General features: G+C 43.2%; 1 protein-coding gene across 2 annotated transcripts; it reads left to right on the top strand.

The window, feature by feature from the left end:
• Nucleotides 1-23,316: 23,316 nt before the first annotated feature.
• Nucleotides 23,317-52,107, top strand: PCSK1 (proprotein convertase subtilisin/kexin type 1). Of its 2 annotated transcripts, XM_039699199.1 has the most exons (14): nucleotides 23,317-23,672; nucleotides 25,261-25,365; nucleotides 28,698-28,808; nucleotides 31,413-31,559; nucleotides 32,022-32,098; nucleotides 33,717-33,805; nucleotides 38,092-38,264; nucleotides 40,381-40,593; nucleotides 41,751-41,851; nucleotides 42,826-43,059; nucleotides 44,203-44,360; nucleotides 45,791-45,924; nucleotides 47,501-47,662; nucleotides 49,156-52,107. In XM_039699199.1, exons 1-14 carry the CDS (start codon nucleotides 23,490-23,492, stop codon nucleotides 49,516-49,518), a joined length of 2,250 nt encoding a protein of 749 aa, XP_039555133.1. In that variant the 5' UTR covers nucleotides 23,317-23,489; the 3' UTR covers nucleotides 49,519-52,107. The 2 variants fall into 2 exon arrangements, with proteins under 2 accessions (XP_039555133.1, XP_039555132.1); XM_039699198.1 differs by lacking the exons at nucleotides 23,317-23,672; nucleotides 25,261-25,365; nucleotides 28,698-28,808 and adding an exon at nucleotides 28,971-29,079.
• Nucleotides 52,108-67,923: the final 15,816 nt, after the last annotated feature.

The raw sequence follows: 67,923 nt of genomic DNA, 5'->3' as shown, positions 1-67,923 counted from the left end.
ACTTAGTGTCAAGGCGATGAAGATTTGAGCTTTGTGAGCTCAGGATGAACTTCCCACTACCTGCTGTGGGGGCAGAAGAGGGTCCTGGCCCAGCTGGAGCACCCAGCTGCTACTTTCTTTCACAATAAAATAACAGAAAGGGGACAACTGAAGAGGATAGTTGCGTTTTACTATGTAAATAAATATAATAGATCTGGAAATACAGAATATTTCACTTATCTTGACAGCTTTGAAGACTAAGATTTCCAACAGGAAATTATTACTGGTCATGAGGCAGTGTGATTACCAGCAAATTGCATGTAAGTAGCCTATGCTCTAAAACAATCTGAGTTTAATTTTATACATATAAGTGTATATATATAGGCACTTAGCACACTGAACAGCATCAGTTGGTGCTCTTTCAGTGAAGAAAAATGCAACATTCATAAGTGATGAAGAAAGAGATTTCTGTCCTGGTGGACAGAACTTGCAAGATGGACAGACTGCAGGATGGGCTTTGGAAAATCAGTTTAATTTTCCCTGCCCCTTTACCTTTGAGTGACGGATTAAGAAATAAAGTTCATCCATAAAACGCCTTGCAATATTGATTACTAGTCCTGCTGCAAAATGCACCATGATAAAGATGGTCTGCTGTTTTCTGGGGGATTTTTGGTTTTTGTTTGTTTGTTCGATTTTTTTGGGGGGAGGGGGGGAGTGTTTGCTTTGTTTTGATTCTAGTTTTTTTTATTTAATGTAGGATAATCATAATAATTTTGATTCCAGATAATTCTGCCCATTTCAAAGAGTATTTAAAAGCTTTTTCCCCCCCCTCATTCTCTACAAAACCATTATTTTAAAATTCCTCCCCCCTTTAAAGCAGGCTATCAGAGTGCTTTGCACATGAAGGATACTATTGACATATTCAGAGGGATATTTTTAGCTCAGTGGGAAAAATAAAATCTTGGGAAAGGTCAGCTCTTTCAGTGCGCTAATTAAATTTCTGAGGAAGGAGATTTTATCACGATGGTGACACGCGGGCTCGCGGGGACGTCACGCAGCAGCCTGGGTGAGAGGGGCTGGCAGGGGTGGACCTGCACACCTGACACATCGTCCCTGAGTCAGGCAGCACCAGATTTCCTTCCCTGATGTTTTCATTGTGGCAGGGATCTTGCAAAAAGAAGTTTCCCGTTGGTTAATGGCAGCTCTGTGCATCCTCTCTGGGAGCAGGGTGTGCTAAGGGAGGGATGGGTGCGAGGTGGGGCCATCAGTGAAGCTCTGCTGTCCTAACTGCACTTCTAGCACAGCCTGGGATGAAAACCCCGAGGATTCAGACTGGAGAAAAGCAGCAAGTTTTCTACAAAGTGAGTGGTGAGGCTCTGGCACAGGTTTCCAGGGGAGCTGTGCATACCCCATCTCTGGAAATTCTGCAATTTCCCTATCCAGGCTGGACAGGGCTTTGACCAACCTGGTCTAGGGGAAGATGTCCCTGGCAGTGGCAGGCAGAGTGCAACTGATCTTTAATGTCCCTTCCAACCCAAACCATTCTATGATTCTGTGATTTTGGAGGATGGATTAAAATCTAAGGTCACTTTTAAACCAAAATGATGCCAGCATGACCACAGGCAGAGTTGGGACTTGACACATCTTGGTAGCAGCCAAGCACTCTGTAGAGCCTGGAATTTCAAAGCTCTGCACAGTGGTGATTATTGCTTGACAGTAAACAGCCATCTTCTCCTCTCTTCGGGGGACAAAACCTGCTCCAGTGGAAAAATTAAGAACATGCTAAGTAAGATATTTCAAATAACTAAGCTTCTTGAAAACTGACTTCTGATGGATATGGAGAACGAAAACTGCATTGTGTTTTCTGTGGTAACTCGCTGTCTGGACAAGGCAAGGCACAGAACATCTGCATCAGGAGATGATTTGTGACCTGCAGAAGAGTGAAAGGAGCAGCTGGGCAGCAAAGCAGTGGCTCCGCAGTCACCTGCAATCTGACAGGTTCTCCCAGGTTTGGATCCCTTTCTGCACCTGCCAGGGCATAAAGAATGCCATCAATTTGTTTCAAAGCCCTGTCAGAGGAGGATGTTCCTGCAAGATGAGCTGCCACAACAGGCACAGATGGAAAGCAAGAAGAAATTCATGTCAGACCTATGTGGAGGTTAAAGACTTGGAATTAGCACGCCAGACAAGATTCCACTTGGAGCAACCTGTGGAAAAAGCAGGGAGGGAACAAGAGGAAGATGCCAGGCTTGGTGAGGCAGATCTGGGTAACTCATCCAGACAAAAAATTCCCACCATGGCAGACTGTGGGGAAGGAAGCAATTATTTTTACACATATTCCATCCCAAGCTGTGGGAACAGCTCGTGTGGCTCGTGGGTACCTTGAACTTGGTCTGCATAAAAGTGGCACCTCCAGAAGAACACTCAGGGACCACTCCCCTCCTCTGAGCAGAGGAAGAGGAGTCAGCAGGACACCACAGAAACCTGTGTGGTGGTGACCATCTACTTAATCTGTCTCTCTCTCTCTTTTCTTTCTCTCTCCCTCTGTCCCTTTCTCTTCCTCACATTTACTGCCACATAAAATCCATACTATTGGCTTCAACTATGGTCTAGTTCTCACCTTAATTCCAACAGAGGCATCTTTTAATGATCAGATCCTAACACTGTTTCAGAATTGGGATCCTAACATTATTCCAGGGTATTATAACAGCATGACAGCACCCCTGTCATGCGGGATCCCTTCCCCAACCTGCCACCCCTGCACCCACCAGTGATTGCTGCCTCGTTCAACCCCCTGTCCTGCTGTGGCCACTAGTGCCCAGCACAGCTCCATCCACCATTCCTGGCCAGCCATGAGCAGAGCCTTATTTTTCCAAACATGTTCACTGATCTCCTGCAGAGCCCTGTGGTGGTTTAGCAAAACCCTCGTGGCTGGAGACAGTTTTGGTTGGTTTACCAGAGGATGGCACAAGGGCTGTTCACCCTCCCAGCCGAGCCACTGTCACTTCCCAGCAAGTGTGAACCCGTCTTCACGCTTCCACAAGCAGACAGGGCAAGTTGCCTGCGTTGTTTCTGTTCAGTGGGGGATCCACCCTCCAGGGTGGAACTGTCACCGTCTTTCAAGACTCAGATTTTAATAAAAAAATCCTGCACAAAGCGTCTTAACTCTCAGCTGAATGACTGCTTTGAGCAGAGCAATTAAGAAGATGAAAGGGGGGAGGGTAGCCCTGTGGATATTATTGTCATATGCTTCAGGAGAGCTCCTGGGGTGGGTGTGAGGAATCCACGAGCAAAAATAAGTCTGTGCAAGAAGATCAACAGAGTTAAACCTGGGTGCTGCAGACCCAGGCCCAGCAATGGGAGGGTTGTGGCTGAGGATCCCAGAGGAATTTGCTGGGACTTCATTTGGGAAGATTATATTTAGGATCATTAATTGCCTATGAAATCCTTGAACGCATTGTGTTTAAATTCAGATTAATTGCTCCAATCTGCAGTTAATTTCAGAGCTGCTGTCAGTGTGTTCTCACCGACACAGACGTGAAGGAGGCTTCTGAATAAAATGTCTATGGCTGAGCTTTTGCCCCACAAATGAGTGAGCAATGCTCCCAGCATCACGTCATTGGCCTCTGCCCCATTTTCCGCAGTCTTTTCAGGTTGGATGTGCAGAGGAATAGCAGCCCAGCATTTCTGAGAATGCTTCATGGCAGAGATAATTACATGGTGAAATGCAAACTAACAAGCTGCATCTACTTAGTATTAAGGATTAATGATCTCAGCTTTAGTCTTTGCTCCCCTGCAGGGTGGCACATCTCATGAAAATCATGCTTCAATAAATACAAAAATTGTGGTGTGTAGCCTATGCAGACTGTATGTATAGAAATAAGATTCTTACCCTTCTCAGCCATCATCAGAAGCTGGACCTAATGTTCTGCAGCTTCACTTGCCTGAGGCAAAACAAAGGTGCAAGTTAAAGAATCATGTCATCACAGCATGGTTTGGGTTGGAAGGGACAATAAAAACCATCCAGTCCCACCCCTGCCAAGGGCAAGGACACCTTCCACTAGACCAGTTTGCTCCAAAGCCTCATCCAGCCTGGCTTTGAGCACTTCCAGGGACAGGGCAGCCACAGCTTCTCTGGAAAATCTGTTCCAGTGTTTCATCACTCCCAAAATCAAGATTTCTTTTCCCCAGTATCTAACCTAACCCCATCTTATGTCAGTTTAAAGCCATTGTTCCTTGTCCTTTCACTCCAGGACCTTGTTCAAAGCTCTCAAAGGAGCTCCTTTAGGCACTGGAGGGGACTCTAAGAAGCTTCTCTGGAAAATCTGTTCCAGTGTTTCATCACTCCCAAAATCAAGATTTCTTTTCCCCAGTATCTAACCTAACCCCATCTTATGTCAGTTTAAAGCCATTGTTCCTTGTCCTTTCACTCCAGGACTTTGTTCAAAGTCCCCCTCCAGCTCCCCTGGAGCTCCTTTAGGCACTGCAGGGGACTCCAAGGTCTCCTCAGAGCCTTTTCTTTTCCAGGCTGAACAACCCCAGCTCTCTCAGCCACCACCAGACTTGCTGTGACACAAACCCTGCTCTGCTCTCCGCTCTCCAGGACTATTTATCCCCATTTCCAAGCTTCACTAGCCCTTTCTCACAGTTCTTTGTGCATATATTCCAAGTGGTGAGATGATGGGCACCGTGAGGCACACCACACACCCAATGCTTTCCTCTTAAGTCCTTCCTTTGCAGCCAAGACGTGGTGTTTCACCCAGTTTGGCTGTGACCAGCTGTCTCTGGACCCTCCCTCTGAACCAGAAAACACTGAATAGCCTGTCTGCTGGCCCCTTTGATCTCATTGGGATAATTTCCCAGCCCCCTGGTGATGCTGGGCTCCTCTGGAGCACCTTGGAACATGCTGGGTAAGTGGCAGGATGCAGCAAGATCAAATGGCAGACAGAGGCTGGGGCCTTTGCTGGCCAGCCTGCTTCAGTCTAGCTCAGTTTGTCTTCACATCCAGGTTTTCTCCAAAGTTTCACTACAGGAGTAATGTTGCAGAAGGGAAAATGTGGTTTAATAGAGCATATGCAACACAGGTTATGAAAACATCTGCCATCCCCATGGAATTTCTGGTGCATCCTCTCTCTCTCTGTGTAAAATCTGCTTCAGGTTCTCATTTCCCACAACCAGAGGATGGAGATCCTGTCCCTCACTCAGTTTGATTTCAGTTTAAAGAGACTTGACACTTCAAAGCAAGCCTCAGTCTCTCTTTGGGGTGGCTTGTGTTGGACACTTACCAGAGACAGCACATCCAGCAGTGTTCCCACTCGGCTGTGAGCTGGGAAAAACTCCTCAGAGTGTGAGCTAGGACCAGAAATCCAACCAAACCCTCCATGTAAGGTTTTTTTTTTCTGTAGTAGCTACTTAAAACCACTGTTCTTTCTTACCTCCCTTCAGCTGCTGCTGCATGGTGTGTTTTATTTCCCTGAGTGTGGCTCTGAAGTGCCCCCATGGCAGGCTGTACACGCATCCAACTGGCAGAGCTTCCCTCCACCAGCTCTGTGGGGAATGGTACAAGCCCTCAGACGTACTGACACATCCAGCTTAATCATCTTAAGCCTGTTTGAGCAGGAAAGAACCCCAGGTGGGATAAAAGACAAAACAATATTTCTCCATGCAGAGAAAGAAGGGTTGCCTGGGTCATGGAGGCACGAAACACCAGACCTGCTGGGATGCCAGATTTTGGATTCCCTGAATGAGTACCTACAGCAGAAGGGGATCCCTCCTCTCCTGGAGCACAAGCCACCTTGTCAGGCTGGCTCCCCAGCCAGGATATCTGTATTCTGGTTTCTTATTATGTCGTTTCTGTGGCTGGTTGTGTGAGTAAATCTTGTAGTCAGGCGAAGCGTGAATAGTTTGGCACATATAATTTACTCAATGTATTCAGATGCAGTGCCCTGAATACTAAGCACTGTTCTCCCATCAGTGAAAAAGATTGATTTTTAGTGTTGGGGGCTTTTTTTTTTTCTCTTTCTTGGCAGACAGAGGGGGTTATATGTAAATCCTGCTCTTGTGTATGTGTATTTGAAACTGTAGGATTCAAATAAATAGATCTGGGTTGTTTTTTTCTTTTTTTCTTTTAGAAAAATAAATTATCCTGACTTGCAGTGGCACAACTGGCCTGTTGAGTCAGACTCCAAGGGGAAATATGGGAGGAAGAAAAAAGGCAAGTCTGTACTGAGATGGAAGGGTAGTCTCTTGAAGAAGGCTGGAGGAAGCATGCCCTGTCCTCCCAGCCCTTGGAGGCAGGACATCCAAGCTTTTATCAGCCCCTGGAAGGCAGTGCCCAGTCTCTATCCCCCATGCCCAGCACTGCTAGCCATCATCAGTGACTTCAGAAAGGCTCTGCTCCCACGACCACACCTGGCAACACTTCTGCTCCCTGTCCCTGGGGAACAACTGGAAACAAGTCTGTGCATCCACGCTGACAAGTGGAGGGTGTTTAGTATGCAGGAAGCTTCCCTCCTATTTTCTTTATTTTCTTTTTTCCTTTTTTTATTCTTGCCTTTTTTTCTTTCTTTCTTTTTTTTTTTTTTAATTAGAGAGCACTGTAACAGTGAGCAGCTATTATGGCACAGCCTGTCAGCTGTAGTGCTGGCAGGTGGGTATCTGCAGGTTGTGTCTCGGGCTTGCTGATAGGGACCTTACACAAATAATATCTCCTGCCTTCATCAGTCCCTCTGAACCAGCCTGTCAGCTCGGGAGACAGGGAACAAGGCTCAAGCTTGATTGCAAGCCTCCAGCTCCCTGCTGGGGAGCTGAGAGGACAGGAATCAAACCCCGGGGCTGATTTCTAATTGGTAAGATAAGGAGACGTTTTAAATGAGATAGCTGCAATTAGGATGAGAGGCACTACAGAGATCAAGAGAAATGCTCCTTCGTAAGAACAAGCTGTTGCTTCTCTCAGGGGGAGCAAGCAGAGGAAAGGTAGCCTGCCTGAAATGGGTTAGCTGCAGCAATTAGGCAGGAGACTCAGCAGACAGAAAGAAATCTCTTCCTTCAAGCTAGTGACTGATTTCAAAGGAATCAGGGCTCGTTGAAAAATAAATTATTGTTATTAATCTGACAGCTTGCTTAGCTTGGTTATTTTGCTCTTTCCTTCATGTTGGGGACATTATTTTTAATTACTTCTATAATTTTCAAGCAGGCATGGAGGAGCATGGGGCTACTGCAATGTTTGAGAAGAATGAGTCAATATTTATGAATCCAGCAGGGAAAGCTAATGATCAGGTCAGTGGTGCCCATGAGGCAGTGGAGATGTTGGCAGTGACCCCATGTCCTATGGACAGTGACCACCACTGGCTTATTCCTTCCTTTTTCCTTCATCCACAGTTTTTCCCTCAAAAAGCCATCAATCAGCTCTGAAACCAGAAGGGCTGAGAAGTGCTGCTTATCCCTAGAAACAGGGCTAGGAGGACAACTGCAAACTGCTTAGCAGCATCAGATGACAACTGAGATCAGAGCTGACACCAAAATTCCTGGTAAGCACACCTCCCAAAAGTAGTGACAGAAGGTATCCTGCACTACCATGCTCTTACCACCAATCTCACTTCACCTTCTCTATTTTCTTCAGTGCTGATTTTAGTCTTCCATATTTAACACAGTCTGCAGGTTTCTGATATCTATAATTTTCTGGTGCCTCTTCAGTTGTGGCACAGTTTAGATGTGACCTGTTCATCCTCAGGAAGCTGGAGATAAAATTTCAAGCATTTGAAGAACACTGCTCGAGCATATGCTGAATGCAGAGCAGCTGATTTTTCCCTGAAAGTTACTTACAAGCAGCACTAATTATCTTATTTTTCTAAAATTTTACGAGTGGCGTCAGTGCTTAAAAAAAAACCCATCAAGGCAGTCTGGAGAATAAGGTTTTTCTGGAAATGTTGAGCAGAACTCAGAGCTGTAGACGATAAGGTCACAGCAAAAGGGAGCACAGAAACTGAATTTCTTCTGACAGCCCTCCCGGTGCAGCAATGCTGAGTATCAGAGAGAAGCAGAGGTTTCCATTTCTAAAAATAAATTGAAACAAGAGCATCTTGTGGCCTGCTCAGTGGCATAGAGCAGCAGCAGCTGTGGCACTTCCCTTGGTCTCCCCAAGGCTCCAAGTGGGAGGATTCAGGCCACTGCCTTTCGTACATTGTTTAAATCCAAGCACTCCAAACAAGCAGCCAACAAGTGTTTTGACATGAAAATCTTGCCTTTAGGGCTTCTGCTTTTTCTCATGAAAATTTTTTTTTTACTTTTTTATTTTTTTATCCTTCCTGCCTGCTTGTGCCTTGTGCTGCAGCCACCTTATTAGCACAGCAGAAAAGGAGCCAGAGATAGTCTTGAGTCTCATTTATTTCAGATCAAAGGGAAGAGGAAAACAGGGCAGAACCAGCATTTCCCTGACAGGGCACAACGGATCCTTGAAAATAGAGAAGAAAAGGCCAGGATCAAGCACTTCTTCATGTCACAGGAGTGCAGCAGATAAAAAATGGGTTCACAATGACCCAAATGCCTTGAGCAGAGACCTCTGTCCCTGTGCTGCCCTGGCACTTTGCTGCATCCAGCAGCAGACCTGGCGGCTGCATGGGGTTACCACTGGCAGGTGAGGGGCCACACATCCCCAAAAAACCTGCTGGCACCCTTGCTGCTGTATTCCAAGGTTCTCTGTGCTCCTCTCAGGGCATGGACCCACATATGTGGGCAGCCCCTGGAGCCACACAAGGGAAAATTTTCCTGGGTTTTAGATAAAAATTGGTTTGAGAGAAAAAAACATTTTAAGAAATTCTTCACTGTGGTGGTGGTGGTGAGGCACAGGTTTCCAGGGGAGCTGTGCATACCCCATCTCTGGAAATTCTGCAATTTCCCTATCCAGGCTGGACAGGGCTTTGACCAACCTGGTCTAGGGGAAGATGTCCCTGGCAGTGGCAGGCAGAGTGCAACTGGATGGTCTCTAATGTCCCTTCCAACCCAAACCATTCCATGATTCTGTGATTTTATGGCTCTGTGGTTCTGTGATTTAATGTTTCAATGCTTCTTTCATTCCATGGCTTTATGATTTTGGAGGGGGAATTCCAATCCAAGGCCACATTTTAACCAAAATGATGATCAGAGATGGGACTTGACATATCTGCATTTATTTTATCTCTGCCCTTAGTATAGTTTGAAGAGGAAGGAAATACACTTTGAAGGAAATCCTAGAAATTAGATTTCAGTAGATACTAATGTTTGTTGTTTGCTGGGACTTTTTTTTTACCAATATTGAATATATTGCTGCTGCTTGGTGGACGTCTGTTGACTCTTGATGGTATCAGCAAAGTGCTGAGTAGAGCCTGGGATTTCAAAGCTCTGCACAGTGGTGATTGTTGCTTGTCAGTAAACATCCACCTTCTCCTCCCTTCAGGGGGGCAAAACCAGCTTGCTCCAGTAGAAAAATTAGGAGCTAACTAAGCAACTTCAATGCTTGAAAACTGGCTTCCAATGGATATAAAGAATGAAACAGATTTTTTAAGTTAACTCAGCATCTGGATAAAGCACTGGCTTGTCCCCTGAGTGCTGAGGTTTTATTTGTCTGACTGCATGGTCCCCAAAAAGTCGGGGCATCTCCCTGTTCCTCCAGTTTCCCTCCGAAAAAAAATAAATAAATCTGATCCCTGTAAAGAATAAGTTGGTGAATCATGCTGTCTTGGTGTTTTATCTCTTTACTTGCCACTCTCCCAAAAGGAATTATGGGACACTGTCAGAGAATGTATTAAAAAAAACATTGGGATTTCTCCTTAAGATATTCTTAGCATTTGTAAAACCAGAACATATGTCATTGTTTATTCAGTTGAAACAGATCTATGATTTCTGTATTTCCTTCCAAACTAAGAGCTGGCACACTGGTCCTAGAAATGCTGGTGAAACCTTGTGCATGAATAGATTTGGGAGTTTTGTTACCTTGCACCAGTGAGAAAATTCTGCTCTGCAGCTCTGTGTTTGTGCTTAGTCCCCTTCCATTGCTTGCAAAAGCCAGAAGAGGAGGACTGAGAGCCTCTCCCACCTTTCCAAGGACCATCACTGCCCTGGATCTGCAGCCAGGGAGGCACCCAGAGAGAGGGACACCAGGGTGAGGCACACGAGCACCTGATGAGCACGGAACAGACAAACAGGCACCAGGCTGCCTGTCCTGGGACATCCATTGCTCTGGCAACCAGGATGGGTTTTGTTTGAGGAAGAAACCTGAAAAAACAACACGATGCTGACACAACACCTCTTAAATGTCATCTGTGTAAGGAGGGAAGGGAAGGGAAGGGAAGTTCCGGGAAGGGAAGTTCCGGGAAGGGAAGTTCCGGGAAGGGAAGGGAAGTTCCGGGAAGGGAAGGGAAGGGAAGGGAAGGCAAGGCAAGGCAAGGCAAGGCAAGGCAAGGCAAGGCAAGGCAAGGCAAGGCAAGGCAAGGCAAGGCAAGGCAAGGCAAGGCAAGGCAAGAAGTAGCACATGGACAGAGAAGCAGACACACAAGTGTCCCAAAATCCAGAAGGGGAGCTGGATGCCAGGATGCCAGCAAGGTCAGGGAATTGCATCAGAGACCATCTCCAACCTACTAAAGCCCACAAAATTAATTAGAAAACTATCAGGTGGCTGACACCCTGTTCAACATTTTTTTTTCCCTGCATTTTCCCCTACGCTCCCTCCAAACCTTTTTTTTTGTAGCTCCAAGAAAAATATCAGCACAAAAACTTCCTCTCAGGAAACAGGGTTAGAATTTTCTTTTCTCTCTTTCTCTCTCTCTCATTGGTATTTTGTTCAGAAATTTTCTTCAGGAACTGTTTATTCTGAGAAGTGCAGTGTTCAAATCACTGCCGCGGTCACTTGGAATACTGCAGAGCCATTTGAGCACCCCTCTCATCTCTGAAATCACTTGTGTAGGTGATACATGACACTCCGATAGTGCAAACAAACATCTGCTCCTGTGGGCGTGGGCTTGCTCACCCCAACACGCTCTTGAATCTAATTGGGAATTTCCAGGCATATATTGCTCATGCTCTTTCCAAAATAACTTGTAAGTATAAAGTGTATGAATTAATCATCCTTTTAATCTGGCAAAAGCTGTGCTATATCTGCTCAATCACGAGACATTTATTTCTGTTCTGGGTATTCAGGATGGAATATTTTTGGTTTGGTTGTTGGGTTTGGGTTTTTTTTCTCAGAAGTGCTGAGAGGAATTTCCAGCTTAAAGAAGTAAAGCAGTTGACTTTTGCAGCAGAAAAGAGATTTAGCTGCATGGCTGTCAATCCTGCTGTCTGAAGGGAGAGGGTGAACCGAGGCTGTTTGTTTGACTGGGTTTGTCCAGAGCTTCACAGCACGTTGAAGTGCACGTGCAGTGTGGTATCATGAGCATAGCTCAGAGTCTGGACACACACACCAGGCAGCCAGCAACATTTCTCTGTCCAGTCTCCTCCTTCCTGTGGCTGAGGATGAGTGTGTGGCCACTCAGGCACCAGCCCAGGTGTTGGGGTGTCACTGACCATTCTGGTCTTGCTGTTGCCCGTGCAGAACAGACCTCTGCAAGCCAGACAGAGAACGTTTTAGATAAGAAACAATAAACAGACTTGAGAACGACAGCTGAAGACTTCTGACTCTTTCTTCGACAGCTGGGTTGGGGAAAAGAGACTTTTTAACACATCTCATGATCATCTCGAGCAGAGGAGACCCCTAGAGTGCTGGGCTGTGGAGTGGCTGTGCTGGTACTGATTTGGGCAGGTCATTTCAGACGTGCCCACAGCTCAGAGCACAGTGAAGGCAGCACTGGGTGGGTAGAGATGAGCCATGCAGGGCCACGAGGCACAGACAGTGCTGCCAGTGTGCCCTGGTGCATGGCCATGAGCAGGTGGGCACACGCTCCCAACAGAGTTTCTGAGCACTGGTGGGGGGAATGCTTTGGGTTCCTGCTATGGAGCTGTGCCCAGGCAGCAGCCAAATTGTCAGAGGGAGGTCCTGCTTTCCTGCCAGTCCAGTGGAGTGACAGAAAATGAGGCCTGGAGGCCAATTTTGGACACTGGGGCAGAGGATCTGCGCATTGCAGAGACTGATGACACAGTTCAAGAGCAGTTCAGCACAGCCAGAGCTCAGGATACCTTTCCCTCACAGCTGGCAGGAGTAGCCTCCAGAGTCTGAGGGCTCATCTCATTTTCCCAAAGGCTTTGCCAATGCCTATTTCCTCAGGCAAGGAGTAGGAAAATGACTCATGAAGTATGAAGGTGATTGCAGTACTGAACACATAGACAAGGTGAGTTTCACAACCAGCAACACATCAAAAGCCAGCACTACACAGTGCACCAAAACAATAATCTTAGTTCAGAAGCCACAGAGGATAAATATCTGGAAGCAATAGGACAAGAGGAAATGGCCTCAGATTGTGCCAGGAAGGGTTTAATTTGAAATTAATTTGGAAATTTCTTCAACAAAGGGGTTATCAAGTGCTGGAACAGGCTTCCCAGGGCAGTGGTGGGATCACCATTCCTGGGAGGATTAAAAGGGAAAGGTTCTGTGGTGAGCTTTGCAGCACTGGGCTGAGGTTGATGATCTTAGAGGGATTTTCCAATCCAAATGATTCCATGGTTGTAAAGGAAACGTGGCTAAAATTTACTGGGACTATAACATACATACATCCTCTATAGCTACAACATCTTGAACAGGACCAAGACTTCTGTCAGACCCGTGAGGAGGAGAAAGGATGAGTTACAAAGGAAGAGCTCCACTCACCTGCGTGACCCTTCCTGGCAGCTGTGACACAGGAGATTGATTGTTCAATGACTGTACCCTGTAAGAAAAATAAAATAAACTTTTTATTTACTTGACATGGAGAGCAAGATTTTAAGTAGTTCTTGCTACTGAAAATAAGGAATTTTCTGCAATATATAATTTCATCAGAAGTTGCTGTTATTTGGATGGAGGAGAAAGAGACATAGAGATACTGGCAGAGTAGCTGCAGGAGTCTCTAATTAAAATTTATCCCATTTCACTCCTTAGTTGGGAAGGTCATTTAATAATGAAGGTTGTCTTGGCAGCTTCATCAAAGTGGTATATTTAAGCCAAATAGCACAATGTTTTATGTGATATATTCTAGGATATGGTGAACCATAAAATACTAGTCGCAAAGTCAAGCCAGATTTTTATGGGAGAAAACCATTAAAAGAGAAGCAGTTGCAAGAAAGTGAAATGTCTACAGCAATTCAAAGAGGAGCTGGTATGGCTTGCCTTCTATATTGATTTTGCTTTCTGCTTAGCAACAGGATCTCATGTGGGTTATATAAAAACACAAAAACAGCCAACAATATGATTCAGGATAACCTTTTCTGGAAATATTCCTGGTATTAATCTTGGATGGAGCTGTTTTACCTTGGTAGATTTGAACAATAAAATACAAACCTGAAGTATCTGATCTACGGGGATCTAACTGGGAGTGCTTGCTTGCATCTAAACAAAGGCTTTGATTTTAATGTGACTAAGTACATCTTTATGTGACATCTGTTCAAACACATCAGGGGCAACTGAAGACAAAGGAAATGGTTTGATGGAAAGCAGCTTAGATAAAAGCAGGCTGTCCATAATACCTTATTTCAGAGAATAGGGCTTGTTAAACGTTCTGTAAAATTCCAAGAAACCCCAAGTATTTCTATTTATGTAGTTCCATTCAGCTCCCCAGCAATATTATGGTAGGATACCTTTTGTTCTGCACCCAGTCTGGTGGCTTTTGCAGGACTACTGAAACATTTGTGTGAGATGACTGGAGTTTCAAATGCATGTGCTTTGATTTCCCTAACCTTTTGCATCTCTTTTCTGATGATACCCGAGTGACTGTATTCCCCAGAAAGGACATTTTTGCCTGTGGCTAGACACCATCATCTTGGAAGATACTTAATGTTTTCAGCTGTCACTGGAATTAATTTTAGCTTGTTGGGAGATGAATTTTCTTTGCGGATGTGGTCAGCCTTGTTTGTCCTGCAAGGTCCTCCCCAATCCTGTGGCTCTGTGCTCTGCCTGAATTGTCTTTTCCTAGAGGAAAGGATGACAGTGGACCCAACAGTGGCTGCTGGGGAAATCCCAACATGTCTTTTCCATGCAGAAGGAATGCATTTGTGTGATTGTTTGGCATAAGAAAGGTGATTTGGGGAATGCTCTTTACGACATACACAATTCTTCGTTTGTGACTTTCCTCAAATACAGGATGAGATTAAAACATCCAGTGTCATGTGAAGCTGCTACTTCTGTAGGTGACAAAGGAGATATTTCTTCAAACAACTGGCAGACACTGTGTGAAATGTAACATTTAAAAATAATACAAAAAAACACCAAACCAAAATCCAAACCCAAAGGGGTGGGTTCAGGATACACAGTAAATTCAGAAATGCCCAATACGTGTGTCTAGGGGTAGTTTTCCCACCTGCTTAAAGCATGCAGCACCTCCTTTTGTACCCCACCAGCACTGTTCACTGCTTCTTGGACAGCTCCTGGTTCTGCTTTTCTTGTGGGGGATTTCAGCCCTTTCATGTGGCAGCACAGGATGCTGAGACAGAGAGCTGAGGGAAAGGTCTCGTGTCTCTTTCTGGCTCCCCTGCCTTTCATTGCAAATGTTATAAACCCTGAATCTCAACAGGAACATTACCTTTGTGATAATTTATAGATGACACATTGCAGTGGGCTGACCCCAGCCAGCATCCAAGCAACTCCCTGCCTTTCACTCCTTCCCTTCTGCTGGGGGATGGGGAGGAAAATGTTCAAAGGGAGGCAAAGAGAGTCGTGGGTTGAGATAATGGAGTTTATTAAGCAACACAAAAGCTGCCCATGTAAGCAGAGCAAAATAAAGGATTCATTCAGTAATCCCACTGGCAGGCAGATGTCCAGCTGCTTCCTGAGAAGCAGAGCCTCAGCTTGGTTAATGGCCACTTGCAAAGACAAATGCCATAATCACTAACATCCCATCTTCCTCCTCCTTTCCCCGAGCTTTTATAACATCTGACACTCCTTTCTCCTCACACTTCCTTTCTGCTCCAGCACAAGCCCTTTCCCTGGGCTGCAGCCCCTCAGGTGAGCCCATGCCAGCGTGGGTCCTCTCCATGAGCTCCTGACTCAGAATGAGCCCCTGCACTGGCACCTCTCCCCACACCAAAATATTCCTCACTCCAAAATATTCCCCACACCAGAACAAAAGTATTGCCATCACAACACCAACAAAAGTGGCCAGTTTACAAAGATGATAAAACCCCAGTGCTTGGGCCCCTCACAACACTGCAACAATAAAACATTCCCCACAATTATTACACTCTTCTGGGTGTTTCCTCTGTGAGTTTTGTCCACTAACTCTCCTAATTGCTTGTCTTTATCTGAAATCACTGACCAGATCCTTCCTCTTCCTAACTGGAGGGGAAAAGCAGACCCAAGTGCCATCCTCCTGCTCTTCCTACTGCCCAGGAGGAGGGCAAGACAAAGTGAGATGGTGAAGCCACCTCCACCCAGAAGGGCCGTGAGCAAAAATTGCAGGGGCAGGCTCAGAAGGGTTCCCTACTTCTGTACTTATTGATGGCATGGGCCCCTTCCTCAGCCATGCCCCTCTAATGGGGCTGAATGCTTGGAAAGACACGGCCAATTCCCAAGAGAGTGGTGAGGAGACTTCTCAGAATTCTAAAACCTCTTGGTTTTAGAATTCTCCCTGAGATCAGCCGGGCCAGGGCAGCTCCGTTTGCTGTGGCACAGGACACTTTAATCACAGGATCATGCATTTCAGCCCGTGAAGTGCCTCTTGGTTTTAGAATTCTCCCTGAGATCAGCCGGGCCAGGGCAGCTCTGTTTGCTGTGGCACAGGACACTTAATCACAGGATCCTGCATTTCAGCCCGTGAAGTCGGAAGCGCAGGTTTTCCTTCTTATCTTTGCTTCTCACCACCCTACCCTTATTTTCAAGCGGTAATAAATTATTGTCAATTAAATTGAATTAGTTAAATGAAATTAATTTCCCCAAGTCGTATCTGCTTAGCCTGCGACAGTAATTGGCAAGTAGTGATCTCCCTGTCCTTATCTCAACCCATGAGCTGCTGCTGCTGCTCGTTTCTTTCCCAACACCCTTTGGAGAAGGGTGAGGGAGAAAGCAGCAGGGTGGAGGCCTGGCAGGCAGTCCTGGCCATCCCACCACACATGTGAAGGTTTGCACCATTATCACTTAATACTCTTTTTATGTAGGGTAGGTTTTATTGTAATTTTGGGCTTATATTCCCTGTGGTGCGGAAGGTTTTTAAAACCCCCCTAGGAAATCCCCTGGGGAAAGGATTCAGCAGCAGAACAGATGGAGGGCCCAGCACAGCAAGATCCAGGCATTTTTAATGGGATGAGTGTGTGCAGGATGTAAGGGAATCATACTTGGAATTCCTTTCTGGGTCCGGGAAAAGTCTTTGATGAGGAGAGAGTGGAGACCCAGGGAACCTGGAGGGTTCTGGATGAACTTTCTATGGGACAAAATTAGATGGAGGGGGTGCATGACAATGTGTTGTGGAAAACCTCTGAATTCTGTATCATTCTTTAAGGCATTTTCTAAAATGCATACCCTACCCTTAAAAACTGTGTTTGCTTTGGCTGCCACAGCACTGGTAAAAATACTTCCAAACACATGCATGGCACAAAAACAGAAGGACTGGTTTTGTGTGTTTATCAGCTTTGGAAAGGACTGAGTGATTTACTTTTAGATACCATTGTTTTATATAGCTGAACCTGGACTCAAAGAATGTCAAAAAAAAAAATATTTTGCAGCTGTCACTGGTACCTCAGTAGCCCAAACTCCTGCCCCTTTGAAGCCAGATTGTCATAATTTGATAGAAAGCAGCACATGAGTTACTAGATAAGGTAAACAGGCAGCCCTTGAAAGCACCCAAAAGCATCAAAAATCACCCAAAATCATGATGCGTGGCCAAGTGTCACCCAGCAGGGCAGGTTGTGCAGCACAGACATTTGAGATACTGCCCCAAGGAGCAGCAAAACTCAGGCACAGGCCTGGCTTTTCTGCAGCCAGATGCTGCACTGGCCAAACCAACATGGGGATGTTTTAATTTCTGTATTAGGATGGCAAGACTTACTCCTCATTGGGATTATACAAGCCAAGGTTAAGCCCTTTAAGCAGTGAAATGATGAGGAGGGGAATTTTATGCTCTATGAAGAAATGAGATCAATTTTGAGCAAGTTTAGGGATGTAGCTGAGTGTTGGGCTTGGCAGTGCTGGGCTGGACTTAAGGGTCTTTTCCCATGTTGGTCAACCTGATCTGTTCTGTGATTCTTTTCTCTTATCTGTGTATATTATAGACCCAATATTGGCTTTGGTAAGGAGCACTTAGTTTCTCCCAGTTTTCTTCAGCAAGACAACCCTTTCCTCAACAAGAAAGCTTTCAATAGACCCAATATTGGCTTTGGTAAGGAGCACTGGCAATTTATTTTCTCCCAGTTTTCTTCAGCAAGACGACCCTTTCCTCAACAAGAAAGCTTTCTTGAAATTTTAACCTAAAATCATCATTTATTGTCATTTTTTGTTACCCACTCATTACTTTAAAAAAAGAAAAAAGGGAAAGAGAGAGAAAATGATAAGATATTTTTTAAATGCAGCTTTTTATATAGCTCTGAATGGGGTTTAATCTGTTTTTCCATATATTTTTTCTCTTCTCTCATGTATTCATGCTCTTTGTTCTTTCCGGTCTCTTCTGTTTCATCCTACTTGAAATGGAACATGACGAGGAAGAACACAGCATAAGAGCCATTTAAAATAATTAATCAATGTACTTAGTCTTCTAAAAATACTCATACAAAACCACCCCCTTAAAAAAATAAACATGTAACTAAAACAGTAATTTTGAATTCTCAGAAACGTTCTCAACAAGGCTAAATATTAATTATGCTCTTATTAAAATAAACCAACAGCAGATTTATGAATTTATTCATCCTTCTATAGGGATTTATTGGAGAGCTCGCAAGCAAGGACAATAAAACCATTGCCATAAATAAAATATTGTTGCGAGTGTAACACGAGTATGAAGAAATTTAAAACGTCGGGTTGGCAGATACAGGTGATATAATGTTTCCTTAAAATGTTTCCTTTTTTTTGCTCACTTCTTTTATCAAGATTTTAAAAAAAATAATTATATATATATATATATACATACATACATACATATCTATATCTATATCTATATCTATATCTATATCTATATCTATATCTATATCTATATCTATATCTATATCTATATATATACATATATATATTTAAACCCCAATAACAATTTTTTTCTATTGCCATAAGCAAAACGCTTGAGTTGGACTTTGTCCTTACCAAATAGAGAGATTATTACCATTTCCCCCAGGGCATACACCTCTCCTACAGCCCCACCTATGCATTTTCCCAGGGCTTTTTGCTCGGGTTGCCTTCAGCCAGCAGAGCAAACAGAGCCACCCCGGTGGCCACAAGCTGCTTCCTGCTGGCCCCGGGTGTCATTAGGGCCGCTGTTTAACCACGTGTATGGCCGGGAGGGCATGTTTGTGTTTCATTTGTACAGACACGATTAGCTCCTTCCCAGGGCTCGTCTGCTGTAAAGCTGGAAATGTGTCATGCGCTATTACCCAGGCAAATGTAATGCCCCCAGAATAAATATGCCCCGCGAGCTCGCAGGCTGTAATTGATGGAAAAACAGGTGTTCCCCCTTGTCCTCTGCGATTGCCTGCACATATGGCCTCTTTTACGCCCTCCTCCAATTGCTTTGCAATGCTGGCTCCTGCAGAAAAAGAAATAGTGTTGCTGCAAAAGAGGGGGTTTCAAGAGTGTCCTTCGGTCCACGGCCAAATTAAATAAAAGCAGCACAGCCCTTTTTAGTATTTAACTAATTAAGCTGCAGCGGCCACCACAAGCACTTCAGGCGTCAAGCTGCACTTCCAGCTACTCGTGTTTTAAAATGTGGTGCTCTGACTTTGCAAATTAAAGCCACATATAACACAAATTCCCATTTGAATGGTGTTAACATCCTCAAATTGGACCCTCCAAATAGAAACAGTGAGATAGTATCAACTCCTGGTTGGTTTTATACTTTACAGCCTGAAGTTTTGTGTTGAAAAAAAAAACCACAACATTTATCTCCCAACAGCTGTGTAAGACCTACTGGCCTTGCAGCATTAAAACCAGGAAGATTTTGGAATGAGGCACAGGCAGAAATGTCAATGGTCCCTTTACATAACAGGTTTTCAACAAGATTTTGTTCTCCTGGGTGACTGCACTTGTAGGAAAAATAAAAAAGGAAAGGTGGCTGAACAGCTGGAGGGCCACCCTTAAGAGGTGAAGGCTGGTGATACCCAGCAGCCAAAATACTTATTCCAGGACTGGGCTGAATGTTGGTCCCTGTGCTTTGATCTTTTGATCTGCTCCCCCCAGCATGTCTTTCTGTCTCTGCATCACTCCTCCTGTCTTGCAGTGGACAGGAGAAGTCTCTGCTTTGGTTGTCTGTGGTGGTAGAAGATTCCCAGAGTCAAGACCTGGTCTATCTCTCTCTGCAAACCCAGCAGTGTGTGCAGGGACCCAGTAACATGTTTGGGATATGCTCTTCCTGCTCCCTAAACTTTTGGATTCTCACAGATAGGGTTTGATGCTTACCCGTCAAGAACTACCAGTACTTTAACCCAAATTCATCTTACATGTTGAAAGCAAGCTCTGTGGGTAGAAAAAAAATTATCCTTGGCTTGATCTTACAAAATCAAATGGGCTTATCAAGATATGACATCAGAGATGAATCTCTTGTCTGGCTTTTACACTGTCACTGATCTAAAAGAAAATGTCATTACATAATACCTTTCTTCATCCAAAACATACTTGCAAAAAAACAAGATGATAAAACAGTGGCGTCCTCGTGAACCCTTTTGATTTTCCTGCAGATAAACAGAGTGTTTCTGCCTGCCTTTGGTTTTCCCTATGTCCTGCTCCTGTTTATCTCTGCTCTTTCATTAATTGCCTCAGCAAGAAGAAGAGGAAGAAGAGGAAGAAGAGGAAGAAGAGGAAGAAGAGGAAGAAGAAATGCATCTTTCTCACTTTATCCCTTCCTGGGGTACTCAATTCACAGCTTCGCAGAGTTTCATGCCTGTGCTTCCCACCCTGTAACAGATAAATTTCACAGAGCTCTGGCCACTATTCGGAGGTGCTGAAGCTCCTGAACTCCTCCAGCTTTCCCCACTGCACTCTTCTGGCTGAGGGGGTGGGTCTGTTGGACATCAGTGTGGACGTGGTGAAGGCACAGGGTACCAGCTGCAGAGAGTGATGCCTACACCAGGAACAGATGTCTGGAGAGATGCCGTGGCAGCCAGCAGAGAGCTGGGCTCGAGATTATGGCCTTGAGCTTTGAATGAGGATTACTAGGTTTAAATAAGTTGTGTCTTCTATCAGGCAAGGAAATAGGGTGTTGTGTGTAAGTGCCTGGCTTTTGAAAACCAGCCTGTCTCCCTATTTCATGGACAAGTCTTTGAAGGATCAGACATGTTGGTACAAAAACACAGCTACAACCTCAAATACTTGCATGCCTTTTGACAATAAGGGAGAAAAACACACTCAGGTAAACTCCTGGCCCTTCTAACTTAGGATTTCACCCTCAATGTTACATGCTGTATTGGTAGATGTCACCTATGTGCAAGGAATATTTAACACTAGGTCTACAAGGGTATATTTCTGCTTGGAGAATGTAAAGATTCCCATTGGAAAAATCCTCTGTACCAGGTCCTTTTTGGGATGTGGATCCCTTGGAAGCAGGTCTGCCTTGAATTCCTGAAGTTATAAAGATGAAATAATATTTTAATAACTAGCCTTATTTCAGATCTTACACTTGGGAAGAATACCACTGGGTGCAGTAGGGACTAAATAATTATTTCACTGATAAACAACAAGCTTAAATTGTTTATGAAGCATAAAACAATTATCTTTGACTCCACCTGATGCTGCTGAGCAAGCTGTTCCTATTTATTGTGCTATTATTAGATGGGAATTTAGTGCATTGGACAGTATCTTTCCTGAATGGATGACACAACCAAGTCCACGTAGCACAGACTCATTCTCCAGCACAATTCAGAACTCTGTACACAGCCCATCATCCTGCATGGAGGGATTTCTTAGAAACCAAACACAACTGAATGAATTCATCACTTAGAAAAGAGTGCCTAGACTCTCAAAACACTCCTGTGGATGTAGATGTTCTGACTGCTACTTAAAGACTTGAGGATATAAATTGTCGTTATATCTACATACAACTCTGATTTCATTTCTGTTTGGAGACAATATTTCTACAGAGTTCCTTAACACAAAATGCAATAAAAAAGCCATGACAGCTTGCAATGTCAGTGATGAGAAATGAGAGGTAAAAAAGCAGTTTGTGTTTTGAGTAGAACACTGGTGGTAACACTCATACAGGAAAAACCCACATGGAATCAGAAATTGCTTGGTGAGGTGGCCACATTTAAATAAAGCCTCAGAAACAATTCTAAAAATGGAACAGAGGGATCTTTAAGGCATCTGTCCAGGAAAGTGAAGAAAACATATTTTTGGCAGTGAACACTGCTAAAATCATGCAGAGAATAAAATGAATTAAAATGAGCAGGAACCACGTGCCCTGCTTGCTGCCTGGGCTTTGGTGAACCTCGACCTGTTGTTACACCATGTTGCAGAGAGCAAACGTGGGTGAACAACAGGATGGTGTTCCAGTGCCATTTTATCAGTGTTCTATTCTATATCAATATTTATTGACATTCTCTTGGCATTTCTAGTGTACTTACTACGCACTCACCCTTTCCCCCTCTCGTGGATCCGTTCATATCCCTGTTATTTGAGGCTCCTACTCTCACAGCTGGCAGAGCAGTGGCAGTGATTACAGTCCCCTGATCCCTGTGGGTCCATGGAGATGCCCAGAACCACATCCACTCTCATGGTGATGTCTGGGAATGAGATGTCAGACACTGAAGCAATGATATTTTAAAATATTTTCCTCTCCTCATTGTTTCATATTTATGTTTTTGGTTATTTTCCCACTTCAGAAGCCAGTGAAGAGCAAGGCAGGCATATCTGTCACTCCATAATAAATGGAAGGAAGCACAGTGTTGAAGCACAGATCCAAAACCAGCCTGCTAAAATTTACAGTCAAAAAGTCGGAAGAATCAAGAAATGAAATACAGTGCACCATAAAGTGAAGACGCTAAAAGGTTCAGTTTCAGAGGAAAAGGGCATTTAGAGAACACCAGGAAAGTTTTAGAAGCATTTTCTAGCACTAGAAAAGAGAGTGAAAAGGTAGAGGGAATGTTAAATAAAACTGGAGGGGCTGGGGAAATGCAGATGCAACACGAAAATGTGCAAATAAGTGTTTAACAAATTGAAATAATTGCTGAAAAAGTACAACGTGCAGACCACCGGATGCGATTGATAGACTAAAAGTTGGAACTATTTTTAAACGAGAAATTGTACAGAATTAATAACCGTATTTGACAATAAACACATTTGCCCCCATCTCCAGGGCGGGCAGGGTGCCCGTAAAGGCAGCACCTCTGTGGTGTGTCACAGGTGTCGGGGGACAATGCGCCGAAATCCTGCTGTGCCGCCCAGCTGGAAGCCCAGCTGAACAACGCGCCGCATCCCGCCCCGCATCCCGCCCGCATCCCGCCCGCATCCCGCCCCGCATCCCGCCAGCGTCCCTCCCGCGTCCCTCCCGCGTCCCGCGGCCATGGCCGGGCGGCGCTGGGCCGGCCGGTGCGCGGCCCTGGCCGTGCTCCTGGCAGCCTGGTCCCTGCCCCGGGAGGGCAGCGCCGGGCGGCTCTTCCTCAACGAGTGGGCAGCCGAGATCCCGGCCGGCCCCGACGCGGCCAGAGCCATCGCGGACGAGCTGGACTACGACCTGGTGGGGCAGGTACGGCCGAGGGAAGCCCAGCTGAACAACAAAAAAAGCTAAATTAGCTAAAAAAGCTAAAGCTCTCGCAGGGGGGCAGAAAACCCACCCGCCACGGGATGGGAGCGGGCGGGCTCCGCGCTCCTGCCTCGCCTCGCCTCGGGCTGGGTCTCGCCTCTCACCCAAAAGAATGGGAACCATCGCTCACCGACCCTCGGGGCCCCCCCCCCGCAGCTTCGCCCCCGCGCCCCCCGCCTCCATCCCGCTCGCTTCCGCGCTCCCCCCTCCCGGGAATCACCTCCCCCCGGCTCGGGGGCCAGGTACACTTGACGTCAGGATGGCTGTCGTCGTTTTGACGTGTAAACACTCATTTCCATTCCGGCTCCGGAGGGTCTGTGAGCCTCGGGCAGCGGCGCCGGCAGGCAGGCAGGCAGGCAGGGCTCCGCTCCGCGCTACCGCGCAGCAGCGCCGCGCCGCATCCCGCCCCGCATCCCGCCCGCATCCCGCCCGCATCCCGCCCCGCATCCCGCCAGCGTCCCTCCCGCGTCCCTCCCGCGTCCCGCGGCCATGGCCGGGCGGCGCTGGGCCGGCCGGTGCGCGGCCCTGGCCGTGCTCCTGGCAGCCTGGTCCCTGCCCCGGGAGGGCAGCGCCGGGCGGCTCTTCCTCAACGAGTGGGCAGCCGAGATCCCGGCCGGCCCCGACGCGGCCAGAGCCATCGCGGACGAGCTGGACTACGACCTGGTGGGGCAGGTACGGCCGAGCATCCCGCCGGGCTCCTTTCCCATCCCGCCGGGCTCCTTCCCTCCCCGCTCCCTCAAACTTGTGTCCGGCTGCCGCCCGCGGGGCTCCGGGGAGTTTTAAAGCTCCCGGTCGCCCACCGCAGCATCCCAGCGTCCGGGGCCGTGCCTGGCGCCCGGGCAGGGATGCAGGGATGTCTCCCTCGGAGGGGACGGGGCAGGGCGGCTCGGCTCTGCCCCGGGGACCGGGCGGGGACCTCGGGCTCTCCTTTGACGGGAGCGGGCAGGGCGCTCCCGTTCTCCTTGGCGGGACTGGGCAGGGTCGGGCGGGAGGTCCGGCTGTCCCTGGAAGGGTGCAGGCAGGGCAGGCTCTCCCTGAGGAGACAGGACAGAGTCAGGCAGGGCACACCGCTCTCTTCCTCAGGACCCCCTCAGGGGACCGGGCACACCGACCCCGCCTTGGCGGGACTGGGCAGGGTCGGGCGGGAGGTCCGGCTGTCCCTGGAAGGGTGCAGGCAGGGCAGGCTCTCCCTGAGGAGACAGGACAGAGTCAGGCAGGGCACACCGCTCGCTTCCTCAGGACCCCCTCAGGGGACCGGGCACACCGGGCACACCGACCTGTGCCACAGGGGACCGGGCAGGGCTCCCGGCTCTCGCCCGGCAGCTCGGGCAGGAGGAGGAGAGCACGGGCGGTGTCGGCTGCGACCCCGCGCCGCCTCCGCCCCGCCGGCTCCATCGCCATCGCGGGGCTTCTCTCCAGCCATCCCTCGGGCGCTTTTTTTGGGATGCCGTGACGTCAGCGTTGTCAGGGATGAGTAACCGCCGGGAGGGAGCAGCTTCGTCTCACCTCCCGGAGAGGGTCCTGTGCCGGGCACGGCGTCCCCCAGCGCCGGGACCCTGCTGCCCCCGGTCCGGCCCGGTTCCGTGCCAGAGTTCTGCCCGCGGACAGCGCCCTGTGGCCCGGCGCTGCCGTGTTCACCTCCCAAATCCGTGGGTGCGACCCCGCCAGTGTGGGTTTGGTCCTTCTGCCCTTGCAGGCGGTACATTTGCCCCCACAGCTGTCAAAGTGCCCGTCCTCGGGGGAGTGGGGTGTTCAGAGTCAGCGCGGGGCTCCTGGCTCGCCCGCTGGCTGGCTGGACGCTGAGCAAGCGAAAATGCTGCTCAGTGCCCGCACAACCCAGCCCCGCAGTGAGGTGTCTGAAGCCACGCGAAGCTTCTCTCACCTGGCCAGGTGAAGCGCAGGAAAAAGCAGATAAAACTGGTGGGCGACCTGCCCGCCGAAATGTGGCCTTGCCGGGGTGAGTCCATGAGTGCAGTGGTCATTAGTGCAGGTGCTGTGCAACTTGAGTCCTGGAGTAGTAATGACTGCGCTTGAGCAGCCCAAATGAAATTACTCCCCCGGCTTCCTCTAGCAGCACGCAGGCTGAGAGAAGCACTTGTTACTGGAGGAGTGCTTCCTTGTTTGGATTAAAATATCTACAGGCTAGTTTCTTGCTCTTTTGTCTTCAAGGCAGCGTGAATTCTTTCAGGTTTTGATTGTTGGTACTTGCTCACAGTGGGGAAATACTTCCTGATAATTAAAGCATGCCTGCGTCTTACAGATTGGATCACTGAAAAACCACTACTTATTCAGACATAAGAGTCACCCACGACGGTCCCGAAGAAGTGCTATTCACATCACTAAGAGACTTTCTGATGATGAGCGGGTAAGTGTTGAATTCATTCTTTTAAAATTTTTTTTTTATTCTGTCTCCTTACCGCTAGCTTCTTAAAGAGGTCACAGGCAAGCCTTCCTCATTTTGCAAGTCTAATATATTCAGCCATCCATACTCGTGCTGAATAATACTTAACTATTCCGTCATTCACAGGCAGAGTCCGACCCTCCCTTACCACATATTTTACAAGAGCTTTCCAAATTAAGATTTAAGATGTGCAGCACCGGAATTTCAGATGCTGATGTGCCACTGAAGAAAATGTGAACAGGGAACCAAGGGGCTGGATGCAAAGTAAAAAATCCATAGATGCACTAAGTTTAATTAGGCCACGTCTGTGCAATTACCATGTGAATTAGGTTTGATTTAAAGTGACTGAATATTAACTAAAAAAAATAAAAAGAAGCAGGGATAAAGGGCTGATGCTCTGCTGGATTGGCTTCTGCAACAAGCTCAAAGGATCCATCACACATTCCAGACTGGCAGTCTTTTCTTACAATGATCTGACACTGCAATCAGAGCACAGAAAAACCAGAGAGGGGTCTAAGGTGCAACCCACTGGTGAAACAGACCCCTCGTTTTTCTGGCTTTATTTCAGAGACAAGCATTTCTGTTTGCAACCATAATGAAAAACTGAGGTGCATGACAAATTTAAAGAGCAGACCAGAAAGCTGTCAGCCTCTCTTACAAACTATTTTCTGGGAAATGTCACAACAACAACACTTGATTTTAAGATCAGCATTGTTGCGACAATCATTGTGACAATATGAGCTGTCCAAACCATGAAGTAACCCAGTTGTCAAAACCAGCAAATTATCATATAAGGACAAATCACTTCAGAATGAGTAATCTTCTATCTGGAGGTTTTAGATGCAAATGTCAGCTAGGAGGAAATATTCTGTGTGGCAAGACAGGGTGTTTGTTTTGCCTGTTTTGTTCGAAAATTGTACAATCTCATCTATTTCCTTGCAAACGGGAACTGGTCTACCAGTTTAAGTTGAAATAATCCTAACTTGGGCATGTCCAAAACTACAGATTCAGTCTAAGCTAGTTGCAATTTATGCCTCTATGACCACATGTCCTATATTATTTTAGCACGATGCTCAGGATCAGAGTTTTGGGTGCGGTCTCTCGCTTTTTTGGGCTTGCTGCATCAAATGAATCTGTTACACAGGGAAGAATAAGAGTATTCAATGCATCACATTCTAAAATTGTAACAGAATGGAAGTGATTGTGTTATATTGCTACCAGACATTATTGCATCCTTACATTCTTAGATTCAAAATGCTGCAGGTGATTTGCTAAATTTACTCCAATTTCCATTTTATTTACCATCCAGTATGCAAATTAATTCCATGAATAAATGAGGTGCAATTATGCATTACGTAAGTGTATAAACACAAAGCAATCATGTAATGCTGTGTAGTTACACAGGGACCTTTGCTCTGAAGAGCTGCTCCTGTTCAGCAGCAGCCTACTTAAAAAGATTTAGATTCAACTTTTAAAAAGAGAAAGAAAGGGGAATTCTGTTTTTGTCTGTATAACGCCTTCATGAATTTTACGGTATGTTAAGTGTGAAAATTGTGGCAAAACTTGGCTCTAATCTGAATATTTATCTGCTTCCTATAGTGTTTGTTGTAAAACAGATAAAGGCTGTGAATACATTGAAGGGATATAATTATCTGTTTACCTACCTTCTTCTAGTATTTGCGCTGGTTTCCAAATCTACTTTCTTGTGAGTAGATTTGAATTGAGAATTTTTTTACTGCTTTATGTATCAGTGATTGGAGATTTGTCATGGGGCCTTCAGCTTTTGGTGGAGATGGATGGTTGGGAACCTCACCCAGCTGCTGAGTGACAAACATTTTGCTTGTTTGCCTGGCACATGTTCTTGGGAGTTTCAGCTCTTTTCCCTTTGCTGCATTAGCTCACCGTGAAAAGAAATAACAAGCATGGAAGTTGTCAACTACTAATTACTGTTGGTGGTGAAGAGGTCAAGCTTTGCTGTGGGCAGGGAAGAGAGTTAGAGGTAATTGCTCCAACGTTTGCACAAGTGTGTAAGGCCTGAGATATCAATAGAGCAGTTTAAAATACCTGAGCTTGCATGGGGATACTCATCTTCTATGACAAAGGTTTGTAGGGGGTTTAGGACTAAATATATAGCAAAGAGAATTGTAAACATGCCTAATGCAGATATGATTTTAAGGGATTTATGTTCTTGTGGTGAATTTTCATTAGGCTTTCACTAGAAAATTGCATTTTAATCAAATAATACTTTTAAATCATAACTTCTGAGTCATTATTATCTCATATATGGTGATAGATGTCAGGATCATAAAGCTGCTCAATCACAGTAGATAAAAGGAACAGAATCTATTCAGAGCTTGAAAGTAAAAGATTAGATCCAAGGCACCCTTCACACGAGGCTTGTCACAGGATCTTGGCACTCTTGCTGAACCCGAGTTTGCTTTGCCTGCTTGGAATTTGGGATGAGAAGGACCAGACACGTCTGCGTCAGAGTGACCATACAAGGACCAACTAATAATGTTTTATTCCCTTTCCACAAAGAGCCCACAGCACAGAGGGAGGCATCATCATCAGGATTTCATCTGAACTGGGTTCAGTAATGCATTCAAGGGCGATACACATTTGAAATACAACCTAGTGCCTTAGAGACTGCTGTGTCTGTGCACAGAGGCTGCGCAACTCATGTGATGCTTTATCAAAGCACGCTGAAACATTTTGGCTTTCGGTTGCCTTAAGTGGAATTATGCCAGTGATGAAGTTAGTCTAATATTCGTAGCTTGCTAATTGACCACTCTTCAAAACACCACTAGGAAGGAGAGTTGGAGGCCCAGCTGGTCTGTGAGTAACAGCATAATTATGATTGCTAGACTAAAGCCAGAGATAATCTTTCTTCTTTCCTTTTCACTCCCAATAGAGAATGAATAAAAGATAAATAGGAGAAAGAAGCAGTCTGTGGTTTTCCTTGTTTCAGTAAGCACCATTTCTTAGCTGACCTTCTAGCCATACTACATGGTTTTATTTGCTGTAAAAACCTTTTTTCTGTCATTCACAGGAGTTCCTTGTTAACTTGTACTTAATAACTTTCTGTGAATTGATTCTACAGTACTGTGATTTCACCAAGTTCTCTTCCCTAAATCTCACTGGAATACAGTTTAAATAATCCTCTTCCCTGTACTGAATGTTGCTCATTTTGCTTTAGGCACCAAAATCTCTCTGTGTGATGAAAGCCCTTATACTCCAGGTTAAGGAAGTCCCAAACTGAAGAGGTTCACTCATGATATTTTTACAAACAATCGCAGGTGTCATGGGCAGAGCAGCAGTATGAAAAGAAGCGAACTAAGCGTGCCGCCGTGAGAGACTCAGCAGAAAGCCTTTTCAACGACCCTATGTGGAATCAGCAGTGGTATCTGGTAAGAATTTGTTGCCCTGTGAAACGAGGGAAGGTGGTTATGCCATCAGCTGCCTTTTTTTTACCAGTGTCAGAGTGATTGCACCAAGGGGAATAAATGGAGTCCCTTAAAGTCCCAAACTGAAGAGGTTCACTCATGATATTTTTACAAACAATCGCAGGTGTCATGGGCAGAGCAGCAGTATGAAAAGAAGCGAACTAAGCGTGCCGCCGTGAGAGACTCAGCAGAAAGCCTTTTCAACGACCCTATGTGGAATCAGCAGTGGTATCTGGTAAGAATTTGTTGCCCTGTGAAACGAGGGAAGGTGGTTATGCCATTAGCTGCCTTTTTTTTACCAGTGTCAGAGTGATCGCACCAAGGGGAATAAATGAAGAGTCCCTTTCCTTAGAGTATGTTGTAAAAATGAGTGATCTCTGTGCATAACAGAGGAATGTCACATCTACAAAGATTCTAGATACCAATTCAGTTGCTATTAGTATGGGGGAGGGATGATACCATAAATGGTTAACAGTTAAAAACCACTTAAAGGATAATTTTCAAATGTTTGTAGTTTTTTTTTTTTGTAAGAAGTCCATTGCCATATAGTTGCTATTAGTATGGGGGAGGGATGATACCATAAATGGTTAACAGTTAAAAACCACTTAAATGATAATTTTCAAATGTTTGTATTTTTTTTTGTAAGAAGTCCATTACCATAGCTGAAGCTGGCCATCTATTTCTTCATTAAAATTGGTAGTGCAGAATACATACACCAGATCTGCATCTGCATGCACGTGACAAGCACCTTCAGCTACATGGACTATGATTTATATATCAGAGGGTCTCTAAAGATCATTCACATGTTCAGAACCTAAAGGAAAAAAAATTCCTGAGCTCCACAGTTTCTGTCTTCATGTGTCAAATGAGAAATACAGCCAATCATTTCGATTTTACATGGTTTCTTCCAAAAGCTTGTGTTTCCATTGTGCATCTAGCTGTACCTTCAGTTTAGGATTCATTGCTTCCACTCAGAATAGGGATGGGATTAAAGGTGGGTATAACAAATCAGAAAGAAAGGTCAAGAAGAAATGGGGCCTGGGTGGCTGGAAATACTTTTCCTCAGTTAATCTTAGAGAAATCATACCAAACTCTAGGCTGCTTCCCTTCTTTTGAGCTAGGGAAGATGAATTATGAACCACATAGCATAAAATATTTCCATGAGGACTCCTGCAGACTTATTTTGAACAGAAAAAATATTGTTATCTGTAAGAATTTAGCTTTTCTTTGATCCAGAATGTCTGTTTTCTTCCTTGCCTGTATCCAAAAAAGCAGGACATTTCCAAGATATCTATATTGGACAAATACACAAACACACACATGATTCATAAAAGCAGTCAGGGGGGAAAAAAACCTGGCAATGTTCTGCTCTCCAGGAGATTTAGTTCCTTTTCCCACCTATTTATGGTTTTCACTACTTTTCCCTCTAGTTTTCACACATGAGAAACAAAAACATACTGCTTAGCCTTTCTCACAATGAACATTGAATTTTTCTGATTAAATGCATAAAAGTGTTAAGATATTTTCTTCCAAAATATGAGTTTTGCCCTGTAGTGAATAACTGACTATTACCTTATTTTTATGATTTGATGGCAACACTTTTAGCTCTATCCTGTGTACCTTCACACATCACCAGGAAAAAAAATATTATTTGATGGATTCAAGAGAACAAAGCTTGAAATCTCAAATAATTCCCCGAATGGAAGGAGTCAGACATAGATAGCAAAATATAAAGAAATTTCACCCCCATAACAAATTTATTTCCCTAAACCTTGTATTTTATGCAGTATTTCTTTGGAAAAAAAAGATATACAGAAAACCTGCCATCAGCTAACGTAATTGTGCACAGAGAAACAGGAAGAAAGTGCTTCTTTTTACATCTCTGTTTTTATGGGGGCTGTAAGCATGTTTTCTAAATTAGATGTATGTACTGTTCCTTTAGTATTTCAGGGGGAAAATGACCCATTTAAGAGATACTCTTCAAAAAACTTGCTGCAGAAGGGAAGGCTGTCCATGATTCATACTTCCAGCTGATTTACCACAGGAACAGCAATGAGGGTAGTAAAGAGAAAATTGTGATTCAACACAGTTGTTCCCAACCAAACGACTACCTTAATTGTTTTACCCATTAATTATTTTGCTCTGGCTAACTTTAATGACCAAGGAGAAAACACATTTGGAGGGAATCCAGCTCACTGCACTGCGGGCACTGTCTTGGCTCCTCATCAAATGGAAAGAACAAACATTCCCAGGTCTGATTATTAACCCAGTGTTCCAAGGTCCATCAGTGCATCCCCTCCACTCCTTTCATTTTCTGCTGCCTAATTACCAAAAATACAAGATGTTTTTTGTTCAGAAGTGGTCTTCAGGGAAATTCAAGCAGTGGGGTAAATTTTTCAGCCCCACAAGTATTTGATGAAATTAATTTTTGTTTTGTATTTGCAAAAATTGAGCGAAATACGCAAGTTCTGGCTGACATTGTTTACAGCATCTTTAGAATACAACTTTGGACATTTTTGGTATAAATGGATAAAATGTTGATATATCTGAATCCATTCTGTCCCACAGCAAGATACAAGAATTACTCCATCCCTGCCCAAACTGGATCTCCATGTTATTCCTGTGTGGCAGAAAGGATTCACCGGCAAGGGAGTCGTCATCACAGTCCTGGACGATGGATTGGAGTGGAATCACACTGACATCTATGCTAACTATGTAAGTTTGAGCATTAGAATGCCATGGAATAGATTAACCAGTTGTAAATTTGATAAGCAGACACTCTTCCCCAGCTCATTGTCTGTTCTGCAAGTCAGCTCCTGCAGCAGAGAGACTGAAATACTCGCCTTAGGCATGATTTGGAACCTGGTCTGTGTCACAGGAAGCTGAATGTCACTTAGCAATGGCAGCGGGGCAGATATTTTGTTGTTTTGTTTTTCCTTCAGTAGATTTAGTTCCCAGACACATTCATATGTAGCAGTTTAATGCTAAATTATTAAAGCTCCATGAAAAACTTATGGAATTGTTAATGGCCAGCAAATTCTACCAGCTTGATTGCTGCCAGTATGAGGCACATCAAGTAAATAAATACAGACTCTGCAAACCATTTTGTTAGCAATTTAGAAATGCCTTTTCTAGCTGTCTGAATTAATTCTGCTTCTCTTTTTTTTTTGCATGTAGGACCCAAGGGCAAGTTACGATTTCAACGACAATGATCCTGATCCCTTCCCTAGATACGACCCAACAAATGAAAACAAGTGAGTAGCTTCACAGCTGCCTGAAGAGAGCAAAGCATCACAGTGTTAGTTTGTGTGTTAGAAGATACAAGTGGAGAAATTTCTGTGTGGGTGTCCTGTGGCAATTATTTTATAAGAGGAAGAATTTGTGTAAGAGAATCACTGCATGGTTGAGCTTGGAAGGGACTTCTGAAGATCATCTGCTCAAGCAGGGAGCTCTAGAGACTGCTGTCCAGGATGACCAGGATGCCTTTGGAATACTTCCAAGGAGGGAGAGGCCACAACCTCCCTGGGCAACCTGTGGCAGTACTCAGTTGCCCTCAATGTAAAGAATCACTACTGGATGTTCAGAAGGAGCCTCCTGTGTTCCAGTTTGTAGGAGCATTTTCACATAACATTGATATAAACACAGGGATAAAATTCCCAGATGAAGAATTTCATAATTGTAACCTCCCTGTGATGTTCTGAATTTCTTCAAGTCACGTGTAAGGTGCTGAGGTATTTCTGCAAGGTGAAGGGAATAATCTATTCTTGTGTCTCTAAGTGTTTCTGGAATGATAGCTCCCAAAGTATATCTTTACTTCAATTCTCTGCTTTGCTCTGGGAATTAAAAAAAAAAAAAAAAAAAGGTCTCTTGATGAGTCTGTCATACCTGGGCACATCCATCTTAGTCCAGTTATGGATTTTGTCCATAAGAAAGAGAATAGGAGGGGCCTCCCCAGAAGCTGGTACACAAAACAGTCAATTTCTTAAACAAATTAGAATGCCACTACTCAGTACAGATAGCAAGAAACTGATGCATTGGTTCCCTGTTTCCTATCAGACAATACAGCAGCATTCACAACATAAATCATTGTGTGAGGGGAAAAAAAGAAAGATGAGTCTGAGGATAATAAATCCATGAATAAGACATTTGAAAAATGGCATTTCTACTTTGTTACAGTGTTGTTTTAGAGAAAGAAGCCATTATCCTCTTGTTATGATGTCATTATCTCTTAAATCTACCTGTATTGTCTCTAATCTTTATTAATAAGTAAATGGAATTCAGCCCAGAAGCATTGAAGCATGTCACTGAAAAAAAATCTGTAGCATTACATAATGCAGTGCTCTTACCTTGAGACTTAGAGGAAGGCTTTCTGTATTGAGGAATTAGAATCATCCATGGAAAAAGAAAATAATTGGATAGAAAATATTTTGTTACAAGAAAAAACAGGGACACTTTAAAGGCTCGTTTTCTGAAATCCCAAATAAATGCAGTCATTTAGAAAATAAGTATCTAACCGTGTGATCAAAAAATATTTGTATCATGTTTCTGTCTGAAGACAGCTTCTTAGCCCCATAATTTTATGCCACTTTTTCACTGCACTAAAATACTGATATCTGCAGTAAGATTAAAGAAAGCAGTTATCATCTCATGGAAATGTTCCTTTGAGCATTAAGTAGGTAAAATTATATTTAATGAAGCTTAGGAGAAATAAGTATTTTTGTATCATGCAGATACGGCTCAAAAGCTCTTCAATAATTGCATTGCATTAATTGAAAGGAAGAATTTGAACACATCAAGGTCCTTGATGAGTCTTTCTGAACAATACAACAAAGATGTTATGATGTGTTCTTTATTCTTGCTGTATTTATTCAGGCATGGGACACGGTGTGCAGGGGAAATTGCCATGCAAGCCAACAACAGAAAATGCGGAGTTGGAGTAGCCTACAACTCCAGGGTTGGAGGTAAGGAAACAAAAAATAATTAGATTTCTAATATGAATGGAAACAAGACAAATGCGGAGAGTTGCCAGGTACCATTAATCTGAAATCTGAATGATTGGTCATTCTCGGAAAACATTTATTTTGCAGTATTATAAGCGTCAAAATCCTGTCTAACAACAGTGTTGAATGACAGCTGTACATGACAGGATTTCTTTAATGAAGTCTGCAATTTGGTTATGAATAGATAGATAGATAGATAGATAGATAGATAGATAGATAGATAGATTGATAGAATATGTAACAACTGCAGCAACAGTATAGGTGAGGATGATGATGATTATGATAATAGTAATAAAACTAGTAATCACAACGTTAAGAATATTAACAAAAATAAATAATATTGATAGATAGATAGATAGATAGATAGATAGATAGATAGATAGATAGATAGATAGATAGATAGATAGATAGATAGATAGAATATGTAACAACTGGAACAATAGTATAGGTGAGGATTATGATGATAGTAATAAACAATGTTAAGGATATTAACAAAAATGAATAATATTAACAACAACAACAACAATAGTAGCAACAACTTATAACTTACCTAGACTTAAGACAATGTCTTTTAAGGAATGAAGGACTAATTACTTATTACTGTTTACCCAGGGAAGGAGAGGGATTGAGTAGAGTGAAAGGAGGAGTACACAAAACTATACCCATCAATATTTGCAGCATATTGTTTCCATTTACACAACCACATTCAAAAGGTCATGTCAGTCAAGTTATGCAAACTGCTGTCCTTTTTGTTTCAACACCTTCCTTCTCGACTGTCACCGCAAGTTAAATTTGAAAACAAGTAAAATCTTTCTTGCCCATCAATTATATTGTACTTTTGGTTTTTAATCAGTGACTCAATCTGTTAGTTGTTTATGAAATAATCATGATGCAAGTATCAGTTGCAAGTGGTTATTTAGCTCAGAGGAAGCTATTTGCACAGTCCTTCTTTTTCCATTCTTCCCCCTTTTTCCTTTTAGATGAGGGGTGGCAATTGACACCCATAACTGTCGTTCCCACCATTTCAGCGTGGTGTTTTGTCGGCTCCCAGTTACTCCACTGAGCTGTCATGGATGTCAGCTTTGCAGGTTGCCATTGCCATAATGCATTATGCTGTCATGATCTGTTTAAATAAAATATCTCACTCATAATATGAAGACGTCAGATTTTTCAAAGCTTGGCAAAATGGATGAAGCTGCAAAGATGTCTGAACTCCCACTGTGCTCATATTTTAAGGCTCTTGCATCTACAGAGGAGGTCCTTCCACAGCTATTTGCATATGATCTGTGCTCATTTGCAAATGCAAACTACAGATCCATGCAGGATGATTTATCTAGAAAAGGGAAATAACAGTAGGGAAAACAGTCCAGCAATCCATGTTACCCAGCCAGCAGCACACACTCGGGTGGGGGGAGGAGGAAAAATAGAAAAGTTGAAAGAAATTGTAGGCTGTTAGATGTGACCAGACTGATTAACACCCAGACAGGGGTGTAAGAAAAATATGTTCAAAGAGCAGTGGAAGAGAAGTCTTCAAAAGGTTCAGATAAATTTGAAGTAGCTAAATGCTGGAAGCTTTTTTATGATCTCAGTTCTACAGGATTCATTTCTCCAGAGGCTGTTTTTTCTCCTTTTTTTTTTTTTTTTTTTTTTTTTCTAATCCATGAAATGACAGATTGCACACTTCTACTTGACATTAGTTCAGGGTGACTTCCTTAAGTGGCTGTTTGCTTGTAGCAGTTGTCATATTGGACAAATCCAGTGGTCCACAGCCAGTGCCTTCTCTTTGATAGTCAGCAATATCTTCTTAAGGGAATACCTTGCTCTCCAGCCTTCAGCAACACAGGTTGGTTTAACTTTGCCTTGAGGGGTAAAACAAAACATCCCGTTGATATTTTTGTTGTTTGTTTTCTGTGAAAGTACCGAGTTTAACAATCCTGAGTGTTCTCCCCAGTCACATCAATGCCTGGCCCTATTCTGCAACATTGACTAACCTCTCTTTGTGGCTGTGGGCACCATGGGCTTCTCTGGGCACTGTGTGAAGAAAAAATACTCTTCATGCCAGTTTTCAAAGTGACACCTTTCAGTGCCCTTTAACATTCACCTCTTGGTCTTTGTAGAGCTGAGAAATGTGTCTCGATCACCTCTGGTATAAATCAGGGTATGTGTATTTTCGTGCATACCTGACTGTACCACTGTGTTATGATATTTCCATGGTGCTGCCATGGAAATTAAATTATTAAGAAGCTCCATTTCACAAAGGACTGGGCTGAGAGTTCGTGCACAGTGACGTTTTGCTAAAAATAGCCCTTCTGCCCGGCAGATACATATATGTGTGTCTGAAATTACCTTGGGCTTTGTCTGTTTTTGATTTTGCGGGACTGATGATGGGAGCAAGAATAGAAAAGAGTTTATGCAAGAGGATGTAATTGGAATCTGCTTACGGGAATATCACTGCAGACATCAAATCCCTGAGTTGACTTGAGCAATCAGGATTTCTGACTGTCAGGAAGGCAAGGCAGTGATTTTCTTCCTTGAGCTGTTTTCATAGTGTGGAGTCGTTGTTCTTGGGGGTTTTTCGGTTTTTATTTTGTTTTGTTTTGTTTTCTTCTTATTACATTATTTATCTGCAGACTTGTCTGTCTTTTTCTGTGGGAAGAGTGTGCACATTACTCCTCACTTTCCCACTATCTCATTATGTGTTGCAAGCTCTCACCTGCGGCTTGCAATCGCTTTCACACAGGCAGATCTTTGCTGGCATGAGAGAATCTGGAAATTCTGAGCCAACAGAAAAAAAAAAAAAAAGAGTAATGAAACCATTCTCAGTTTAAGACAAGCCTGGGTAAGTGGTGTTTTTAGTACCTGAGGCACAAGATATACCTCGGTGCTTTTCCCAGCTTTGTGAGTGATAGCAGAGCAGCTGTGGTGGAGCGGATTAACTCCTTTGTCTGATTCTAGCACTAATGAATATGAAATAATAAAGCTCAGCTGTATCTCGGAGGTATTAGGAGTATTAAGAGGTCAGCCATTCAGGAAAAGAATTATGCTTGCAGTCTTTTTTCCTCTGCTTGATAGCATAAAAAAAAAAGAACAAGACACTGAGCTGCAAGGGTAAGGTTAGAGGGTTTTTTTGTTGGGTATCTTTGGGTATTTTTTTTTTTTTTAATAGAATGGCTACATTTTGCCTGCTGTGCTTTGGCAAAATCCCTGTTTTGTGAAAAATACTAGAAAATGAGTAGTCATAATTCACCAACTGCCAGCAATGGTGCAGCTGCTGTAGTACTAACCTGCCAAATCCAAGGGAACCCAGACACTTTTATTGCTTGTAAACACAGGCTGAATCCTGACTGAGGTGACTCTTCTATTGCTGCTGTTGCTGTAAGAGCCATGCCACAGTGGGAATTTTGCCAGACTTCTGCTTTTTCTGCTGTCTTCCAGCACTGGACAGTAGTAGCAGCCCCACTGCAGAGCTGTGGCTTCGCACAGCAAAGGATCCAGTGCAGATGAACCACTGCCTGCACCTGAATTTTAAGTACCACTGAGTTCAGGCTTGCTCTGAAGGAGATTAAATCATGCAGCTCCTAATAAATTGTTAATGAGTAGATATCTCTGGGTTGCTCACAGAAGAAAAAAAACGTGGCAGTAGAAAAACAGTGAGGGTTTTTTTTTTTTTCTTTTTCTGTGGTGGAGATTGAAGAGCTGGTGAAATTGTAGTGTCACAGAGACGGCAAAACCTTTAATGACTGTTAGGGACAAGTGCTTTGGTCAGAACACTCAGAACTACATCTTTGAACTAAAACTCTTAGAACTCTTACAGATAAAAGTAATGTTGGTAAAACCTATTTAATTTCAGTGGCATTTTAGCAGTTTGAGAAGTCTTTGTTGCAGATCTAAGAGAGAAGAAGGAGGAAGAAAGAGAATGCAATAAGTAAAAAACAGGAGCAGTAAGCAAGACATCCTCTTTGGTCTGTGTAGAAGGAGAGAAAAGAATAAATAGGAGGCTAAGGAGATTTCAAGGTTTTCTTTTTCTTATTTTTGTAGAGGAACACTGAGCTTTGCAAATAAAGTCTAATTGTTTTACACTGACAGAAGCTTTCCTCAGTACTTTTTACATGAACAGTAGTCAGTTGCGGTTGCAGTACTTATGGCTTAATTTTACTGGAAACATTAAAAACAGGTAACTAAGACAAGGAGGAGGGAGCAGAAAGTAAATCCAGTCTGCTTCTCTTTTTCTTTTTTTCCCTGTGAAGGTATACGAATGCTGGATGGAATAGTCACGGATGCAATTGAGGCCAGTTCAATCGGTTTCAACCCAGAACATGTGGATATTTACAGTGCAAGCTGGGGCCCTAATGATGATGGCAAAACTGTGGAGGGACCTGGGAGACTGGCCCAGAAGGCTTTTGAGTATGGGATAAACCAGGTATGGTACTTCAGGGAAAAAATGAAGCAAAAATTTGGCAGAGAAGAGAGTTTTGAAATGGTTGATACCAGATAAAAAATGGAAATGGTTTGTCTGTCTTTGCTCAAATATATTTCAATGGGCACAATGTATTTTAGTAGTACAGGTGAGAGAAATTTCCAGCCAGAAAGGACTTTTGAGAAACACCATCAGGGCTTTCTAAACTGGTTTTTAGTTGCTAGCCTCCATGGATAAGCTTTTTTTTTTTACATCCTTAATTTTGCTGCCTTGGTCTCACCCTACACCCACCCTTCTCCGCTGCTTGTTTTACACTGAACAGTAATTGGATTTCTGCACTGAAAGCCCATAAAATTTAATACAACGTTTCTGCTTCATGAATATTTTGCTGTGTGAAATAGTGATGCATTTTAGCACCCTGTGGATGAGCTTGTATTGTGCTAATTGCATTAATTTATAAATTGGTGCATGTCACGATCGAATTAAAATGAAAATAGTACAAATGCATGATGAGGAATACTGGGAGCAATATTTTTACGGGTTTCCTTTTTTCATGTTACACTCTTTGGATCTGTTGGGTGATAAATAAGGTGGAAACTGAGAGCTGTCATGAATTTATTAGTAAACTATTCTAGCTCTTGCCATTGAGGTGAGGATATCTAAAGATGGACAGGTACAATAAAGAGAGGAGGACTGAATCATGGAGGGGAGAAGAGAGAAATAGCTTGAAGGACAAACAAACAGAAAATTTTGGATAAAGGGCAATTAACATCATTAGGCAGAAGGAGAAAAAGAGAAAACAGTTTAAATGCTGACAGCTGACAAAGACAATATGAGGGAATAATGGAGACAGAGGAGAGAGCTTGTAACAGGTTATATGCCTATAGGTAGGTAGCAAGAGCAGAGGGAGAATTAAAAGTGAAAATTAGGCAACAAATATTAATTGGTCTTACTCTAAAAAGGTAGGGTCTTTGGTGGAGAATTTTTTTTTTTCAGCTTGTTTTGTTTCTAGTGGGGAAAAAATTTACCTGTTTGTCTCTCAGGATTCAAGGATTGATTTTGCAAAGGTCTGTCTGTTTCCCATTCTGCTTAAAGTCAGCCAGTGCTGGGATTGACAACAGCTCTAATCCCTGGATCCTTCACTGCTGCTCAGGTGAAGCACCTGAGCACAGCTTAACCTGAAGAACCAAGGAAGAGTTACCATCACTCTAAGTGAAATCAGGGCGGGTGCTGGGATACACCAGTGTTTTCCTGGACTGCAGCCTTTGTTCTCAAAGATAATATATGATTTTCTGTAGTTGATGTGGTTTGTCTTTCCAAATTTAAAACCTGTATCACCGAGTACATCTTATTTCTCTTCGTTTTTCATGTTTCACGTGCTGCAAATGTCTTATAATTTGCATAAATACCTTCAAATCTCACATGAGTGGAATGATAAAAAAAAATGTATTCCAGCTGCTGTAGAATATTAAATGTGTGTATATTAATAATGAACAATGAATATAATTTTGCTTGTCACATGAAACATATTCTTTTCCACTGAAGAATGAGTAGAGCTTAAGACTGCATAGCGATGCATGTTTCCTCTGTGATAGCTGTGATGTTTTACATGGCTATACCTGGAGGCTGGTGGTGCTGACCCACGGATCTGTGAGAGAAGAGAGGGTTTTCAGTGTGTCCATCACTCATACTCCTAACCCATACCTCTGTGAGTCCAGGAAAGGGAAATTCAATAACCCCTGATAAACTTGCTGACTTTTTTTTAAAGCCTTTTTTTCTTCTAGAAATTATAAAGGATCAAACAGCAGCATGTGGAAAAATTTATTCATTGAACACAGACTCTGTTTTTAACTTGGAAACCTGAGGAAAGCTGCTGTATCAGGAACACTAAACCTAGGCCAGTGAGATTAAGTGTTGTGCTGTGGGGTGAGCAGTAGGGTGTCACAAACAGCTGGTTTATTCTGTTTCTGTCTTCTACAGTGCTTATGGAAATTGCTCCTCTCCTATGTTTGCAATATTAGGCTTTTGTGGGAAAGGAGTTGTTAAGGATACATTGTGAGATCTGAAATCTCTTTGATAATCGTTCATTTCCTTTTTTATTTTTTTTCTTTTCCCCTAGGGACGAAATGGGAAAGGCTCCATTTTCGTGTGGGCTTCAGGGAACGGGGGTCGTCAGGGTGACAACTGTGACTGTGATGGTTACACTGATAGCATCTACACCATCTCCATTAGCAGTGCTTCTCAGCAAGGGCTTTCTCCCTGGTATGCAGAGAAGTGCTCTTCAACTCTGGCCACAGCATACAGCAGCGGGGATTATACTGACCAAAGAATTGTAAGTTGCTTTTACCAGTTTCAGAACAAATAGAAAGATATGATATATGCAGATAATAATAATAAAAAAAAAATCTGTTAAATGCTTGGTTTTGAGTGCCTGTTTTGGGTTATGTGCTTAGTGCTTTTGTCAGGAAACTTTAAGGGATTTGTAATCCAAAAAAGGATTGTATTCTTCTGTTCTTCTACCTTAAAGCAATGGTTAAACAAAATCATTGTGTCGATGCAGTTGAATAAGCCTGATGAATTTGTCTGCGGTTTGTGAGCACTGTTTGTGTATGAAAGAGGTCTCTGCATGCTTTGATATGGCACTGTTCTTCACAAAGGGCAAATGAAGAGAGACTGAGAGTAAAAAGAAAACCTGTGATGTCAGGGCCGCTGTTACACCTTGTCATTACATTTTTGAAGACAGGAGACAGCAGCAACAGTGCCTTCAAACCTTCCAAACCCGGCAAGCAGGCGTACCAGTCTGTGTGCCTTCCTTAATTGTGCTGAAGAAAATTGCCGTGGCACAATAGTGCTGAAATACCTGTAATTTCTGTCCAGCCCTAGTAGATGCTAATTTTACAACACACTGCACTGATGGGGATTAAAAGAGCGTCATTCCAAGTTAGCCTGGAGATCAGTCCTTACTCCCTGGCTTCTCTTTATAGTCGAGATTTAGATAAATGGGCTGATGAGTTTGGTGTTTATTCATTACAAATTATAGTTCTTCTGCTGAAGAGGGAGAAGAACACCAATGCTAATCCTATGAGTAATTTCCTAGTAAGCAGTAATTTTGAATGTTCTAGGCCCAACACAATGATCTGTTTTCATGAATCACCAGTAAGCCTGAAACGCTTATTGTGAAACCTTTAGACTAAAATAAGATATTCAGAGTGGGAGTATTTTGTTCCAACAAAAAACGTTTTGATACTAAAATTATAGTTGAAGTAAAAAGAGTGGATTGAAATATGAACAGATTTTAAAACTCATCACTTTTTTTTGCTAGTAAGGAGTGTATTAATATGCACCAAGTAGGGGACACATAGTTACGTTTGTGAGTATGGATACGACAGTATTTACAACTGTTTATTTATGATTTTTTTTTCTTTTTCTTTGCTTTTTTTTGTTTGTTTGTCTGGGTTTTTTGTTTCTTTTTTTAAAATTTTCTGTCAGACAAGTGTTGATCTTCACAATGAATGTACAGAAACTCACACAGGGACCTCTGCATCTGCACCTCTGGCAGCAGGAATTTTTGCTCTGGCGCTGGAAGCAAAGTAAGATGTCACACCACGACCTTTGAAACTTCTTTCCCTCAACAGCCCCACTGCCATACCCCAAATGCCTCTTTTAAGAGGCGCTACCTCATACTGCAGCATCCACTTTTTGTCAGTCAGACTTGCTCAGGCAGCTGAGCAAGTCTGACTGACAAAAAAAAAAAAAAAAAAGCAGCTACTTGCCCCAACACCTTCCTAGAAAAGCAGAACCAATGTGAATAAATCATGATGACTGAGGAATATTTTGTGGGTTGGCAACAGCATTTACTGATTTATGGTCAGATGCACCTAAAAGTGAGTGTGCACAGGGATTCAGGAGAAGGTGATTTGAAGACAACAGGCTGCAGGAGTTTAAGCTAAGCCTCAACCAATTTACAGAAGAATTTCTGCCAGCAATGAGGCATAAAGGAGAAGGTGCCCAAGTCTGTCTGTCAGAGCAGGCAGGGAGCAGCCAGGTTTGTAGATAGTCAGAATTTAGGCCTTGGAGAAGCTAAGAAAGGACAGGACAATGACTTTTTTCCACAGAAAGCACTTTAGGCAGTAGTGCACAGGTTCAATGCTTGTATCTTATAGATTCAGCTCCATTTTCTACTGCACACCCCTTTGGTGACACAAACCTATATAAAATATTAGATATTAAAAATTAGATCTTTTAAAGGGTAGACTGAGCCACAGATGGAATCAAATACAGAGGTTCTAAAAAGATGGGTGGGAAATTCTAGTACTGCTAGCTAACTAAAAATGCCTGAATTGTTTTGGAGGATTGGACTCTATTCTTGCTAGATACCTGTTCTTCATGGACACAGAAATCTTGTCTGCCCAGAGAAATATTGTGAGGATAAGTGGAACGTGCTGTGTGTTATAAAACAGTGGGATGCCATATGCATTCAAAGCACGTTCTGTTTCAGTCTAATAATTGATTAAAAAATGACAGATAGCCCTGAAACAACTAATCAGGAATATTTTCCAAACAGCCCAGATCTAACATGGAGGGATATGCAGCACTTGGTAGTGTGGACCTCAGAATATGATCCATTGGCTGGAAATCCAGGATGGAAAAAAAATGGAGCAGGACTGATGGTCAACAGCCGATTTGGGTTTGGGCTACTCAACGCCAATGCCTTGGTGGATTTAGCTGATCCCAAGAGATGGAAAAGTGTACCAGAAAAGAGAGAGTGTATTGTCAAAGACAAGAGCTTTGAACCCAGGTAAGGATTTACATTACCAGTTACCAAGCTGGTGCCTATTGTAATAAAGCCTGAAGGATCATATTCTTCATAGATTGCTCTGAACAGGAATAAGGGACTTCTTTTTATTCATTTAGTTTTGCCAGACTGTATTCCCCAGAGGAAGGCAAGCAGCTTTGCTTCCTGGTTTGTTTTTTTAGTGTAAGACTGATGGAAATTACTAGCATGAAGTCTTAACAAAGACTAAGATTATTATGTCTGCTTGTGCAGACAGTGTATAAAAGAATGATACTGTGAGGCTGAGCCCAATCAGCAAGGCTGTGAATTTTTAGACGATCATCAGAAGACAGATAAAAAGATACTGATGTCTCACAAAGATTTTTTTAAAAATAAAAGTGTCTGTAATGGGTCTAAGCAATTCTTCTCCTGTGATAGGCTTGTGTATGTTGTAATCAAGGTGATATATTGAACTTTAGTAATGTCTGCAGCATTTCTCTTACAAAACACAAGTGTGTCAAAGCTCACTGAAAAGTCACTATGAGCCACGTGCCAACAGCACAGTGAGCCTGAACAGAGAGATTAATTATCATTAGTCATTGAGCTGGTTAATCAATAAAGATATCTAGACTTTTTGTCGCTACATGTTTGCATACGGATTTTTTTCCAGAAAAAATTATCTATTCCAAGGCTGAAATTATGCCATGTGAATGCAACAAAGGTCTGTCTGCAGAAACATATTGCAGTGTTTTGGAGAGTCACTGCTTGGTAATCTTATTATTTATGCTATTTCACTATCAAATTGTTTTTATGGACTCTGTCAGTTTCACAGAATGTTGACCCGCTATTGATGCATGCCACACTTGCTCTTTATTGCAGTCCTGTATGTTACATTATGAAAACAAAGATCCCATGATATTGAGCTTAGAATTATTTATGTGGAGATTTAGATACCCATTCTATTTGGAAGTAATGGGAACTGTGCAGAGAAAGCCATGTAGAGTCTCTCTCTGCACAGACCATGAGCAGCAGACATTACCTTTTTTTATTGAGCTGGCATTGACTCTCCCTTTCTCACCATTCTGAAATGCCTGTTAAATGTGCCATTCATGACCCAGAATCCAGAGTTCCTGTGGGTAATAAAAAAATCTACTTTAATTTTGACAGATTATTAAGAGCAAATGAAGAAGTCATTATTGAAATTCCCACAAAAGCCTGCGAGGGTCAAGAGAACTCCATTGCATCTCTGGAGCACGTGCAGCTCGAGGCAACGATTGAGTATTCCCGCAGAGGTGATCTGCATGTCACTCTGGTTTCTCCATCAGGTACAGGAGGCAAAGGCACATTTGATTTGTGTTGCTGTAGTGTGTAACATTTACTTCATGAAAAAAAGTGGTTTTCAGTGGTTAAAGAGAGCTAAATATATCATTGGACAAGTCCAATGGGGATAAAGCATCCAGGGAGCTACAGAGATGCCTCTTTAACCTTCACCTGTTCTGGGTTCTTTTTGTGAAAAGAGGTTTGAAAATCATCCGTCAGAAAATGAAGGCACAGAACATTTTCACAGAGACAACTGGACCTAGGAAACCTCAGGGCTCCTGGCAGACAATGGATTATAGATCAATAATTCTTATGAGACTTCCTGTGATTTAGCAGACTAATGGAAAACTAGGATATCTGATTCCTTAGGTTTCATTTAATGAATCTCCCCGTTGGGGTATTTAAAAAAACACAGTCTTTCTGTTAGGTACCTTGGTACAACTGTACTAAATGAGCTAGAATATGTCTAGCTGTCTTGACAATGTCCTGAAACAACATAATAAGACCAAAAAAATTATATATATTATAAACAACTAAGAGTAAAGTCTGTTAGATCAACTGGTATTAAAAGGAAAAAAAAAAGACAAGCTTTCACATATGAATTTAAATATCAGGCTGATCTAATTTTTCTGTTTCTAGGTAGCAATCATCAAGTACTGCTGCCTCCACTGCACTATCATTTTGCTTTCATGGTTAAATTGTTTTTCCCTTGTTTCTACTTTCCTGCAAAGCATTAGTAGCAAATGTATGTCATTCCTTTTCTATATTTATGGTGTTACCTTTAAATATATTTATAAATTGTGACAAGGCTCCTTGGGGCTTCAGTGCTCCTTATTATGTAAATATTGCTCCCTTGCTTTTTTTCTTGTACGTAAACAAGCCAAACAAATTTCCTCCTGTGCAGCAGAACCTCTTTTGCTGCAGAAATTCTTTGTGAGCTGCAGCATTTTTGTAATAATAACAATACAAATGCATTTTTTCACCCTGTTGGAGGACCAGGCTGTGACAATATACCTCCACTCACCAAAAAAAGCCTCCGAACCAGTGATGAAATCATAAGACTGTGGTTTCATTAGACTGCACGAGTTTTACCTTCAAAACTTCCATTTCAGGAGTTTCTTGAACAGCTCATAGGTGGGAAAGATTGGTTGTGCCTGGCATCTTCTCCTTATGCTTCTTTTATGTGCGTTCACTACCTTTTTGTGCCAGAGATAGAGCACTGAACAAGATGTACCTTCTTGGTGTGACCTGGCAGCTTGTGCGCTCCTAGGCACGGCTGTAAAAATAATTACAGGAGCCACTGCTAAAGGAGGCACTGCTGAGCAGTGTGTTTTCCAGGTCACCTCTGCTCCAGGCAGTGTGCAAGCTGACAAACGTGAAAAGCAGGAACAGGCAGTGCACGGGCAGTCAGAGTGTTGATCTTGCACCCACACAGGGACCAGCACTGTCTTACTGGCTGAGAGGGAGAGGGACAAATCCCCCAATGGCTTCAAGAACTGGGACTTCATGTCTGTCCACACCTGGGGGGAAGATCCAGCAGGCACCTGGATTTTAAGGATTACTGATATGGTGAGTATGCTAACTAGCTGTGTTTGGGAGCTAACACAGATTAAATGCTCACTCATCACGACAAAGCAAGTTCAGTAATGAGCCTGCTCGTTAAGCAAGCTAGATGAGAGGTTATTTAAGGTATCCAGCTGGGTTAAGGACTAAAGAAAAAAAAGGTAGGGTCAGATTTTCTTGTTCTTTGCCTACATGCAAAGCACCATTCTTGTTTCACTGGCCCGTACCCTTGAAAAAAATTTCATGCCTGTTTTTTTCAGATGCACATCACCAAAATTAAACACTTGATAAATTTTCTGTGATTCTTGGATTGAAACATGAAATAAAATGAACATATGGTCAACTGGAAATTCTTTTTTGCAGAAAAGAGCACAGCATGGATCTAGTCTTCTCTTGGTCCATGTGCATAGTTTTCATTAACTGAGAACCTTTTGAATTAATGATTTTTGGATCTATTCTCATGTATACATTTCTCTAATTTCTTGCTAAGAGTATCTAGTGCCGAACAGCGTTTAAGGATTAAAGCTAAGTAGTCTACAGATATGAAATAAATCAGTTTACTAAAGCCACCTGGGGATATGGATTACAGCAGCAAGACACCAGAATTAACCTGCTTGGTGGGCAACTGAAAAATAATTTCCTTCAAAGAGAAAGTGATCAAACTCACTCATCTCATTGAAGTTGTCTGTTAATAAGCTTGTCCTTAGGGGTCAGATCTTGCCAAAAACTGAAAGCTTCCTGTTAGACACTGAGCTTTCAGTCCTTATTGGCCTCAAATTGTAAACAGGAGGGTATTGCCAAGAGCTGAGCAGCTGGACAAGGCACCAGGAGTAAATATTACTATCAGCAGTGTAGTGTTAATGCTGCAGGCTTATAGATAGCCCCATGGTTACTGATATCCTGCTCTTTGAATGCATTTTTGTGGAACAAAGGTAAGAAGAGCATTTTGTTTGTAAATTAGCTCTCATTTCAAGTGAGAACTTCCTGAAATTTACAATAAAGCAATATTTTTGTCCTCAAGGCGTAATACACTCTTCCCTCACCTTGTAGGTTTTTTCTTTACTTGTCTCTTCCACATTCTACTTCCACTACTACTGGCACCAAAATTTATAAATAAACATTTGCTGTTTGCTTCCACACGCTGTATTTCAGATTGCTGTTATACACCACATAATAACAAAGAATAGCATCTTGCATTATCATTTCCAATGATAACTTTTATAAGGAAGTTACCAAGGAATGGCCTACTGAACAAGTTCTAGTAATGCAAAATACTACTTCAGTAACTTCTAGCATTCTGTGTTATGACAAAATTCCATTGATGCTTACATGATGAATTAATAATTATGTTACATCAATATGTGGATATTTTGAGTGTGTAGGCTATTGTATTAAATCCCACACTCCAATATACTCAGTCTCTACTACATCTGGGGTTTTTTTGCTTATGAATCATACTCTTTAGGTAGGTATTGAAAGCCTGATAATTTGCTTTGGTCGCTTCTGTGTACTTTGCATTCAAGTGTCTATTTTGCTCTTCTGTGTCCTGAGAGCCTATTCTGATGCCACGCTTGTTTTTCAGTCCAGGCGAATACAAAATGAGGGGAGGATTGTAAACTGGAAATTGATTTTGCATGGCACTGCTACCCAGCCTGAACACATGAAGCAGCCACGTGTGTATACATCCTACAACGCTGTGCAGAATGACAGAAGAGGAGTGGAGAAGATGACGGATCTTGTAGAGGTAGAGTTATATTACATTTATTTCTTATGTACTTTTTAGTTTATAAGAAAATGTTTAGGATTTTTTTTTTGCCTAGTAAGAAGATACATATTTATTTAATATTCATTACATCTAACTGTTGATTGGTTTTGAGTGTATATCATAATTTTTCCTATGTCAACAACTGATATTTTTATTAGTCTCTCTGTTTCAAATTGCAAAATCTAAGGGGTTTAGGATGACAACAGGAAATTGGTCCTAAAGCAAGGAACTCTGTGGCTAATGCAGTTGAGTGGTGGAAGGAGGGAGGAAGACACTTCTGACAGTCACACTAAATTTATATAATTCTACTGAGAACACGTGTCACATTCTAAAGGAACTTTGCCTGCTGGAGTGCTTCCAGTGAGTTTGCAAGGAATTTCAGGAACAAAGGGCTTGACAAAAGTCAGGAACTCACCAATTCAAAAAGTTTGGCTCAGTGGACCCGTGCTGCCAGACCTTTTAGCACCCCCTGTTTACACTGCAGATAACAGTGCTCTAAAAATAAGACAAGACAGGGTGACCCTGGGTTTCAGGATGCACAGGATGGTAGTAATGCACATTTTCATAGTGCTTGATTGCGTCAACAGCATCAGAAAATAATCTCATCACATCAAATTGTCTCCCCATTAAGTAATTAGGACATCCATAAAGCACAGATAGTTTAACCTTCCTCATACAGGTTATGAAAGGTGGGTGTGCTAATGGCCTCTAAATCCATTACATAAATGTCCCCAGGTCTGGCAGCCACAGGCAAGAAAACAAATGGGAAGAAAGTAAAAGTGGATTCAGCAGGTGCTGCAGGAGAAAATGGGTGGACACGGTAAAAATTACATGGAGATGAAATGAGTGTTCAGTTAGAAATACTGATTCTAGGTTGAATGAGGAAGCTCTGCAGGCATATACGAGTGTTGAAATAAGATAATGCCTCTCACCAACTGCTCCGTGAACCTATACTTGGGATGAGTCTTCCAAGGTCTCCTAGGAATGTGTTATGACCACTCATTAGCCATACTTCACTGTCGTTTTCTCAGGTAGAGATCATCTACAGAGAAGGTTTGGTGGAAACACTGGTTCCATCCTTTTACTCAGAGTGCAAGGCACAATCAGAACTGCCACCACCACTGCATATATGTTTCCTTCATTTAGAGTGCTGTGTCTTGTGACACAACCAGAGTTATCTCTTAAGACTGGGACAAATACTGGTATAAAATGACGTGTTGTCTTTGCCAGTGTGGAATCTGAATTTATAAATACCTATATTGCAGGAGGATTTGATATTTTATACAGTGTAGCCCTTCAAAAGCTTGTTTTGGTTGACAATGGTCTGCTTCTTTTCTAGATGCCCAAGTGTCTCCTGAATGAAAAAATAACATTTTTCCACACTTAGGTGGAGATCACCAACCAGAGCAAGCCTTAATCCAGTCAGTCTTTCATTGACACCTGACCTTTTTTCATGCTAATCTGTATTCTAGGACCATACCACACTGGAGAGCCTGAGTGAAAAACCCAAGGCCACAGAAGACACCAGCAGCAGCAGTGACAAAGCAGAAGACAAAATCCCATCAGAAGCCATGCTGCATTTACTGCAAAGTGCTTTTAGCAGACAGATGGATCAGAAGCAGCTGCCAAAGAAGACAGCAAGCGAGAAGTTAAACATTCCATACGAACACTTCTACCAAGCCCTCAAAAAATTGAACAAGCCCTCCCAGTTAAGAGGCTCAGAAGAAAGTCTGTACAGTGACTACGTTGATCTTTTTTACAATGCCAAACCTTACAAGCATAGAGATGATAGACTGCTGCAAGCGTTGGTTGATATCATAAATGAAGGAAATTAACTGTAGGGTAGGGCACTGAGTTGGAAATATTCGTTCTCCCCACCTGTAGTTTTTTTTCCAAAGTCTGTGTATGCTCTAGTTGTGTGATTGCTGCTTTGATTGCTTCATATTTAATACAAATATCAAGGAAGGGAAAAAACGGGTGTGAGGGGATAAGACAGCAAAATTACACTTTTTAGTATTATCCTTTTTCAAAATCTTTCTTCAGAGTAGATTTGCCCCCTCAGGCATGAAATGCAATAGTACTCCCCTGAAAACCCTAATACTCTAATTTAAACAATTTTCACATTACTTATTCTTCCACCCTCTTCACTTCAGCATGCAGTAGGATTCAAAACCTGAATTACCAAGCAGTTTTGAACCAAACTGCCAAAGCTATGGGGATATATTCTCATCCATGGATTTGTCATGAATATTGCAGTCTTTGTTATATTTGTCATTTATTCCGATTGAATACTTGCAGCCAGTACTGCTTCCGTCCATAGGTGTTTTGTTCCTTCTCCAAACAATGCTCCCTTGCCCTTCTGTTCTCCTGTAGAGGAACATCTGGGAGGCTGGGGTTGGACTATGGCATCGGTGAACACTGATGAAGTTACTCACAATTTAGACTACAAACAGAAACGCACTTATAAAAAAGAGCCCCCACTGAGGCATCCCAGGCCACGGGATGGAATTCTCTCCAGCAGACTCGGAACTCACCCAAGTGAAGTGCCTGAATTATGAGCCTGGTCTTTCTAGGCCCCAAGTGTTTAACGAGGGCAGGGTCTCACTTCAGAGCACTTGGCTTTCTTTTCACCAGTTACGAATCACCTGATGGAGGTACTGATCTGTTTGTGTCAAATATATGAGCTTTGGGCTCCAGCCTCCTACCTGTGGAGCCTCAGTCAGGTCTCAAAATTAGTACAAAGCTGCCTTCTGAGATGCCTACATATACAAGTAGCCAGGCCAAGTGGAACAGAGAGGCTAGGTGCAGAAAAGTCCACCCAAAGACTGTAAAATTCCCAAAATACCTACAAAGACGAGGCAAAATTGTCTGAGATTAGAAAAAAAAAAAAGCAAAAACCAAAAAACCACTGGGAAGGGTGAGCATGGAATGTGGAGTGGGAAGAAGAGGTTGAGGCAGAGGTGGCTGTCAGACTGTCAGAAAGCAACTAGGGTGAGCAACTCCCTAACATTAGCAGTTTTCCACACATACCTCTTTAATGAGAGTCAAAATTATATATTATTTTGTTTCTAATAATTAAAAAAAAAAGCCATGTTGGATGCTCAGAAAAGCTAGGGGATCTAGAACAAGGAAATGAAGATTCCCAGGGGATAGTTATCTCATTGAAGTGCTAAAGAAAACCCAAAAAAGTGCTGCCTGCTTTTTACTTTTCTTCCTCTTGCCTACTATTGAAATGTGTTTTGCAGACTCTCTAGAAATATTTTAATAGGTTCTTTTTCACTGTCTATTTCTTAAAATTATGCAAGTGTCACTAAGACAGGAATTTCGCATTTTGCTCATAATCCATCAGTTCAAATAAAAGTTTTTCAAATTTCACACTAAATCCTGTAATTTAAAGGTAAACCTATTTACAGTAATTAATTAAGAATTCTGTAGAAAAAAAACCAAAAACTTCTCCAAAGACAACCTTGAAAATTTTTTACCAAACGTAAGATTTAAAAAAACATTATTTGTGGTGGCTTCATGGCTACCTTGGTCTTAGCCTGCCTTTTTGCCAGTTTTAAGGATTCTTTAATATTCTTCTAGAGAGCAGCTGAAGGATAACATCTCTGCTATTGAACGCTGCTTCTACTGAATTGCTCCCTCTCTACTAAGAGAGGGAGCAATTTCTCTACTAAGAAATTTGCTTAGGAAGAGCAGTCATTTAAAAAAAAATATTCCTGCAAGTGGTCCAGATTAGAAAGCTTTCCCTTTGCTGTCCTTTCCATGCAAAAGCTTTCTGGCAATGCATAACTAATGAACAAGCAAACCATGAAAATTTCTAATTGCTGCTATTACAGAATGAGAGCACTTATTTTCACTAATGTTTAATTTTCAGAATAGACTCCTATGGCAAGGTAAGGGCCACTTTCAGTCCTGTGCAATGAAGCTTAGAGGCTGGTTCCCTCAGATAACAACAGATTTAGCCAGTCCTCATTCAGGTATATTACAGTGAGGAAAGAACTAACAACACTCCATCAGGCCTTGAAAGAAATGTTCAGGTTAAAAGGGTGGGAAACAAAAGACCCTCCTTTGTTTTAAGATCAGTTCCTATGCTGTAGCCAAAGTTTCAACAGACAACAAGTTTAAAATCTCTCTTTTGAATGTTTCCAACCCAGATCAGCTTGTACAGGAGTAAATTATTTTTATTGTTAGTCTTTCCTTGGTGCCTGTGTGGGTTTTGTGAAAAATGTAAAAGTAAAAAAAAAAAAAGTTTTCTCTCAGAATTTTAAATTATATTTTCGTTACAGGTATTTATAATATAGCAAAGATTTTATTGAACAGACAGAATTTTAAAAGGCATAATAAATTATATTGAAGAACCAGATTTTTTTCTTGAGAAAGAGACAATTTCATCCAATAAACGTATTTTTTAAAAGGCATGTGACAACAGCAACTGCAACATGTATGTGATGTGATGTTAAAATTTGTCTACCAGTAGCATAATACAATGTGTTAGCAGAGCTCAGTGTGTGGTCTTAACATTTGTAAAGAAAACAGTAAGATAAAGTCAAGCTATTGACTTAAAAGGAATGGGAAATGGGGTTTAGAATGAAAAATAATGGCTTGGGGAAGTAACCAGGATTGGATGGAAAGAAATGTGGAGTGTATTGAAAATGAGGGTTTCCAAGGGATGTCTTCAGCAGTAACACCCACTTGTTTCCTTCTCACAACAGCAGCCAAATAAGGTTTGCTGTGGACATCACTGACAGCAGCACTGTCTGTAATTCCAACAGTTAAAAGAATTCTGCCTATTTAATACACAGATGTGTGTGCCAGAAGCACTAAAATGAAATAATGCAGCAAAAAAAGAGTCCAGGGCTCAAGGTAAACACATGGGTCTTCTCTTCTTTGCATGAAAACTGTTGAAATAATTACTGTTCCCTCCATCACTAATCACATTCCAAGCCAGCAGGGAAACAAGCCCTTAAAGCCTTGTACGCTGTACCTAGTGTAACCAACTACCTCTCAATTACAAAATCTGCATTGTCAAATGCCCTAAGGACAATTAAAACACTTAATGTGATTTCAATGGATACATTCCCTTATGAGAAATACTCATGGTAAATGTACACAGAAAATTGATTTCTGAAGTAGCGTTAAGAAAAGAGGGAAATCTAAGCCTAAATTAGAGCAAACTACCCAGCTTCCACACTAAACAGTATTTTTTCTCTCAAGTTGACTGGCTTTTGAAATGCTGCATTTAACTTTCTACGTTCACCAGCTTTGAGTTTTCCAAACAGAGTTTCTGATAAGTCACATCTTGTAACTCCAAACTAGATAATTTAGTTTTCAAATGAAGTGTCCTCTTTCTTACCTCTCCCTCTCCTCTTCACTCTGAAAACAAACATAAGCATTTTCAGTAAATAGAAGGCTAATTTAAGGGAGAAAGGGGGGGGCCTTAGAAATGAAATGCTAGCTCTAGTATTTCTTATTGCATTGTCTTAGCATCATGGATTAAATGAGAACGTGGTCTGTTTGTTAAAAGAGCACATTCACAGGGAGGGGAAACATCTGATTGCTGCTTTTTTTGGTGCGTACATCACACTGTGGAGGTGACAGTCACAATTACCTCCTTGTGCATCAGAGGGACAGGAGGGACTGCACTGTCTCTGAAAGTCTCCTTCTGCAACATTAAGCCATCCTCTGCCACTGCAGTTTTCTGAACAATGCAAATGTAAGGAAAGTTGGCATCTGAGTTAGCACAGCTCTGAAAATAACGATAGAAGAAAATTTGCAGGGAGAAAAAGAAAGAGTTATTATACAACACAGAGTACCTGCACAGCCTAAACCCTTTCTGTTTGATCAAGTATTTCCTCTCAGGAAGTCCATTTTCAAAGCTCTGAGGGACCATTCCATTCACAGCAGCGTTTTAGAAAAAGAAATCTCTAGAAATGTGTATTTTGCTCGGAATCAATATCTAATATTTCTAACTGCAGACTGAAAAGGTTCAAACTCCAACCACTCTAGGCAGTAATAAAGCTAATTTCTGTGAACATTCTTCTATTTAATTACACAAGAACCCATTAAAAATATCACTTCTCCTACTGTTATTTGTGAGAATAATGTAACCGGAAAGAATGAGAAATTTTGTTTCCAGCAATGTACTAAATGCCTACTGGAAAAAAAAATATCTAATATGTTTCAAGTCCCACTAAGATACCAGAGAAAAATAAATAGATAATATATGAAAGTGGGTCGCTATCAGGAAAATATATCTTAATGTTAACATAATTTCAGTTATTTGACTGCTTCCAATCAAATGTAGCTAAGCATATATTTCTTTCTTTCTGACGTCATATTCTTTCCCTAAAGCAAATGGATTGGTTGCTGTTGCATGCAGCATTTTGTTTGACTGTGGCCACATTATCAGCCAGTGTTTCAAACCATGAACACGCAGCATAATGCAGTGCCATATATTCTGATAAGGAAGTGCACTTAGGACCAGGGGCGTGCAGCTCTGCCTGTGCTGCTGCACGAAGGGCTCGTGTGAAACAGATCCTTAAAGGCTGGCCAAAGAGGAGAGACAAATGCCAGCCCCATTAGGCCCACAGAATTAATTCCCCTCTTCAGAATAAGTTGGTGGGGTGCAGAGCCCCACCAGGATGTCAGGACGAGGTTTGGACCCACAGCTCAACAGGGAGCTCAGCTACTTCCATCCTCATTCACTGCTCATGAGAGACATTAAAAACCAAGGATTTAGTATGAACTCTCAGCTATGATCTTCTCGGACGAGGTTTGGACCCACAGCTCAACAGGGAGCTCAGCTACTTCCATCCTCATTCGCTGCTCATGAGAGACATATTAAAACCGAAGATTTAGTATGAACTCTCAGCTATCATCTTCTCTTTCACACTGTATTTCTATTACCTCATTCAGAGAGGTGCACCATCCTGGAATGAAACTTTTCTGAAAATATCAGTACTTATTAAAAACACTGCTTCATCTATGAGTTTCAGGCATCAAGCTGTCTGAATACGGTTCATTGCTTACATTTTTTATGTAGAAAAATGCACACACGTGCACATGAAAGAACTCCATCCATGTACAACTCCATGTAAAGTCTCTTTGATGCTGGAATGTAACAATTCTTAGCAGGAACAGCAAGAAGCAAGAAGCTGCAGCACTAATTTGGTAAAACAGAGTTTAAAGCTAAATTTCAGCTTGGATTTTCCATCATAGTAGTATTAATAGCACAAGTTGTTTTGGAGTGGGTCAGAAGAGGAAGGGAGATTTGCTTGTTTGGTTATCCCTTTAGCAGTTGGGGGTGAAGAATTTCCCAAAGAATTCTGTATTTTTGCTATTGCTCTAATGGAAAAACAACTCTACTGTTATAATGCAAAAGATAGCCATAACTCTGCAGAGGGCTTTGAACAGTTTAGACAGGGAAACATTGCTGGCTTTGTAACACAACTAAGAAGAGTGTAATGGGCTCTGCAAACACTGGATCATAAGTCTCTAGCAAAAACATTGCAGTCAAAATTCATTCAAGACTTTGAGCATCGAATTTGAAGCTTTTCAGGAAGAAGTATTCATAATACCTTGAACATTTATTTGTATTTACTGTAAAATTAATAGAGGTAGCCTCGTCTGGAGCATCTATAAGTTCCAGAGGTCATTCTGAGTCACACTACGGAGGAGACTGTCTGTCTCCAGTTGTATACAGCAATTGTGAATCACACTCTTCATTCAGGAGCTGAATTTATGTGTCTACAGTTAGACAGTGTTAACATTTCCCTCATCTGTTCCCTCTTCTCGCTCCCAGGATGGTTCTGAGCCGTGCTGAGTCCACCTTTTGCAAAGCTGGGCTGAAGCTCTTGCCCGTGTGTTCAGACAATGGAGCACTCCAGTCCACTGATGGCTACAGAAAAATTGCAAGGATCTCCCATTGCTGTCCAAGATTGTCTCTGCAATTGGATTGTTCCCTTTCCTCAGCCCCCCAGGCTTGAGAAAAACCAATTCAGAAAACAAAAGGCATTCTCTGCTTTAGCAATTCGTTAAAGCACAGGCTGCGTGTGATGCAAAACCATTAAGCCTACCCCTAATCCTATTTACTTGGTTAAATCAGTCTGCTGTCCTGTTTAAGTGCGTGTATGGGATCAAGCACATCCCTGAACACTTGGCTGAATCAGAAAGGATTACTCTTGCATGGTACTTCTGCACGGAACAGCGGGGATATGATGCTAAAGTTCTGCTCAATTACTGCAAATACCTCCTCGCAATCCTATATTGAGTGTGTGAGTCATGCCTGGATTTCCATACACTGTGCCACCAAGTCTCATGAGCTGCTTACATTGCAGTGTGCTGGGTTTCAACCTGGCATGGTGAATCACCTTCCCTCTGGGAAATGCATGCAAAACTTTCTTTATTAGGGAAACAACGCCTGCAGAGCCCCTGACAAACATCATACATTTGGAGACTTTACTTCCACACAGGATAACTTCACATCCTTAATAAATATGTCAGATGTTCAGGTATTTCACACCTGTGTGACCTTACTCTTCTTTGGAAGCTCAGGGAATGCTCTCCATTTGTAAGAAGCTAGAGCATGTGTAGTGTGTTACAACAAATAACTTATTTTCATATTATGGAGCTGTACAGATGCATCAAGATCAGTCAGAAGATAGATAATTTGTTATACATTTTGAGTAATTCCGCAATGCTCACTCTGAATGCTCTCACCTACCCGAGAAATGAAAACAGATGAAAATTATTTGACTTGAGTGTTATTCCACAGCAGCTGAAAAGAAAGGGATTGCAGTTTGGAAACAGAGCCAGGCAAGAAGGAGTGCATTTTGTGCATTTTCATTCTCTTTAGTCAAGCAGCTCTGTTATAGCACCCTGGTTTCAAAGGACAAATTTTAGAGATCTTTCTGCTGCTCATGCTGGTGAGTCAGATATGGTTTGTTTTGTGACAGAATTAATTGCTTTCTTGATCTCTCATGCCTCTCTTTACTATCAGAAGTCTAATCATAACATCCAAAGCCCAGCATTTCCAGCTACTAAAGGATCATCAGCTCTGTAGTTTGTGTTAATGAGCTTGATTCTTTGAATTCACCCCTGTAATTTTATAGTAGCTGAGAGCCTAAGCCATTATCCATTTTTGGGAGCAGTCGTCAACATGTACTTACCTTTAGAGATGATGAGAGTTTACCTTTCCCAGAAAAGCTAATGGCAATTTCCTCAGCTCAGCTTGTTGCACTGTTCAAAAACACTGCAGACACCTGTCAGAAGCACGACCACCACACACCATGCTTGCTGATGGAAGGGTCTGTCTTTACAGAACCTTTTAAAGGAAGCAGAGGGAAGGAAGGGCCCAACTTTCCTCATCTTTCAGTGGAATCTGAGAAGCTAAACCCCTTCAGGTATATTTTAAAACCCAGCCTATATTGCACCCCCTGGAACAAAATATCCATGCATGGATTTCCAACAGTGATTATGCACTGAACTAGTTGAATGTTGTGTTAGCTCAAAGTCAAGGCTCAGCTTCCAGACATTTTGTGTTTGCATCTGCACTGTGTGGAGTCATACAATTAGTTTCCCTGTGTGTAGGAGTAAGAGTGGAAGAGATTTGATTTACTGCATTGCACATAGCATTGCACCTGATATCTAGATCACCCTGCCCCATCATCTCCTCCTTTCCTGAGTCACAAGTGGAGCTCATCAGATCAGGCATTTTGTTTTCATCAGCAGCACTGCTGTCCCTCAGTAATAACCAAATTATGAAAAAGATTAACAGCCTCTGGGATTTAGACATTTAAAAACAGTAAGGATTTTGCTTCATGGAGGCTGCCCTCAACCATGCTAGCCTTCACCCTCAGTGAAGGGTGGAGTGAAAGTAATGACAAAATAGTATCTCATGCATTTAATTCTCATCACCATCACTTGAGTTTACACATTGTTTGCATGATTTGTAGGTCCCATAACCTGTGGGTAGATGATGGTCGTCCTATAGGTTCCAAAGCAGACTCCAGACAGCAGCTAATCTGAAAAAGAAATATATCCTCAGGACCAGAAAGGTGTAAAACAGCCAAAGTTGTTTGATTTGAAACAGAACTACCCAGCCTGAATGTAGTGGTCATTGTCCTCTAGAATTTCCAATAATACACACAAAAAAGCATGGATATATCATTACATAAATCAGTGGAAAAACATACAAAGGTAAGAATCACTAACTGCTCTCTTGAATAGCATTAATTTTCCTTTGGTGACTATGCTTCACACTTTTTTGTAGACAGCAAATGGAGACCAGAGTGGCAGAGCCTTCCTGTTCCAGCAGCTGTCATGGCTTTTAACTTTCTCCAGCCCACAGGTGGCCAGGAGAAAGACCACAGAATCACAGAATCATGCTGAGTTGGAAGGGACCTGTAGCCATGATATTTTATGAAAAATCCTCTGCTAGGATTTTTCCACTCCTGAGGAGCTGAGAGCCTCAGGAAAGAAATGTAAGCAATAACTATGTGCTGCTGTGGAGTGCCACAGGTGCATCTTCCACTGGTCCATGTGGATTGTTTTCAATCAGTGACCAACCACAGCCACCTGTGCCAAGGCTGTGAGCAGTCACAGGATTTTGTTATGCATTCTATTCTATTCTTGTTCTTTGTAGCCTTCTGATCATCCTCTCTCTCTGTTCTTTTAGTATAGTTTTAATGTAGTATTTTAGTGTGTTATATAACATAATAAATCAGCTTTGTGAGGAAAATGGACTCAAGCCTCGTGTCCCCACACTTGGAGCACCCACCGCAACAGGGACCCATCAGGATCACTGAGCCCAAGCCCTGGTCCCATGCAGGACATCCCAAGAGTCACACTATGTTCCTGAGAGCGTTGTCCAATGCTTCCTGAGCTCTGGCAGTCTTGGTGCCATGACCACAGCCCTGGCGTACCTGTTCCAGGGCCCAGCCACCCCCTGGGGGAAAACCTTTGCTGATATCCAACCTAAACCTCCCCCAGCTCAACTTCAGGCCATTTCCTGGAGTCCTGTCACTGGTGTGAGAGACAGAGCAGCGCCTGCCCCTTGCAAGGATGTTGAAACCCTAATGAGGTCTCCCCTCAGCCTCCTCTTCTCCAGCTGAAGAGAGGAATGTCCTCAGAAACTCCTCACCTTCAGGCTCCTCATCATCCTCATGGCATCCTTTGGTTTCTGAGAGTTTAATGTCATTTTTATGTTGTGATACACTATGTTCCTGAGAGCGTTGTCCAATGCTTCCTGAGCTCTGGCAGTCTTGGTGCCATGACCACAGCCCTGGCGTACCTGTTCCAGGGCCCAGCCACCTCCTGGGGGAAAACCTTTGCTGATATCCAACCTAAACCTCCCGCAGCTCAACTTCAGGCCATTTCCTGGAGTCCTGTCACTGGTGTGAGAGACAGAGCAGCTTGGTGCCTGCCCCTTGCAAGGATGTTGAAGCTCTAATGAGGTCTCCTCTCAGCCTCCTCTTCTCCAGCTGAAAAGAGGAATGTCCTCAGAAACTCCTCACCTTCAGGCTCCTCATCATCCTCATGGCATCCTTTGGTTTCTGAGAGTTTAATGTCATTTTTATGTTGTGATGCCAGAGCTGCACCCAATATTGCAGGTGAGGCCGCCCCGGCCCAGAGCAGAGCAGGACAATCCCTCCCTCGCCCGGCCGGCCATGCCGGGCCTGTGCCCCAGGACAGGGATGTCCCTCCTGGCTCCAGGACACTGCTGGCTCCTGTCCAGCTGGCCACTGACCAGGAGCCCCAGGACCATCCCAGTGGCAGAATCCAGCACCTTCCCTCATGGAACTTCACACAGGTGGTGATTGTCCAGGCCTTTAATCTCTCAAGGTGGCCTCTCTTCTTTAGAGGCAGTCAACAGCTCCGCCCAGCTTATTGCTGTTGTCGCACTTAGTGTTCCTTCCAGGTCTGCTTTCAGGTCATTTGTGAAGGTGTTGAAGAGAACCTGCCCCTAAGATGGAGCCCTGCAAAACTCCACTAATGACAGGTGACTATTCTGATGTTCCCTGATTCCCTATAACTCTCTTGTCCCAACCCATGAGCCAGCTGCTCACTCATCACATGATGCGTTCATCCAGCTGTGGGATGGACATTTTGTCTAGAAGGATCCTGGGAAAGACAGTAGGGAAAACTTTGCTAAAATCCAAAAAGGCTACACTAGCTATCTTCCCTTGATCCACAAGGGGTGTTATCTAGTTGTAAAAGGAAATCAGGTTTGGCAAGGATTTTCCCCTCATAAAGCTATGCTGGCTTTGTAGTTCAGCTGTTTTTCAATACCTCCCAGATAATCCTTTTCATGATTTTACCAGTCAGTGAAACGAGACTGACAGGCCCGCTTTTTCTGGGGTTTTCCTTCTTGCCCTTCTTGAAAATCCATTCACCCATTTCCAGACAGTTGGGACCTCTCCAGTTCCTGACTGGTTAAAAATCATTCAGGGAGGCTTTGGGATGACATCAGCAGCTGAAGATTCTCAGACAAATCCCATCAGGCTCCACAGACCTGTAGGCATCCTGTTGGAGCAGCAGATCCCACATAAGGGCCAGCTGGGAGTTAATTGTTCTTGCAACTATGGTCTTCCAGCTCAGGGCACTGAGACTCCTGTGGTCCATGATCCATGTTGAAGAGAGAGGTAAAGAATGTGTTAAACACCTCCACCTTGTCTCTGTTTGTGAAGTGACCATCCTCATCCTGGAATGTTATTTTCTACATTGGCTTTTGCCATTAATATATGGGAAAGAACTCTTGTTAGATGAGCACTTGCACTTCAGCTAACCAGAAAAATAACACAGGTGGGGCAGGATCACCTTTTGTTTGCCCTGAAGAGGGGAAGGCTGAGTCATCTTCCTATACATATCATGTTTAATAGCTTATTGTGCCATCTGTGTGACTGCTGTTCAAAAACCTTCTGATCTGGGTAATGCTTGGCATATCCTCAGTAGTGCTGCTGACAAATAGAGTTGCCCAAACTCCTTCAGCCAGATTAAAATGTTATTTATGATTTTTTTTTGGCTTCGGATAATGCATGAATTCCCAGCACTGCTTTACTCTGCTAGAGAAAACTTTGGCTTTTTCCTCATAAACACTCCTGGAACAAGATGAAGCTGGCTGCAGGAGACAGCTGGCAGACAGGATTTGTGTGACAGTGCCTGCACTGAGCACATCAGAGCTGGAGCAGAATGAAGCAAGAAGAAGAGTGAAAAGGGTGCAAGAGACCTGCATGGATGAACAAGGAACTCTTGTCATTATGCAATAGTAAGCAGGAAATACACGGGGGATGGAAGCAGGGTCAGGCCACTTGGAATGAACACAAAGAGGTTGTCAAAGTAAGTGGAAATGAGACAAAGAAAGCCAAGGTTCATCTGGAATTAAATCTAGCCAAGGATGTCAGGAATGTGCCAAAATTCAACACAGGAAATCCAGAGTCCTGCACCTGAGCAGGAATAACCCCAAGCACCAGCACAGGCCAGGGTGATCTGCTGGCAAACAGCTCTGCAGAGAAGGTCCTGGCGATCCTGGGGGACAAAGAGCTGTTCTGGGGACAAGGAGACCAAGGGGATCCTGGAGTGCCCTGGGAAGGGCATTGCCAGCAGGCCAGGGAGGAATCCTGCCCCTCTGCCCAGCCCTGGAGGCACCTCTGGAGTGCCCTGTCCAGCTCTGGGCTCCTCAGGGCAGCAGGGACACCGAGCTCCTGGAGCAGAGCCAGCAAAGGCTGTGGGGTGGGGAAGGACCTGGAGCATCTCCCATCACCAGGGAAGGCTGGGGGAGCTGGAGCTGCTCAGCCTGGAGAGGATGAGGGACCTCATCCCTGTGTGTCCCTCTCTGCAGGGAGGGGCAGAGCAGGGCCCAGGACCTGCTCTGTAGGGACAGTGGGACAAGACGAATGGGCAGGGACTGATCCCAGGAAGTTCCACCTGGACACGAGGCAGAACTCCTTCCCTGTGCAGTGACCCAGCCCTGAACAGAGTGCAGGAGAGGCTGTGGAGTTTCTCTCACTGGAGATATTCCAGATCCTGGACACAACCCTGAGCCACATGCTCTGGGATCACCCTGCTGGAGCACGGACATTAGGACAGATGAGCCACTGTGGTCCTTTCCAACCTGACCCTCCCTGGGATTTTGGGATTCTGTGAATGACTTGCTTTCTTCTGCTCTTAACAGAAAGGCTGCAAGCTGGGAATTGCCAGCTTCCAGAGCTCTTTCTCTTTCTCAAGGATGCTGCTCAGCATCTTCCTTGACATAAGTCTGCTTTCTGCTCAGGACAGGAGAAAAACACACATCCCACTGTTGCTCAGACATAGAATAATCCCCACTGCCTTTGCTGCTCCTCTGCAACAACGGTCTGCAGTTTTGAACAGGCAGATCCCTCCAATGAGGGATTGTCTCTCTGATTACAATTTATTCAGATTGCTCTTATATTCTGAAATGTTGGAATTTCCACATACACTATGACCCGAATACTTTGGAAAGTATTGGGCCATACTTCTTGCTCAGCAGACAAAACTGTGGTTTTTAGTGTTTTCAGCTGCCTTTTTCTTTCCTATGCCTTCTTCCTATGCTTCCTCACCATCTTTTCAAAGCTGTGCCCTTCCCAATCTGTTCTACTGCAGTGAAGCTGCAGCACTTCCAGGCTTTTCCTAGAGACTGAGCTACCCAGCTCCTTTCCCACTACTCTGATCTGAATTCCAGCTGCAGCAGGGATGTGCAGGGCAGGGTAGCTGAGCACAATGGTGGGAATTACTTCCCAGTATGATGCCAGGACCCATAGGTGTTGGAGCTCCTCGCTGGGCAATGCAGACATCACCAAAGCATCTTCACAGCACAGCCTGGCCTGTGGCAACTTGTCAGCTCTACTGCTGAGATAACTTTCCATGTTATCCTTTCCTAGGTTTGCTTTTGCTGGGTTGATGTTTACTTTGCCTGCAATTCCCCCAGGTTTCTCTTTATTAAATTTTGCTTTCCACCCACGTGCTTTGTGCCTTTTGCTTTTCTGTGCCTGTGATTCTGGTGTCTGTTGCTTTGCATTAATTTGCAGCTCTCACCAATTCTAACTAATCCTCCTAAGTATCAAATCTCATTACTCTCTGCTTGTTTCTTCCACGGAATCATTGATGAGGGTGTCAAATAGAACAACTCCTGACACCTATCCCTGTGCCATTGTATTATACAAACACTCTCCAGTTTGCTGTATTGTCACCTATCATTTTGTTCTGGTCCTTCAGCCAACTTTGAAATGAGAATGTTCCTTCCAAGCCTGATTTACGTTAATTTTTCAGAGAGGAATTTTGACAATGTGTCAAGTGTTTCACTGCAGTCCAAATCTGGTTGGTTTTGTTCTCCTGCAACTGTGCCCTCTAGTGCTTTCTTTGACTTGGATTGTTTCAGAATAAAAACATCAGCAATACTGCCGGGCAACACTTGTTGCTCACTGCTCAGGGGGGTTTGGCCTTCTGAATTCCTGATGGTATGAAGCACTGTGTGTAATCCGTGTTTCACTACTCTGCTAAGACCCAGACAGTCTTTTCGTAGTCACAAAATTCATCTGGCTACAATTATCAGGTATGGGGTATGGTTTCTTAAGCATAACCTACTACAGGAGTAATATTTTCAAGGAAGCATGGGAGCAGACACAGATTTCAGACAGCTGTTTGGTTTTCATCTTGTTCAGCTGCAAACCCTTAGACGTGTTCCTTGCTGTTTCAGGTAGCAATGTAAGAAAAGCTGGGGTGGAAATGGAGAAAGGCAGGCTGGAAAGCAGCTGCTAAGTGTATGAAGGTGGTAAATAGAAGCAAATTAAGAAAGATTTCCCCTTTGTAGCTCACAGCTCAGGTTTGGTTGAAGGTTTCCTGGTGCTGCTGGTGTTGTTTGTTGCCTTGTGCATTGCAAGCCAGTCCCTTTCTCATTCCGCTGCTGCAGAGCTTGACAGCAGCTGATCTGATGGGAGTGCCCGTGCTGTCAGCAAATTCCTCCTCCTGCCCTGGGGAAGGACCAGCCTCCTGGGGTTGCAGTCTTTATCAGGAGAGTCTTTATTTCTGGATAGAAAGGTATGCAGTGCATCAGTGGTACCAGATTTAACACTGCACTCAGAATCATTGTATTTTTGATGGCAGCTGTCCCCACTGAGTGACACAGAACTCTTTTAACTGGGAGTGATTTCGTCCCCTGGTAGGCATTAATAAATAACATCGTTTTTGAAATGGAAGGGGAATTGGGTAATGTTCGCTTTGTGTTCTGGTGTGAGAAAATATGATGTGTTTTTCACAGTCAGCAATAAAAAACGCCCTCAGGTGTTATTTTCCTAGTTAGCAAGAAGACTGTGCATGATAAAAACACTGACAGGTGCCTTCATATTCAGCATGCTGACACACCATGCAGAGCACTCAAGCTGCCTTGAAACTCATGGAACATGTTAAAACATTAAAAAAAATTATACCAAATAATTGGACAATTACAAAGTACTGAGAACATCCTTCATTTTACCAGCAGAAAATTACACCCTTAACTGCGAAGGTAATTTTGATAAAATCAACACTCTGGGCTATGAATTTATCAAGCAAGTTCAGGTTGATTACCATTACTTGAAAAAAGCATCAAATTGTCAATAATATTGTATTACCATCATGAAAACCTCTTGCTCTTTCTACTTACCAAATCATCTTATCTATTTGTGCAACAATTGCAGCATACAAGTTAAAATAGTAGTCTTGATTTTGCCATCAGTTAAATGGAGGAAAAAAACAATATTTCTGTGAAGAGCTGAAAAGCTGTTTTGTAATTTTCATATTGCCTCGGGACCTTTGGAAGGAACCACTCTGTTGGAGGAAAAACACTGCACCTTTTTCTTCAGCTGGTCCAGGCCTTAAGTTTCATTTCTAAATAAAGCATGACTTTGAAATGAGGATGGCTGCCACCTCATTATTTGCTGCATGAAGTGTTCCCCCAGACTTCCCTATGTTCATCATGCCAGGATTTATTCCATCCTTTCATATTTCTCTGTGGCCAACAAGTCTCCCTCCAGATGAAAACATTTTTCCTTGGCCTCTGCTTCCCCATTCCTAAATGGAACTCCCTCCACAGTAAAATGGATAATATAATCCATGGTGTTTTACTGGGAAATGTATAATCACAGACTCATGGGATCACTGAGGTTGGAAAAGCCCCCTAAGATCCTCAGTTCAAGATGATAAACCAGCACTGCCAAGCCCACCACTAAACTGTTTACAAAATTTTTAAATCCCTGCAGGAAAGGTGACTATGCCACTTGGCAGGATGTCTGAAAGTGAAAGGCAGGTGCTGAATGAAAAATACCACTTGTAGTGGAGCACAGCCTTGTGATCAGCCACGATGTACCATTTTTATTGACATGTTTTGCTTCCCCAGATTTTAACTTTGTATGCGGTGAAGTACTCACTCTGTATCACTCAAACAGAAACAAATCAGATAAGAATCTTCCTCACCATTAGAGAGCGTGAACTCAATGACAGTGGGCAAATGCTGCTACAATGCTGATATTTAGGGGAGAGACTGCTGGAGCTGGTTCCTGCTATCCCAAACGCAGCAGGGCAAGATTCACTGTGCCAGCCAGAGGCACATCACCTCTCCAAACTGATTCCAAAGGGGCTGGGATGAAGGGCTCAAAGCCCACCCACAGGAGAATCCCTCTGAGCAAATCTGCTTGGAGCTGCCAGGACTGAGCCTTGCAGGGGACACAGGCACTGAGAGCACCTGGAGGACAGCCCAGGCAAACACTGCAGCTGCAGTCTTCCTCTGCACTAAGAAGGACAACTTCTGCCTCTCCACAGCTGCCACCAGCATGACATCTGCACTGCTGCCCTCTACCTGAGCAGAAAATTAATGAAGAACTTTCCTGAGCAAAGGATCCTTTGCAAAGGTGGGCAAGACCATTCTGATGACTCATTTGGTCTCTCTAAATATTCTGGCAGCTGTCTGTGCCAGGGCTGCAGGAAGGACACTGACCTCCTGCCACAGTTACAGGAAATGCTGACTGCTAGAACTACCCCAGCATCTTCAGCAAACGCCTGTAAATTCTTGACCATGGTTCTGCCTGGGTCAATCCCTATTCAATGTCACGACCAACCATCTGACTCCACCAATAATCCCTGCCCACCACAGCATTCAGCAGGGCAATAGGGTGAAGCTGGCCTGATGGTCTGGTACGCCAGGTGAATCTTTCCTAGGTGTTTGCCATTAACTTCAGTTTCAATTAGAAAACTTTAGCTTCTTCACATTTATTGGTGCTATAGAGGGATGGCTTTTTAATTTTTTAAAAATTCTTTTTTCTTCTGTAAATATTTTACCATGGATTTGTTTAAATGATCCTTAAAGAACTACAGCCATTTTACCTTGGCTGTGCTTTAAGAAAAAATACTCATTGTTCAGAGTGACCGTGTCCAGAGGATTAAATTACACCTTTTGTTTTCCAGGGTAGGGTTTCTTCACTTTGCCCATAATGCCTCCAACTCAGCAATGGTCACCACTGTCATGTTACTGCCTTGAACATTAACTCAGCTTTTTGCACCTCTTTTCATTGAGAGATTTTCTCTGCAGAAAATGTGCATTGAGCAGTCCATGATACACGGTGTTTCTCCAGCCGCTATCCACAGATCTCTGCCCCTGGTGTTATTGTTATTCCTGGTGCACACATCTGATAGAGGCTCCTTCCCAGTCTCTCGTGGCTTTGTCCTGGTTTTCTCTGAAGCAAAGGCTGTAGCTGATGTCCCTACAGCACCATGACATTTAGGATGGACTACTTCACAGCTGACCTATGGACAGTGCACATCTTTGGAAGGCCTGAGTCTGACCTGGTGCCTCTGGAAGGATCAGAGCAACATCTCAGCTCAAAGATGACAAATGTTTTCCCCTTCACTAGTGTGCTGAGACAAAGCAGCCCTGAGCCATGACAGAGCAGAAGAAGCTCACAGACAGCCCTGCCAGGCGTGCAGCTTTGTCCATCAGTGATGTGGACATTAAGAGACATTCAATGCTGCCCCTCCTGATGAGGAAAACAAACATGACAAAACAAGGCTGAGGAAAAGAAGAACCAAAGGCCTGGTTTATGTGTTCCAAGGAGCTGTGATTGCAGTTTTGGCAGCTAAATGGCTCTGAGAGCCCAGCTGAGCTACAGATTCCCAAGGGATTTTGTGCCCTCCAGGCCCTTTGGCCAGTGGCTGCTGCTGGTGGCCAGCACCCACGAGGTGGAGCTCTGAGCCTGATGATGAGTTGGGTGAGCATAATCCCTCCTGCTCTTTGCAGTAGTTTTTTCCCTTCTTCCCTCCTGCAGAAATGTGGAGCTGTGGGTGTGTAATCCGTTTTCTTATTGAATGAGTGTTCATTTCAAATGGCAATTTGAGGTTTTTCTTTCCCTATCTGTATCTCTGGCTTTTTTTGGTTTGCTAGCTTGTCCAGTTTAGAGAGACCAAATGAGTCATCAGAATGGTCTTGCCCACCTTTGCAAGGGATCGTTTGCTCAGGAAAGTTCTTCATTATTTTTCTGCTCAGGTAGAGGGCAGCAGTGCAGATGTCATGCTGGTGGCAGCTGTGGAGAGGCAGAAGTTGTCCTTCTTAGTGCAGAGGAAGATTGCAGCTGCAGTGTTTGCCTGGGCTGTATTCCAAGTGCTCTCAGTGCCTGTGTCCCCTGCAAGGCTCAGTCCTGGCAGCTCCAAGCAGATTTGCTCAGAGGGATTCTCTGGTGGGTGGGCTTTGAGCCCTTCATCCCAACCCTTTGGAATCAGTAGAGCTGGGATGGCTAACCTGACAATCCTGACAATCCTCAGGGACCTGATTCAGGCACTGCTGGAGACTGGCTCTTGGTGCACCAAGCTCCTGATGGACCTGGATGGTCTTGGTGGGAGGAGTTCAGGCATCACCCCAAAGCAGGCTCACCTGTAGATGTGCTGGACCAGGGGAAACATTTTGTAGAACAAATTGGAGCCTCTTATTCCCCAGAGATGCTCAAAGCATAACTACAAGACTAAGGAAAGGGGTGGAAAAGCATCTGGTTGAACCCAAAGTAAAATCAGCTGCGTGGGACCCTGGACAAGGAAGGCAAGAAAGCAGAAGATCATGAATTGGAAAAACTCATGCTTTTTAGAGCTATGCTTGTATCCCACGGGAGATACATATCTCAAGTCAGAGAGAGATTAATTATTTTCTAACAAAAAACTTCTACCGTTTTCTTGCACCTTAAAAAACCCTGCATCTTGAATTT

Source organism: Passer montanus, unplaced genomic scaffold, assembly GCF_014805655.1.
Source record: "Passer montanus isolate IOZ18808 unplaced genomic scaffold, ASM1480565v1 scaffold130, whole genome shotgun sequence".
Taxonomy (NCBI): Eukaryota; Metazoa; Chordata; class Aves; order Passeriformes; family Passeridae; genus Passer; species Passer montanus.
Note: the sequence above shows the minus strand (reverse complement) of the source record. Positions and strands in the feature narration are given on the sequence as shown.

What these genes read in the sequence shown, in the direction of transcription:
- PCSK1 (XM_039699199.1), top strand. Translation starts at nt 23,490, where the DNA reads ATGGCCGGGCGGCGCTGGGCCGGCCGGTGCGCGGCCCTGGCCGTGCTC. An exon ending in CACTCTGGTTTCTCCATCAG is followed by an intron (nt 44,361 to 45,790) that starts GTACAGGAGGCA and finishes GCACCCACACAG; the next exon opens with GGACCAGCACTGTCTTACTG. An exon ending in AGATGACGGATCTTGTAGAG is followed by an intron (nt 47,663 to 49,155) that starts GTAGAGTTATAT and finishes TCTGTATTCTAG; the next exon opens with GACCATACCACACTGGAGAG.